Source organism: Mytilus galloprovincialis, chromosome 4 (genome assembly GCF_965363235.1).
Source record: "Mytilus galloprovincialis chromosome 4, xbMytGall1.hap1.1, whole genome shotgun sequence".
Taxonomy (NCBI): domain Eukaryota; kingdom Metazoa; phylum Mollusca; class Bivalvia; order Mytilida; family Mytilidae; genus Mytilus; species Mytilus galloprovincialis.
Window position 1 is genome coordinate 20,903,275 of NC_134841.1, and position 56,034 is coordinate 20,959,308.

A 56,034-nucleotide genomic window follows, 5' to 3' on the forward strand; every position below is an offset into this window, starting at 1 on the left:
TACCTCTTTGGTGTAGTGTAATTACCTTGTTTTTAACTTTCTATTTCTCTTATGCAATGGAGTTACTTTGTGTTTTACTTCGTCTAATTCCCGAACAGTGGAATTACCATGTTCCCACTTTCTCTTTTTCTGATGCAATGACATTACTTTCTATTTTACTATAGTTCATTCTCGTACAGTGTAATTACTTTGTTTTTACTTTCTCTTTCCCTGATGCAATGTAGTTACTTTGTGATTTACTTAATCTCATTCCCGAGCACATTTATTACTATGTTTTAACTTTCTCTTTCCCGTATGCAATGTAATTACTTTGTATTTTACTTTATCTAATTCTTCCATGTTCTTGTACAGTGTAATTACTTTGTATTAAGCGTACGTCTAATGCAGTGTACTTTGCATTAACTTGATTTCCCTTTGGTAAAATATCCCACTTGTATTTAGTTATCTTTTTTGTGTGCAGAATAATAACTTAAAAATCTCTGGAGCAGTGATTTTACTTTGAAAACCACAGATGCAGGGTAAACAAAACCAAACACTACAGCGCAATCACTATTGTCTTATTACTTTTTTATATCGACTATTGTGCTCCCTAATAGATTTCTTACTCTATTTTTATACAGCCATTGAAAAAAAGTATTTCACGTGAAGAACGTGCTTTTAATTAAATTATTTACGATGACATCATAAATCGTCTTAAAAGCAAGACGGATGAAAACCACAAAAACAAAAAAGGACATGTCTTTTGATATCAAATACAATAAGACAATTATTGCCAACACATTTGCCATTTTTTGTTAATTTTATATTTAATTATATGCATGATGAATTTGCGCAATGCTTTAACGCTATAAGCAGCATTCCATAAAATGCTTTTTGCTTCGCTTCTAACACACAGGCAGTATCAAATCGTTCATCAACATATATTTCCATGTTAAAAGACACAAACAATATGCTTGTTTCTTAGAATGTCTGCGACGTTTTAGTAAGCATCATGCTAGCAATACTTATAAATGAACCTCCTTTCTCATGGGCAAGAAAATAAGAAGATATAAAGTACCAGTCAGTGTGCCAGTGAAAAACAACCAAAACATGAATCTGTCGAGAACTGTCCCTGCTTCTTGCCATTGATTCCGAAGATTTGTTTCTCGATCTTTTTCTTCCTCTCTATCTATGAGGTTTTGTAATGTTTGTAATACTAATTCTTGAAATTTCTCAGTATTTTCCTGTGAAGTGTTATATGGATTTGGCTGATTTGAGTTATTTACTTCGTTTTCACCTTTAACGAAAAGTATGCTATCACAAACTCGGGTAGTTCCGTTAACCATCGGCAATTTTCGGAAACTTCCATTTCCTGTATAAACAGTTTCAACTAAATGAGTCTGCGACGGTTTTGGCTGATATGGTATATGATATAGTGTCATGCACATTGCTTTTGATAGAAATTTCACAACCCTTTTAAAACAATATGGAAGCGGCACTGGATCGTGCATTCCCTTCATATAAATATTTGATACAAGGACGGAAAATATTATAGAACAAGAAGTAAATGACATGGCTGTGATCAGATAAATTCCTAGAAATAAGAAAAAAAGAAATGTCATTATATCGTACTGTTTGGACATTTCAATTGAAACAATATTTAGAGCAACATTAAGTGTATATGTGCTGTCTCATTAATGTTTTTCTTAAATGTTTATTTTATTTATGAAAATTAAATTTTACCTACAAAAACAAAGGTCTGTATGGTATCTACGACACAATTTGACTAAAAATGATTGTCAAGGACAACATACGAACGTCAAACGCTAACGCATTTTCTATACCACATGTAATATTTGAATCGCCCGTAGAAGTTTATACACTTTTGCCTTTTTTGTTGGCGATTTCTCCTTAGCATAAATATGTTTAGGTACTCAACTTTATATTAGTGGTACACTACAAATGTATGACATAGTTTAATATGTTTATTGTTTTAAAGCAAACACATTGTATGGTCTAGGCAACTAAATACCACCTCTTGTTGCCTCATACTTAAAACGGTTGTTCAAATATCATTACACTTATGACTTGCTGATTACCAATGTGTTCACACTGAGTGTCTAGTATATAGTTGTGATGCACTTTTAAAGATGGCAGACGCGAACAATCAATTAATCTATACTCTGAATGAAACATGCACTTTTAAAGATGACAGACACTTAAGTAATAATTTAATCAATCAATCTATACTCTGAATGTACCATGCACTTTTAAATAAGAAAGACTTATTATTATGTATTTGAAAATACCTACCAAGTAATGGGACATAGAATGATGTGGCTGGAGTATTCTCAGCAATTAGTAACATAAACACTGAGAGTGAGAGCAATACGGTTAACCCTAGAGTTATCTTCTCTCCACTATCTGGACGCAGCCAAAATCCAAGTAATGTCAAGGACGCTAACATGGCTGACGGAATAATCACATTATACATATAGTATGTGGTCCTGCGACGAATATGAATATGAAAAGTAACATCGGGGAACGGTGTCGGACAACAAGGATAGACAACTACGTTTCGAATAGCTTTTGTATCTATAAGCTTCCATTCCCCATTTTCTACATAGTTAGACAAATCTATGTCCACAGATCTATTTGTAACATCAACCTGGAATCCATCATACAACCAAGAACCCATTTTTAACTTGCATATTTGGTCATCAAATGGAAAATATGTTATATCCATTTGGCAAGTACTACGAAATTTGACTATAGGAGGCCAGAAAACGTTTCCATCATGTCCGACCATTGCTAAAGATTCCATATATTTGTTTGTGTAGTCATTGGCACTGAAAGATAAAAGAAAATTAGCTAATACAGCTGGCTTCAAAAAGGTTTAATTCAAATTAACTTCAGACTGCAGTAACGTAGCCAGGTGGAAACTAAGATGCAAAAACAACAAAAATTGAGAAAATTGAAAAGGATAAGAAAAAAGAAAATTCTAAGACTTTTATTTCCTACTTATTCCTGATGTGGAAATCATTCGCGGACCAAACATTATTGTTTTTATGTCTTTCACGCAGAAAAACCGACCACAAAACACACTAAAACCTTCATCAAAATAGCAGTGAAATAATATTGGAACTCTAGACGGCAAAAACCTTTTCAATTAAGACTTGATGCGGACGTGGGACGTTAAAACGCAGTTGATAGAGAATATAGTTATCAAAGGTACCAGGATTATAATTTAGTACGCCAGACGCGCGTTTCGTCTTCATAAGACTCATCAGTGACGCTCATATCAAAATATTTATAAAGCCAAACAAGTACAAAGTTGAAGAGCATTGAGGATCCAAAATTCCAAAAAATTGTGCCAAATACAGCTAAGGTAATCTATGCCTGGGATAAGAAAATCCTTAGTTTTTCGAAAAATTCAAAGTTTTGTAACAGGAAATTTATTAAAATGACCACATTATTGATATTCATGAAATGTCAATTCAGACTTGGTCCGGCAGGTTTCTTGTCTCTAAATACTCAAAAAGTAGACAAAATTTGAATGTTAAAATTTCCATTCCATATTGTTCGGTGTAAGAAATATTTCTGTCAGAATTTTATTGTTTTTATTAACATTATGAAGCTCATTCGCTTCAAACTTTAATTTTTTCAAAGTTGGGACTTAATCATGAAGAAGATTTGATGCATACAGGCAAATACTACCTGGCATCACTTTGTTGTTCTTTACTTAGTTTTCATCGCTTTTAGGGAGTTCATGATACAGATAATGTTGTACTTAATTTCAAGTCGTGCACTTTTCATCGACATTCTGGAGCAGATGTTAGCTTTTTTTTTTATTAATTAACCACGTGGATCAGAAAAAAACGAACAACTGGTACCTGTTATAGAGTATGATATCAGGTCTCCATAGTTTCGTACAAGGTATTCGGAGCAACTCTAGCCCGTTATAATCAGCTGGATCCCAAAGTAGCTTTTCATCTTTCCATTCCTATCATATGTAAAGATACATCAATCGTCAATGTTATCAATGTTATCAACAGTTCATTTTAATATCATGTAATGAAAAAGTTAACAAGAACGAAAATATTTTTTATCGAATAAAGTCAATTTTTAAAATAAAATTGGTCGTGTAAGATGAAAGACAATTAGATATTGTGCAACCGCCGGAGGCAAGCGCGGCACCCTAAGAACAAGTTATTTTGACGTTTAAAAAAGAAAACTACAGCAGGTGTTCTCCCTTAGTATTTGTTGTTTATTCGTTAGAACTAAGTCTGTGGCTTGAATGAACATTTGACAATTATATAAATTAGAAATAACAAATACATATTATATATAAATAAATATTGGCTTTGTTTCTTTCTTATACTTGACCGTTGTTAGAGGAAGCAACATCAAGATATATATACATATATATATATATATATATATATATATATATATATAAATATATATAAAAATAAATAAACAGTTTGATCATTAATCGAAGGAATAAATCTTAAAAAAGCAAAACAAGAAAAGCAATACAATAAACACAGCACATTAAGATCTTTTTGAACAAATTATTAGATAAGTTGCAAAAGTTTCATCAGAAGCTGATTTCACCTGGATAATTGCAGGCGCCTGATAAAGTTTGAGTGTGGTAATATAAAGAATGACTCTTAATAGAATATAACTAAAGTTTATAACACTCCTGAATCGCGGAATATTCCTATAATATTTTTTATAAGTGACACTTTATGATTTTCATCAATAACCGCTACAGTTATCAAATGGAACAATAATCATCACGGATTCCCGTTCAGTTTTATTTCAGCCTCTGCAGTTGTTTTTTTTTCTTATATTTTATTGTACGGTTAATTTATTACCCGACAAAAGTTTTTTGTCTGTTTTTGTTTTTACATCTGAAGTCAGATTTATAATTCCTCTGTCTTGTGTTATTATCTTTAACACACTTTCGCTGTCGCCGGAATGAGACACTTATGTCTATATTGTATTTCGTGACGTTTTAGTAGGTTATCAATGCTGTTCAGAAGGATATCTTACTTTTTGTACGATGATGTACATACCTGATCTAGCCATATGTTCAGAACTAATACTTGATTTCTTTCATCCTGAAAATAGATGTATGAACATATATATGTATATCTACAAATTTTGTGAAAATAAGGATTTTACTTTGATATGAAATAAATAATTATATATGCAAATAAATTTTAAACAATAAGTAAAATGCCACGTGACTATGTATACCATTCAAAAGGTCAATGTAAAAAAAAAGTAATCAAGATTAGGGTCAAACATCATTTATTTTTTTGGTGTTAGGTTGTTACTTTTTTTATTGCAATCGCATTTTGGCCTTTTCGAAGTTATTCAGAATTAGAAAAAAAACAAGTGAGAGGTTTAGCTAGGTTTAAAACCAGGTTTATTCCACTAGTTTTACAAAAGAAAATATCTGTACCAAGTCAGAAATATGATAGTTGTTATCCATTCATTTGAGCTTTTGATTTTGTCATTGGAATTATCTTTTTGAATATTCCACGGAGATCAGTATTTTTTGTGATTTACTTTTTAATATGTTCTGGATTCTTACACATCAATTAACTCATTATAAATGTATTATTTTTCTGCAGTTAGTTTTTTTTTCTTTAAGGATGACCTGTATATCTGACCTTCTTAATATCTGATGATCTCTACTTACAACATCAAACAGCTGAGTTAATGTTATTCCCAATCGCACCACAACCGGATGTGACGCATTGAATACAGGTCTGGTCTCACTGCTGTAATGTTTCATCAAAACAGATAACAATCGTTGTTCATCTGTCATGAATAATCTTTGTTCATCTGTCAAATTTTGTCCTTGGATTACTGAATATGAAAATACAATAATTGTTAACCATTTGTGTGAAAATTCTATTTGTTTGTATTTTGAATAGATAACTATATCTATACGAATTAGCACGTTCACTACTTTTTACACAATGGATGGCAAATCAATGTTCTTGTCAACTGTTTCAGAATGAAGTGGTTTTTTTTTTATTATGTGTTTGTTATATGTAACAATAAGAACATATCCAGAACAAAAACTAAATATGGCATTCATTAAAACTAGATGAAAAATTAGAAAAAAAATACAATAATAAATAACTGTTAAAGCACGAAAGTAGCATTGTTTATCTTGCTGTCTTTTGTCAATGCGTTTATATCTTCTTTGATTAAACGATTAGTATGTTCGGTCACCGTGTTTTCCTATATATTATTCCCATTGTCTGTGCCTGTTATACGCCCTTGGCCAAAGAGAGTTAATTAAAAGCGGTCTCTGTCTTTGTGAAATCATTTCCTTTCCTGTCCTATTCTTCAGATATCCTTTGGCTTTTTTGGTTAATAGATTTTTTTGAGAGATACTGAACAGTTTTTTTATTAAGAATTTAAATTTATTTGTTTTTGTGCTAAACATTTTTAAAAGAGCTTGGTTTTTCATATGGACTGCCAGATCAATTTTTTCTATTTTCGTTTTCTATTTTGTATTATAAACATTATACATGTTTGTTTTACGAATTCTATTGTGTAAAAATCTCAAGTTTGACTTTAAATACTAAGAATAACAAGAAAAGAACAATTGTACGAATTTCATTTATGATGGGAATAGGAACTTTGTCCTGCTTTCTACTTGACCGATACGCTGGGCTGTATATGTAACGTGCTAGTTTAGAGTCAAGTTAACTTTCAACATAAAGACATGTCAACCAGACTTAAACAAGGGCAGATTATTCTGACTCCGAGCCAACCGATCTGCTCTTACTCCTAAATTGGGCATGTTGATGAGAAAGGCAGGAAATTTGCATTTCCAAGTCTTTGAAAGGCGAAACTTACATAAATGAAGAGATAAATGAAAAATGAACAGATTGATGCCCGATTTATATAATTCCAAGGCCGTCAGTCGGCATCAGAAGCGACGAAGCAGCGCATCTATTTTGGGTGGGCAAATATCCACTTTTTGATATGGGACGAGCTCTGACGTCCCACGGCCCCAGCTTGTCTGGCAAAACAGCCCTTGGACGTCAGAGTAATCTCGGATTACTTCAAAGTGACGAACACGCTACCACAGTGGTGACAACACTAGTTCATGCATCAATTTTAAACTTTGATGAAATTTATTTTAAAACACTTTGCATAATATATTGGAAGAATTATTCAATAAACTGAAACTATGCTCGCTATAATATAAAAAGCCTACGATGAAAATATTTGCAAATACCAAATGACGAAAGTATAACATGCAAAACGGCGCAAAGTTATTTGTTAGTTTCGATACATCTAATAACCTAATTGTCTTCAACTAATGATGTGCAAAAACTTACCTGAATGAACTAAACTCTGAAGTAATAACAGCAGAAAAACTATAGAAAATGCTTCGTCACATCTCATTTTCTACAGACATAATACTCCAAATGTACAGATCCTGTTAGATTCCTCCGTCTGAAACAGAAACACAATTTAATCATCATTAGGAGTAATCAATTAACCTCTGATTAGAAGATATTCTATCAATTAACCTCTGATTATAGGATATTCTTCTAAACAGCATTAAGTTCAGGTAACTATGACCTTTCAGAAGTAATTACGTGGTTCATTGGGCTTTCCACGGCAGGTTACATTCTAAAATTTGATAATAGTTACAACACATCCTACTATTGTTTAAATAAGTCTTTCGTATATTTCAGATCAGCTAAACAGCTTACCTTTATGCGTACAAACGAATTTTACAGAGTATTCGCCATTTATTTATATTTGTAAAGATTTTTTCAACTCATTTTCAGTAGAGAAAAACGTGGTTAGATAGTTATTTCTATTGTTTAGATTTTCAACTTACTTTCGAAATAACTATGCGGTACAATAATAACTAACTTCGTTTAGATTTCTACCTCATTTTTGGCTTCACTTTGAAAAGGAAATACGTGGTAAAAGAGTATTTTGGGCTTAAGAGATTTCAACAAGCTGGAATTAAAAACTACGTTTTCTATTTGTTATATGCAATAATTACATTAGATGTATGTTTCATTACAATACTTTATTCTGATTGGCTAACTGAACATCACGTGTTATTCCGTAAGTAGTTGCATTGCTCAATACAACTTTTCCTTCATGATAACACGTGGTCCAACAATAAAGTGCACAGGTGAATTAAATAAAAAAATATATAAAATTCGTGTTTTCATGATCATAGCTAAAAAATGTAATTATAAGTATTGAATGCTTCTTTTTGTAATTTTATAGGGTTGTAAAAGCGTTGACCGTGCGCACATTTTTAGAAGGAAGCGCTTCCGCGCTTCATACAAAATGTACTTCGGTCAACGCTTTTACACCCCAATAAATTTACAAAAAGAAGCATTCAATTCTTAAATGAATGCAAATAATTATAAATAAAGAAGTGGCAAATTTAGTGAATTCTGTTATTCCTGGCGCCGTTAACCGTACATGCTTAAATGTCTTAAGGTTTGGTCAGAAAAAAGCAATATGAAACATATAACAATAAACATAATAAGATTTATTCCTATGAAGAATAAATCCGGTTATCGGAGGAAAGTGGGCTTACGTTTTGGGAGTTGTCCCGCTTTGAACACGTGGTGGAACTTGTTATGTATTATGAGTCACGTTAATTATTTTAACCTTGATAACTGTGACGTCATCATTCTTTCTTTACCACGTACGATACAGCAGAGGGAAGACGCAAAAAATTGGGTTCCGTATGAATTAACTAATGTTTGTTTCAAAAATTGTTGGTTTAATTCAGTGGAAATCATGAATTATATTTCCAAAAATAGAAATTTTAACAGACCCGTAATTTCAGATAAAAACTGCGCACATGGTTTTAAAGACACGTGTCGCATTGACGTCTGCGATTTTAAAACTATCGTTATATGAAATTTTTCATCTGCTACACAGCAAGCAATTTAAAGAGAAACCAATAATGAATAAATGTATGAAGTTTATAAAATATACAGATCTAACATTGTTGGGTTGATGTTTAGACGAGTTGTATAGATATTATAACTTTTCAACGGTCGTTTCACTAATATTATTGTAGTAATTTTTCAGTTTTAAAAACCAAACATCTTATGGAAATCGGGAAAGCAGATCGTATGTCACAAAGGCCCTCTAAAAGTCCTTATAAATGCAGCCAAAGGCAAAGGGTACAGCAGAGGGGCGTACCGACATCGTTGGGAAACAGATCTAGCAATGTCGTTGGACAGCATACTTCCACGCAAGTTTTAGCTACATGTATGATGACTCCTGGCAGAACTTAGGAATGAAGTTGTTCAGATTGTCAATGGCAATGCCCTTATTCACTCTCCAGCTACTGTTAGTGTTACATCTCCTGACTCAGTCAATGAAAGGCAACAATCGAATACAGGTATAACACAAAGTTCTAATATTTGCCAATAACTAGTGCAAATGATAATCTATGTTTAAATGTTTCACAAAACTCGGAACAAAATAATTAATGGTGAATATGTAGATTTAGGTATATATTGCTTTAATACAAATTCAGGCACAGAACAGTAGATACAAATGGACAGCTGATTATCCAAACTAAACTAAGTAAAAAGATTACTGATATTAACACATGGATAGATGCTTTCCTTATTTACATAAGTATTTATGTTGGTGTACATTTAGAAGATGCACCTAACTTAACCGAATACATACATGTTAAAATATTTTGTGTATCCGTGTTTCCAGTACAAAATTTACAAAATCTCTCATTAGAGGGTATTGTTGGTCTTGCATACCTACCAGTTTCTATTGATAATGAGTGTGCACTTATTCTTAATTTAGTGATAAATAAAAAGTTAACCACAGTTTCCATCTTTTATCTTAGATAGTTCAAATTTAATTTAATTTTGTAGAAATCTTCTAGTTTCTGTTTGAAATTACTATTACAATGCTTGTTAAAGGGTATTCCAATATATTTCATTAATTCAGATAATTTATTAGACCACAAATTTTCTCTGAACTAAGTTGATATTTTAATAGGATTGATTGATTGTTGGTTGCTTAATGTCCAGTGGCAAATATGTCAGGCATTCTATCAGGACGGATATTTACACAGTGTCTGTAAATAGTGTCATTTTAGGATAATTTAGTTTGTATCAAGCGGATACATTGTTATGACACAGTGTCTGTAAATTATGTCTTTTTAGAATAACTTAGTTTGTATCAAGGAGATATTCTGGTAGGACACAGTGTCTCTAAATTGTGTCTTTTTAGGATAATCTAGTTTGTATCAATTAGATCCATTGATAGGACAAAGTTTCTGTAAATTGTGTCTTTTAAGGATAATATAGTTGTATCAAGTAGATACATTGATATGACACAGTGTCTGTAAATTGTGTCTTTTAAGGATAATATAGTTTGTATCAAGTAGATATGTTGATAGGACAGTGTTTGTAAATTGTGTCTTTTAAGGATAATATAGTTTGTATCAAGTAGATATGTTGATAGGACAGTGTCTGTAAATTGTGTCTTTTAAGGATAATATAGTTTGTATCAAGTAGATATCTTGATAGGACATAGTGTGTTTAATTGTGTCTTTTAAGGATAATATAGTTTGTATCAAGTAGATATGTTGATAGGACACAGTGTCTGTAAATTGTGTCTTTTAAGGATAATATAGTTTGTATGAAGTAGATATGTTGATAGGACAGTGTCTGTAAATTGTGTCTTTTAAGGATAATATAGTTTGTATCAAGTAGATATGTTGATAGGACACAGTGTCTGTAAATTGTGTCTTTTTAGGATAATTTAGTTTGTATCAAGTAGATACATTGATATGACACAGTGTCTGTAAATTGTGTCTTTTTAGTATAATTTAGTTTGTATCAAGTAGATACATTGATAGGACAGTGTCTGTAAATTGTGTCTTTTAAGAATAATTTAGTTTGTATCAAGTAGATATGTTGATAGGACAGTGTCTGTAAATTGTGTTTTTTAAGGATAATTTAGTTTGTATCAAGTAGATATGTTGATAGGATACAGTGTCTGTAAATTGTGTCTTTTAAGGATAATATAGTTTGTATCAAGTAGATATGTTGATAGGACACAGTGTCTGTAAATGGTGTCTTTTAAGGATAATATAGTTTGTATCAAGTAAATATGTTGATAGGACACAGTGTCTGTAAATTGTGTCTTTTAAGGATATTTTAGTTTGTATCAAGTAGTTACATTGATATGACACAGTGTCTGTAAATTGTGTCTTTTAAGGATAATTTAGTTTGTATCAAGTAGATATGTTGATAGGATACAGTGTGTGTAAATTATGTCTTTTAAGGATAATTGAGTTTGTATCAAGTAGATACATTGATATGACAGAGTGTCTGTAAATTGTGTCTTTTAAGGATATTTTAGTTTGTATCAAGTAGATACATTGATATGACACAGTGTCTGTAAATTGTGTCGTTTAAGGATAATTTAGTTTGTATCAAGTAGATACATTGATATGACACAGTGTCTGTAAATTGTGTCTGATAAGGATAGTTTAGTTTGAATCAAGTAAATACATTGATAGGACACAGTGTCTGTAAATTGTGTCTTTTAAGGATAATTTAGTTTGTATCAAGTAGATATGTTGATAGGATACAGTGTCTGTAAATTGTGTCTTTTAAGGATAATTTAGTTTGTATCTAGTAGATACATTGATATGACACAGTGTCTGTAAATTGTGTCGTTTAAGGATAATTTAGTTTGTATCAAGTAGATACATTGATATGACACAGTGTCTGTAAATTATGTCTTTTAAGGATAATTTAGTTTGTATCAAGTAGATACATTGTTAGGAAACAGTGTCTGTAAATTGTGTCTTATGAGGATAATTTAGTTTGTATCAAGTAGATACATTGATAGGACAAAGTGTCTGTAAATTGTGTCTTTTAAGGATAATTTAGTTTGTATCAAGTAGATACATTGATAAGACACAGTGTCTGTAAATTGTGTCGTTTAAGGATGATTTAGTTTGTATCAAGTAGATACATTGATATGACACAGTGTCTGTTAATTATGTCTTTTAAGGATAATTTAGTTTGTATCAAGTAGATACATTGAAAAGACACAATGTCTGTAAATTGTGTATTTTAAGGATAATTTAGTTTGTATCAAGTAGATACATTGATAGGACACAGTGTCTGTAAATTGTGTATTTTAAGGATAATTTAGTTTGTATCAAGTAGATACATTGATAGGACACAGTGTCTGTAAATTGTGTATTTTAAGGATAATTTAGTTTGTATCAAGTAGATACATTGATAGGACACAGTGTCTGTAAATTGTGTATTTTAAGGATAATTTAGTTTGTATCAAGTAGATACATTGATAGGACACGGTGTTTGTAAATTGTGTATTTTAAGGATAATTTAGTTTGTATCAAGTAGATACATTGATAGGACACAGTGTCTGTAAATTGTTCCTTTTTAGTATTTTTGATTTGTATCAAGTAGATACATCAGAAACATAGTGTACATGTCTAGTGGCTTTCGAAGCGTTCCGTAAATTGTATAATTATGATATCATTTGGCCACCATTTTTAGAATCACTTAAGGCATTTTTATTGCATGCAACTATATTTATTGCTTATATGTCACTTGAAACAAATTAAATGGGTTTATAGGACAGCTAACTGTTATCCGTAAAGAAAGATCACGTTGCAAAATTTTGCTATTATTGTTATCCCATTCTCAAAAACGGATCAATGTTGTCATGGTACATGTATATAAATAACAGAAACTAAACTAGAATATTGTCTAATTTATTTGTAAAAAATATGAAATGCAAAGACCAAAGGTTAAAGTCCCCTTATTCTCTGACTTTGGTGACAAGTACCAGTGTTCATGTGTGCTAAGTTTTTACAAGTTTGAATACATGTAGGAATAATGGATTCAGTTTCATTTTGAATCGGAGATATGGTAAAAACCAATAAGCATGAATAAAGCAGCCACAAGAATGTACACCTTTGCCGCTTAGCTATATATACAATTGGGAGGTTGTTACATAAAATAGCCTGAAATATATAATAAGCCCGATATATTCACATCTGACGGCGTTACTTTATCTCATGTGGGCAATTGGTTTTTTTTTTTCTTATTTCATTACAGGGTAATTTAAATATAAATATATGTGTGTGGTCATTTAAAAGTACGGTCACGGCGGGTGTGTTGTGTCGCTACCGCATTTGTGGCGGTGGTCGAACTCCGTGTCCAATAACTCTTGGCATAGCCACTGAATTCGACCATGTGGCGAAAATAGCGACACAACATCTACAAATATATTATGCTTCTTATAATGGAATTATGTATCCGCTGAGCTTCTGTTTCCCAGGGCCAGCATCCGATATATTTTGGAAGCAATAATGTTAATAAGGATATTATATTGATATATAAGGAAATGACATTATAAGGAATAACAATAAGGTGGAAATAAGGAATAAGAATAATGTGGAAATAAGGAATAAGGAATGGACAATAATGTGGAAATAAGGAATAAGGAATGGACAATAATGTGGAAATAAGGAATAAGGAATGGACTATAAGGTTTAATTATATATACTAGGGACTTGCCAATTATGTTTCTCGGCAGTCCCATTCTTTGTCAAGCCGTGGCCGTACAATTTTGTACTTTTGCCAAATAAAATATTTCTTACTTTATATATTTGTATGTTATTTGGCCCCACAATGTCTCAGATAATAAGATTTATTCCTATGAAGAATAAATCCGGTTATCGGAGGAAAGTGGGCTTACGTTTTGGGAGTTGTCCCGCTTTGAACACGTGGTGGAACTTGTTATGTATTATGAGTCACGTTAATTATTTTAACCTTGATAACTGTGACGTCATCATTCTTTCTTTACCACGTACGATACAGCAGAGGGAAGACGCAAAAAATTGGGTTCCGTATGAATTAACTAATGTTTGTTTCAAAAGTTACCCACCCACCCACCACTTAGATAAAAGACATACTCCTAAAATGTAGTTAATATACATGTGTTAAATGTTATATTATGTTATATCATGTTGTTCGTTTTTCTGCTGTTTTTGTTCTATTTTTCAGGTCTAAATGACTGGTAGCTTATTCCGATTGTAATCCCAATCCTTCGTCACGGCTTCAGACAAAGACTCCGACCATTGTAATCCCAATCCTTCGTCACGGCTTCAGACAAAGACTCCGACCATTGTAATCCCAATCCTTCGTCACGGCTTCAGACAAAGACTCCAACCATTTAATGGCGAAAATAGCGACACAACATCTACAAATATATTATGCTTCTTATAATGGAATTATGTATCCGCTGAGCTTCTGTTTCCCAGGGCCAGCATCCGATATATTTTGGAAGCAATAATGTTAATAAGGATATTATATTGATATATAAGGAAATGACATTATAAGGAATAACAATAAGGTGGAAATAAGGAATAAGAATAATGTGGAAATAAGGAATAAGGAATGGACAATAATGTGGAAATAAGGAATAAGGAATGGACTATAAGGTTTAATTATATATACTAGGGACTTGCCAATTATGTTTCTCGGCAGTCCCATTCTTTGTCAAGCCGTGGCCGTACAATTTTGTACTTTTGCCAAATAAAATATTTCTTACTTTATATATTTGTATGTTATTTGGCCCCACGTTGTCTCAGATAATAACACTATCTAGATCTAAGCCAAATCAGTATTAGAATTTAAACACTTATGTTGGTTAAATCTACAATTTGCAGATGTTTAAAATATTTTTCAGGATAAATCATGTCACTGCTGAATTATTATAATCAAATTTTGTTTTGTCATTCATATTCAAATACACAGATTAACAAATGCTAAAGTGCTTTTATACCTGGATTGTAACATGATGAATTTTTCATTAAATGTATTTTAAGCCTACATGTATCTCAAATCTAACAACGTTGCAATTGCCAACCAAAGTTTACAGATGAACCCTTTAGGGACTATTAAACATTGACATAATCTTTTGAACCACTTCACAGACTTATGGAATAATATTTTTTGTTTATACTATATAAAGTAATATATGTTTGTAAAGTTTGTGAATTGAATACTTATCTGACGACCAACAAAACAGAACATTGTTTACCATTATAGAGAAATACGTACACCGTGAAAGAATAGATGCACTTTCCTTGGAGCCTCACGTTATAACATGTTTTGATTTTTACTCAATTCAGTTTATGTTTTGTTAATAGACTTCTGAAAGTAAAATATAAAGAGTCAATTTCCTTTTAATTTCTTATTTTTCTTTTTAATTCTTTTGTAATCAGTTCAACAGAGAATTAAGTGAAAGTTGATATTGTACATCTCTCTCATCTGGTAAACGTTTGGTTCTGTAAAACGTGCAACGTAGATATTATATATAGAGACAAAAGATCTACAATCAAATACCAATAATACCTTGATATGATATACCCTTCCATTGTTTTTTCATATCTAGAAATCATAAATGTTTTTTATCACGAGAGCCTCGATCAGGATGTATTAAAATGCAACAATTATACATTTACATGATGTATATGATAAGAGTTGAAATGGTAAGGAAATCAAACAACTCTTTGCAGATCTATACGACGAGGCATTTATTTGTCCAGTTATTATCAATAAAATAATAGTTGTTTACATTATTCGTTATTCTTTGATGGTTTGTTATTAATAGATTTATATCAACATTTCTAACTTTGATTTCATGTAAATATTATTTCATCGGTATTTTTCTTAGTACGATCTTCACTTTGAGTCCCGTGTATGTACATTTTTCACAACACAAGTGTTAATTCATATATCATTTAGATATGAGATAATATAATGTCAATCGCTTGTATATTTTGAGGTCTGTTTTATGTGATTTTACTTGTTATCTTAGAGTTACTGATCAAATCAAACACAGGAATTGCACTTTTTATTTGTCATTTATTTATCTAGATTGCAAATTTTTTATCTTTTTTTCTTTATTTTTGCATTAATTCATGATATTCATCTTTCTTAGAACTTAAAGTACATGCATGAATTTATTATCTTATTTGTAATGAAAAGTACATAAGAATTAAAAAAAAAAACATGAAAATGTAAATATAAAAATTAGAAGATGTGGTATGATTGCCAAATGAGACAACTCTCTTCAAGCGTTAATTAATCGCAAAGAAACACTACTTGGGAATGATGGTTGGTCGGCGAGAACGGGTGCAAAACGTATATGTGTATAAGTAAGTGATAGCTTTTGTTCTATTTTGTAGAAGATATTCAATATTTAATTTAAATTTCAGTAATTTTTCAATTATCACATATCATTAGTACCATCAAAATGGCATAAACCTATAATATAAAAATAAGGCGATGTGGTATGATTGCCAACGAGACAACTATCCACCAACATTCAAATGAAGTGGAGGTAAGAAAAAATTATTATAGACAACCGTACGGTATTCAACAATGATAAACCCATGACGTATGGTGGGGTATAAAAGCCCTTTGCATGAAAAATCTGAAACAATTCAATTGAAAAAATCAACGGCCTGATTTAATACAACATATCAGTTTACGAAAAAACAAATATGACAAACATGATTATCACTGTACTATTATGCATATTTTAGGGGCCAGCTGAAGGACACCTACGGGTGCGGGAATTCTCGCTACATTGAAGACCCATTGGTTGCCTTCGGCTGTTGTTTGCTCTATGGTCGGGTGGTTGTCGCTTTGACATATTCACCATTTCCTTTCTCAATTTTAATGAACCAAGCACAACCACTCAACTACAGGCTACATATTGATTCTGTCTAGTTTAACTATGAAAAAGATGTGTGCACTGATTTATACCGAGAATTTTTATTTTAACAACAATATGTACAATGAACTTTTTGTTTTATCTTTGTTTTTCATAATTAGATGTCACTGCACCTTGAAGAACAGTAACCATAACTTGCTATTGTAAGAGTCTGATTGTAATAATTGCACCAGAAACATACATACATCATATTAATTAAGGTTATAGTTGTATTGTGCAGGTACATAATATAAGCGTCTGTTGGTATCATCTATAATAAGTCTTCTTTTTTTTATAGCTCTCTGTTTTTAGAAGATAACTAAGTCTTGTGTTATTTTGTAACTCATGATATAATTAACATTGTTCAATATAATGGAACGATAATGATTTCTGTGTACTCGACGGACAATTTCTCTGAGATAATCCAGGTACGCTCGATACGCAGTTTCTCGTGGATAGTTTCCATCAGGAATACTCGTTACTTGAATTTAGGGAGGACCAAATATAGCATGTTAGAGAGCATAATTGTAAAACAGGCCAATATACAGAATGGCACATAGGCGGATCCAGGAGGCACTGGGGGTATTGACCCCCTGCCTTCCGTGGAAAAAAAAATGATTATATAGAGAATCACTGAATCATGACTGTAGCGGGCCACCTATTATGGCAGTCAGTGCCACCCCCAACCCCACCCTCCCCACCCCCACCCCTTATTAAAAGTTCTGGATCCGCCACTGTGGCAAGATTGTGTAGGGTCAGCTTTGTCCGATACGTTTTATTTATCAACTCCAGTGATGATTTAGCACTGTTTAATGTGCATAGGATTCTGATCTGGTAACTCTATGCATTATCGATATACCAGTCAATTCCATTTTATTATAAACACGTTTTTTAGAAGTTTTTGCTAATTAAATGCCTGAAGTATTTCAACCTGTTATATTAGTTTCAACACGAGCAGTCATTTGTTAAATCAGATGTGTAACAATAAAAGCATTACAATAAAGGTTACCATAAAACATAGTTAAATCTAACATACCATGGTATGCTAAGTCAGCTGTTGCCTTTCTGATGTTTTGTTTGATGAAATAACAATTCAGATTAAGATTTCAAGCAGAATTAAAAGATAAAAAAGAATTAAATGATGCTTTCGTAAAATTTTTCATGTGAATATTTTATGATATTCCTAATGTCCCACATCGCGGTACATACATGGAAATAAGAAGATGTGGTATGAGTGCCAATGAGTCAATTTTCAATCCAAGTCACATTGTGTAAAAAGTAATCAAAATTGAATAATAGGTCAAAATATGGTCTTCAGCACAAAGCCTTGGATTACATAGAACAACAAGTGTTAAAGGACACCAAAAAAGACCAGTGTAGTACAGCTCAAATAGAAAAACCAACGGTCTAATCTATTTAAAAAGTACGAGAAACACGACACGTATGAATTACACCAACAAACGACAGCCACTAAACAACAGGCTCCTGACTTAGGACAGGTGCACACAAATGCAGCGGGTTTAAACGTTTTAGGAGGCTCCAACCTTCGCCCTAACATGAAATACTTAAGTAGTAGTGTAATATTACAGCACAGAAAGACACTATAAAATATCAAAGCATATAGATGACCTTATAAACTAAATCACTTAAGTCACAACAATATAAACCCCTTGAACAAAGCAAAGTCGACATCGTTCCGTTTCAGTAAATCACAGCTTCTTTAATGTATATCAAATTCGTTTCTGTCAGGCAAAAACATCTCATTATTAAACAACCATCTAGAATTAATATTTAACAATACTTGTTTTGTAAAATGACAATCCGCTTGTTGTTACAGGGTTCTCATTATATAGACATGAAATTAAATCGGTAAAAACGATAATTGATTTATGTTTTTAAACAAATATCTCGTCATTTTTATTTGTATTTTCCTATTTTTATGTATGTATATATTTTGGTCATTCAGATCATTATGCATACTAGTATTTATAAATCCTTGGCATTCGTATTTTTGTGTTTGGTCGTTCCCAGTGGAGACAAATCAAGAAAAAAGCTTCCAAATTTTTAAGTGTTATTTTCATTTTACAGATCAACTTAACTATGCATTATTATAAGGAATAAGAGAAATGAAAGTAGCAGTTGTCAATATAAAACTCAGGAAAGGTAAAATTGAGAATGGAAATGGGGAATATGTCAAGGAGACAAAACCACAAACAAAGAGGTATGTTTGGCATCTTGTAAATCACAGCTTCTATAATGTATATCAAATTCGCTACTATTTTCACCACGGAAATTTGAAATGTAATAGATGTACAGAAAGACAATATTGCTAATTTATAGAAATTGATAATATATGTCAAACGATTGACTCATTTATTGCTGCTCTTCATCTGATAGCAGGGTAAACAATTACATGCATGATTAAAATATATGCAGACACATTTAAGATCAAAACTGTCATTTGATAGCAAAGGACTAAAACACGAATCCTGTCTTACATAAAATACAAAGAAGTAACTCGACCATTCTTTGGATAGTTAAGTTCACCATTTAACTTTACGATTGTGTATATTAGTATCAAAAATATTACTGTTGTTATAAGAAGATAACATGTATGCTTTTAGCAGTTGATCTTCATTATTATCCAGGGGCCTGGTTTTCGAAAGTATTTTACGACTAAGTCATGTTTTATTTCTTTTATTTCTATAACTTTTAAACGTATTTTTTTTAAAGCAATATTTCAGCTTATTAACTGGTGTAGTGGTTAGTGCATTGGACTCCTAACACAAAGGTTCCTGGTTCATTCCCGTTTGGGATGAAAATTTCAGGAACTCAATTTTCGGCTCTCCCTTGACACCATCTGCGAGTATGGTCTTGAAGAAACGATGATAGTCCGTCGGAAGGGGACGATAAATGGCTGACCCGTGTTAAGAGAGCCATATCTCTTGCACGTTAAAGACACCCTTGTGGATTTCGAAAAAGAGTAGGCTAATGCCGCTCGCATCCGCAAAGTGGAAAGGGTTTAATATAAGTTGCAAAACTTGTTTCCCAATCCACTATAAATAAATATGTTTAAACTAACCTTATTAACTAAGTCCTTTATTATATTAATTTAAAATAAATATACTAAAAAAGTAAATAGAAATAAAACAGTAGAATATACTTACGAATAAGATATAATTCAGCCGATGTAAAATTATCCTCTTGTAACAATAAATGTAATATTGGTAGATAGATAATGCATTGTGTATTCACTACGACTGTTTCCTTTTAGTTAATTAAGTAATAATCTTGTCCGTCATGTCATCATAAACTCTAATGTTTTTAACAGATTAAAATCAATTTTGTTGTAAGAATTGATTATTTACTTTGGTCATTAGTTGGATAACAGCTGAAAAATGATTTTCTTACGGTGATTCAAACTTTTTATACGAAGCCTCGAGAAACTTTTCATATTAACTGAAAATAACTAATCATTGCTCAATAAATAAACAACATATCTATACTGACAAATAGGATAGGAAAATATCCCATATGATAACAGTTTCATTTCCAGCTATGGAAAACATGTATTGTAAATAACGGACAATTTTATTTTTTTCGCAATTCAGCTGCAGTGATGATTGCTGCTATTAGGTTAGGCAGCAACCATTTGATTTTCTGGGGGGGGGGGGGGGAGCTATGGATTTTTTTTCTGGACGAACTTTTTTTTTTTCCCCTGCGACGAAAAACAACCTATTTTTTTCGCGACAAGTCGAAAACAATTTTTTCGCAACAAGTCGAAAACAATTTTTTTCTTTCAATTATAGCATTACATATAGTCATGGGCAGCTGAGAGTGAAACAAACATTTTTCTTTTCTCAGAATCAAAAACAAATTATTTTTTTTCTCCTAAAACTGGAAACAAACTTTTTTCCAAAAAAATCCATAGAGCCCCCCCTCCCCCCCCCCCCCCAAAAAAAAATCAAATGGTTGCTGCCTTAATGTAACGTACATATTTTATACTTGTAGGTACTCTATTCAGATGGTAATTGCTATTACATATTGCTATTGTACACCAACAGATGAGATGTTAAAAACGCTGATAACATTTAACGTTCCTGATTAAAAAAGTGAATACCACTTGATCTGGGGTTGGCTTCCTCCCATTGTACATAAAAAAAAAAGTTTTTTGCTGCTGTTACTTTTGTAGTCCTGTCTTTGTTTTTCTTGTTTTTGTTTGTTTGTTTGTTTCGTAAGATATAAACGTACATGTACATAACCTATTTCATGACACTATTAAAGTGTTTCTGGAGTTATAAACGACAAGAATTTAAAGTTCCTAATTTTATACAATAGTAACACTTGAAGAAAACGGTTACCATAGTATTTACTTCACAGCTATTATAATCTAAATGTTTCTCAATTTTGCTTGCTGTATGTTGTCGATACTAATATTTTGATTTGCAAAATTTCAAGTGTTCCTTCTTATAGATCATATTAATATCTTATCTCTGTCTCATGTAAGGGAAAGGTTGAGCAGTTACAAACATGTTTAACCCCGTCACATTCTGTGTGTGCCTATATCAAATCATCAGCTAGAAGTTCATAGTTTGTCGTTTGTTGCATCATATTTGTTTTTCGTTTATTGGTTTGTTCATGCATCCGACTTTTAGTTTTCTTCCATAATGTCGATACTTTTTATTGATTGACATACGGCATGGTATAATACTATTTGCTCATTGTTGAAAGCTTTACTGTGACCTATAGTTGCTATAATCTCCTTCGTTTGGCATCTGATGAATGTCTGTCTCATTGGCAACCATACCATATCACTTTAACTTATACGCTAACTAACATTTGTATTTAATAACTTTGTTACTGCTTACATTAACTGCCATCACTTTTTATGATCTTAGGCCCGTTATAGGCTGTGATTTGTTAAAATATGACACCCTACATCTGTGTTATTTAATGCACAGATGTAGCTCTAGTGCTCGTCACTTAACAAAGAGTTTTACTAAAACAGGAGCTAGGAGCAGTCCTGAACTTGCGATTACAAGTCATTTTAGATTTAGATTTAAGTACCCTGTAACTCTTATTGATGAATATATAAACATTCTTCCTGATCTTTTCTCTTTTTTTGTAAGTGCCTTTTGGGATTTGATATCTTAATCTCGACTTTATTTCAAATAATTCATGATATTAAGGTGTGTTTTGTATTTGAAGCTTCATAATATCCAACGTCATCAAGTATATACACGGCACCATAACACGAGTGCTTTACATTCCTAAATTTTACAATTTTTGTCAACAAATGACTAAGCTGTCATCCAGTTTTAACAGATCAGAAGACAACTGACATATAAACCTTTTTTTCTTTGACAACAATCCCTTACACCATATACACAAACTTACTAATAACACATAGTTGAATCATTGCTTGATTTAATTGCTGTTGAGAGGGTTCAAGCTTGTGACATCCATCAGAAGGAAACTCGTAGTTATCGTGGCCAATATATCAATATCGACAGGCATAAAAAGACAGATTGTCAAAGGGAAGGATTTTATTTTCTATGAAATGTGCAGGTCTTTAAGTGCTTTATTATTGAAAAAAGTGAGAACAAAAAGTTTTTGATACAATCTAATTAGCTGTCTTATTTAGAATGTTGATTTGTTTGTGACTCCGTTAAGATTAGCGTAAACTATTTGGCATGTTCAGAACAGTCCCTGCAAAACTTTCAAGTACACGTCTGTCAGGAAATCTTTGAAACATAATTACTTACTGTGTACCATGTAAACCTCAGACTATCTACTGCAGAGATTCAAAAAAGTAAATTAAATTTTAAAGACGCCCATGTATAAAGAGCTTTAAGATGGATTTAGAGTATTGAAATGAAAGCCACGCATCGCATTTATCTCTTTCAACACGTCTGTCTTATATGCACTCTTCAAACACAAAATATTGGCTATTGACCAGAGTCTAAATTATACTCAACAGAACTTTCTTCACATTAAAGTATTCAATTAAAATTTGCCATTATTATTATTATTCTTTTGGAAATTAGATAGTTTCATTTAATAATTAATTTTCAAAACATCAAAGAAATCAGATTTTTATTTGCGATTTTTTGAAATTTTAAATAAATTGATGTTGGATTGAAATCATTTTTTACATTCAATATTACTATTTAAAATGATTGTTTAACAATGTTTAATGCATGTATGTCTCTATAAACTATGATGACAATGTGATTGACTGTTTACTTACATCAGATTCCATTAGAAAAGTATAGAAAGACAATAAGAGTTTATGGAAAGCTTTCGCTCCTCATAAGGTATATTCATAAAAAACATAATGTTTCTGTCAAATTATTAAAAAAAAGATTATGGTTCTTTGGCAGTTGAAAGTTTTAAAATTCCTGACCTTGATATCTGACCGGGATAGATTAGTTTTTTTTTCAATGTCTAAATTACTTAAAATACAGGGAATGTTCAGAGTCCCATTTAAAACCCGACAGTTACTTTTATGATTTATTTTTAGAGACGTTCAACTTAACACTGGACATGGCAAATAGTCTCTCGTTTGAGTCCGACACCTTTCACGGAACACACACTGTCATGTCAACAAAATGGGCGGTGATTTGTCTTTAGTCTGTATAAATCGTTTCAAATGAATATGACTGAGTATGGATTTACAAAAAGGTCAATAGGAAAATAGTTAAACATTCAAAACCAAATTACAATCTCTATATCATATAGAGATATGATGTGTCTTTCATTGTAAATACTCTCTTTGCAGTATATTCTTTTATATGTAAAAATAGAAAAAAAGCTCAAATATTTAAGAAATGAAGACCTCCCGGATTCAAGCCAGGTGGAAAAGCAATATGAATTTATATAATTCAAATGTGTATCAAATATTGATTGTAATCCATTAAGACGAATCTTTACCCATTTGATTGGTGTGTTATAATATACTTCTTCAGTAACTTTCTTATTGAATGATATTAAACCTTTTTGATATTATTTAGAAATATCCTTTGTTTCTATCATCTGCTTATAAAAGGCATGGAAGCTAAAGCAAGTGTTAGCAAGGGAGTCGTCAATGCTTCAAATGCGTCAACGTTTTAATAATGAATGTATCGGTTTCTTTTAAAACAGTGATGAAAGGTTTGCAATATTTCGCAAATGTTTCGTTATAACGCAAAGGTTTTCGTTAAACATAGGAAGAAATTTAGAAAGAAATGAGTGGCGTTAATTAATACACTTCCATATAAATGTTCATGACGTAAAGCGTATTTTTTCTCTTAAAATATCTTGTTTAATTGATTGCAATGAATTTATTGTCTCCTTTGATAAAATGTTTAGAGGAAAACAACCCTTTCGTGTTTTTTGGTCAATAATATTGAAACGAAATTCCAATGTGTTATAGTTTCTTTATTTTCATATCACTGCAGAATTAAACTGTTACCTCTTATTAAATTAGATCTGCTTTGGTTGACAAAGTGTGCAATTTTTTTTAAATATTGATTGACGAATTTCTTTGTCCAGCGGCAAGTAGTTCGTGGATATCCCAGTCCAGTAGCAGATAATGTTAACAATATGTAAACATGTGTTGCTATTAATTACTATTTATTAATTCACTAACGATTGATAAAATCAAAGGATTTAAAATGGCTATGAAGTCAAAAAATGCATAACAATAAAATATAATAAAAAGTTATCAAATCCTATTTAGCAGATGTGCAAACTTTTCTTCCTTTCTTCTTGAACTCCAAAGTTGACTAATGCACTGAACAGAGCAACAACTAAAACGCATAATCTATTTAGCAGCATAGTTAGGATATTAATATTGTTTTAAACTTATGGAGAATATTTCATTTTTAACAAGAAAGTAGAGGGATTTCGCTGAAAAAAATCGACAAATTAATAAAAATCGGAGAATTAACTTATTTCACATTGTGTGCTCTGTATAAAGTGGCTCGAAAACATATTATAAGACATATATTTTACATATTTTTTTTCATTTGTGAATTAATTGCATTTTTATTCGTCTGTTTACTGAATGATTTTTCTAAGAGTGAGGCATTATGTTATCAACATATTAAAACAATCACACATTGCCGATGGAGTTGTTCTTCTATCGTTTATGGTTCGTTGTAGATAACTTGTCGCCACAAAAAGTTTTTTTTAATGGGTGTTATGTTATAACAATAAAAAAAGATTAGAAAATAAAGCGATATTCTGATACTTCAAATGATTCAGCAATTCAAAAGACTGTGAAATGTTTAAACGGCGGAATAAAATAATATTTTTCAGACTACAGCCTCATTTCAAATAAACAATGAGTACATATTGATAAGAACACGTTCGTCTTTTCAACAACAACAATATAAAAAATACATGTCTTGTTTTCTTACTGGATTTATAAGATTTAAACATCGGTTAGCTCTAAGTCTATCTTCTTTTTAATTATCTTTATTTATTTATCTATTTTAAACACACATTAATTACGCAACCTGTTTATAGCAGAATATGCTTAAAATATCTTCCACATGTGTATCACATGTGTTCACAAATGAGATACGTAGTGAGTCAGTAATACTTACTAGCTATATAGTATTCAATTCTGATATTTTTTTTTATAAATAACCATTATGAAGATATATCTAGTACTATTTTTCCAACCCTTCTGGAACTAAGCATTGTATGGACTTTCAAATTGTACTAAGCAATGTACGGAATTTCAAATTATACTAAGTATAGTATGGAATTTCAAATTGTACTTACAGCAGATTCAAACGAGTATGAAGCTACATGTAGATTCTTTGGTTAGCTTCCTTGCTAGCTCAACCATGAAATCATTATTAGGTAAGGTTCACAAGCCTTTGGGTGGAGTCAATAGTTTAACAGAGAACCAATCAGAACTAGTGACATAATATAAACATTGTAAAACTAGTTTTACAAGTCAGTTTAAAAATAAGTTTTCAATCTGAATTTAAAATTTATTGATAAGGGGACGACCATTTCATATTCTGGGAGACTATAGGAGGATTTTGAAAATAAATAACTCAGTCTTGATAATCACAAAAATAAATGGTTTGTTCTGTGGTAGTTTGAAAATAAATTACCTGACTTGCAATGTATTGAAAATAAATAACTCAGCAGGTCTAATAGAAAGTATGAGATGGCACCAGATCCTACATAAATTCATCCTTTTCCCCTCTTCCCAATCTTTTTTAATAATAAAAGTATATGTATTATTTAAATATACGCGTTGGAATCTGCTGTAAGCATTGTACGGAATTTCAAATTGTACTAAAGCATTGTACGGATTTTCAAATTGTATTAAGCATTGTACAGAATTTCATATTATAACTTATATTTTGGTGTAGTTTCTCTGGCATTTTTGTTAAACAATATTATATGTAAAGAAGCTAGTAGATATCACAATACAAAGATTTAAAAATCTGTTAAATTGTATAAAAATTGTTTGATAGTATATCTCTGTTAATTAATGCATAACTGTACACATACTATGGGACCATAATCGTATGTTCAGTCGCCTATTTAGGCAGGCGGTCTTTTAATACAGGTCAAATCTATATGAAATGCACTATATCGATTGAGGTACCTCAAAACTTATGGTTTTATAACACAGAAATTTGCCAAATACAAGTGGTTTCTTAAGCAGGACTGAATGTACTTTAACTTCAATCTTCAGTCCTAAGTAAAAGTATTGGTTCTTTTTAAGTATCTGTCTCTCGAAGTTTCTGTCGAATGATACATCTATTTCTAAATATAAGTACATTTCGTTTTTTTCCCGTGTGAAAAGTGAAAAGATTAAGATTTAATTGACACTGTCTTTTATTCATCGTTAGAATATTGAAAAAAGGAGATAAATGGTCTTCCAATTAGTTTTTTATTCAGATATTTCTCCAGGGATGTTACATACAAAAGTGTCGTGCACAATTCAATGACGCATCCTGTCTGGCTCTAAGCAGATAAGCTTTAGCAATACCAATATATTCTGCGACCTCTGATAAAAGAAGCAGCAACCTAGTGGTTATGTGTCTAATCTTTATGAACGCCTTCAGGTGTCCTACTAGTTTACTACTATAACAATTGAAGAACAATTTAAAGTACCATAGTTTAAAATTGTTCAATACGATAACCAAGTATCCAGTATTATTTTTGGATTCTTTTCTTACACAAACAGATTGACTTTTATAGCTTGAGGATGAAAATCTATGTCATGGTTATTTAGGACACTTCTAATGTTAACTGCACTTTGAAAATCTTTAGGTATACTCTGAACTATAACTGTTGGCGCTTACAGCAACTCACGAATAAATGGACTGTTGTTATTATGTACCTGTTTGATTAATTATTAAATTCTTATTCTTAAATTGCTTTTTGCGTACATGACTTTGTGCTCATTTAAAGACAAGGAGATGTGGTAAGGTTGCAATTGAGACAGGTGTCCACCAAATAAATTTTTACTACAAACATACGACAGTATTGTCTGTTTTTGGATTTGTTTTGTTGTGGTTTTGATGTCTGTTCTGCCTATATTGTTTATAGTTGCACAGTAGACAAGTATATGCTAGTTTTCTATTGTTTGTTTGCTTGATCCTACATTATGTTATTAATTTTCGACATTTCGACTACACATCTTACATAGTCGATTTGTTACTCTTTTGCTATAGATCTGTATTCATTATTCGCCTTATGATCAAAGGGGAGGTAATTCGCTGTCTGGTTTTGCAATTATCTTATGCAAGACAATTTCTAACGGTAAAAATAACGACGGTTAATGTAGACGTACGTAGAAAAATGTAAACAGTTGGGGTGCTAGTCAATACAATAAGAGAGAAGTTCAGTCACAATGTTTATGCTATCAGTTTGTTCAGTGTTGGTATGTTACTTATCACAGTTAATGAGAAATGTTTAATTAGTTTAACACTTATTGGGGAAATAAATAAATAGATAATTGAAATATCTTCACCAGTGACGAACAGATATAAACATACAACTATAAAAATAGAAATCGTGACGAAAGAAAAATTACATTCGATATTTTAAAGAAGTGATGGGTATGAAAACAAATGACAAATTACCTTCAACTGCAATGTTATGCACTGAATAACATTTGGATTTTAATGGATATGGGTGAAAATGCTTTCAGTTCATATATCACCATCTTTAATATTCAAATGTATTACTAACAAGGTTTTGTCAATTTTCGGCATTTACACCCGATAATGACATAATTTTGTTTTCACAGAAATTGCACATGTTGCTCTATGTAAAGAAATTAAACTGCCAATCATATTTCCAACTTTTCCACCGCGGTAATTATTGATATTACAACAATTAGTTTATAATCATTTCAGATCTGCTTGCAATGCTTTGAGAGCCGTGGTGTAGTGGTTAGTGCATCGGACTACTAACACAGGGGTTCCTGGTTCGATTCCCGTCTGGGATGAAAATTTCAGGGACTGAATTTTCGGCTCTCCCTTGACACCATTTACGAGTATGGTCTTGAGGAAACGATGATAGTCCGTCGGAAGGGGACGATAAATGGCTGACCCATGTTAAGAGAGAGCCATATCTCTTGCACGTTAAAGAGACCCTTGTAGATTTCGAAAAAGAGCAGGCTAATGCCGCTACAAGGCAGCACTCGCTCCCGCAAAGTGGAAAGGGATTAATATAAGTTGCAAAACTTGTTTCCCAATCCACTATAAATAAATATGTTTAAACTAAATGCTTTGTTACATTCGTTTTATACGCAAACTACAATAAATTAATAGACGACCAAAATGAATTGCATTTCGAAATAGTATTTTTTATTAAAATTAAATAGCAATCATTACAAGGATATGAATACCTCCCTCAAAATGCAGATTTCATGCTTCCTTCGGATAATTATGTGTATATTTTTTTTACAATTTTCAAAATGTTTATATTTGAAAATAAAGTTCAGAGAGTATGGTTAATTATTGAAGTTGGTCAATGTCGACTATGCCTTTGAAAAATGACCATGGCAAATCATTAAAATAAAAACATTACCGAAACAACAAAAAAGAGCTGTAAACAATAAATTCACAGTATTACCTGGATGAGTCTTAAATGTAATGCTATCACCTCATATGTACCAACCTTGGTAATGGTAACCTGTTTAGGTTCAACTGAAACTGTAACAATGTTATTTTTACATCAACAGATTGTTATAAAGTCTTCTGGGTAAATTTATTCTATATTCTGATATCAATATGAATATAGCACATGTCAAGAAATTTCTCAGAGGAAGCTTATAAATTTGTAGAAACATCTCTTTCTATAAAGAAAATGCAATTTCTGAATGATCAGTATTCATTTTCACACGTATGAACCTACAATGAAGATAGAGAGTGTCCCGTTCGAGGTCCCGTTATAGACTAGGTTTGAACCCCCCTTTTTTTGGGCGATGAATGCATTTGGATGGGGACATATAGTTTGAGCCCCCCCCTTTTTTGTCCTGGGTTGGGCACCCTGCCTCTTTTTAAAATGGCTGCATCCACCCTGTCAGAAGGGGGTACTATTTAATTTTTTAAGGGTGGGTTTGGGAGTTGGTGGGGGCGTGTCCCTTGGATGAAGAATTTTGTTCAGGATTTTTTTTTCTTTTTGTAACCCTGGTTTGATGTAAATATTAAGGGCTAAAGGATTCTCAAGTAGCGTCTCGTAATAGTTTAACCAATTTTTGAGGGTCATCTTGTTATAGACGAACAAGGTTACTTAAATAACATCTTAAAATCTGTGAAACTCTTTAAAATGTATTCAAGTCATCTCTATCTATATATATCGAAACATTATACATAAGGACCCGGGCAACGCATCTTTCGGATACCTTGTTCTACCTGTGAAGCTGATCCCCCAGCAAACAGAAAAAAATGGATTTGATTTTACATATAGTCGAATAGCCATTTCACCCCGGCTATATACAGGTAGAACAAGGTATCCGAAAGATGCGTTGCCCGGATGTCCTAACACCAGATATAGCCGGGGTGAAATGGCTATTCGACTATATGTAAAATCAAGAAGGAAGATTTCGCTCCTTAAACTTTTATTTCAGCAGTCCGGCAAGACCGAACAACAAACTCCAAACTCAATGTAAAGTAACATACAAACAATAACAATATATATAAGCACAAACAATTAAAGGATTAAGAAGATTAACAGATGACAAATTAGAAATTAGAAATAACAATAGATTAAAAGAGTAATTAGTGTCCGACAAGTATTTGTAAATTATAGTCCAAACTGTCACAGAGAATAAATAATGAGATAAATAGAGTAAATGCATTTAAGACCTTTGTCTAAGATTATGACACATAATCCGTGTAAAACACTTATGCCTGAATTTACGACAAAGTATAAAATAATAAAATAAATGCAAAACCTAAATATACATTAAAACAATTGAAATACTAAAATGTTGTTTAAAAACTAATTTCATTTCACTGTCCAAATAGTCCGGTCATAATATGTTGACTTCTAGCATGGTTTCATAATATTGTTTAGTTGTTGTCTCTTTAACGTTCATCCCGTGTATCCTGTTATTTATATCAACGGCTTCACACAGCTAAACAAAGTCATATACTGTGAGGTTAAAATATCTATATCAAATTCTATAATTTTTCATAATTTCAAAAATATGTCTTTCTTCTTTTGAAATTTAGGTTTAAACCAATTAAACATTAATCCTATTAATAACATATATGTTGAAGTATTGGGTAACGTTATAACTAGACACAAAGCTTACCAACACCATTTCAACAATAGAGGTTTGAAATTCCTTATTGCAAATTTAAAAGTCAGATTTTACGATGTGTGTTTTATATTACATTTATTGACTAATGCGTAATCTATATCTTAGAAGTTTTTATAACTGTTTTAAATGGTGTTAAAAAATTACCATATAGAACTATACGAATGGTGATGCATCATCTTATGTCGATAATATTATCGCCACATTTATCAGTTATAATTGATTGTCTACAAATGCTGGATTGTTTTACCAAAAAATATTCAGGTTAATCGGGATAAATTTCATACGTTGACAATCGCCGCAGCTATCGCTGTTTGTTTTAATTGAGTCGTAATGAAGCGGTTTGACTATTTATAACCTTAAAATTTCTCAAATGATATTATTTTTTTTTCAACACGAAAAGAATTGATTATCCGAAATGATGTCATATTGGACACCGAACTTGGCCTATTATATATTTAAATTGAAAGTTCAATCGAAAGCTGCATCGTCATTTCAAAAGAACAAATATAGCATAATTAATGTCAAAAACTAAAATCACAAAAATACTGAACTCCGAGGAAAATTCAAATCCGAAAGACCATTATCAAAAGGCAAGTTCAAAAGTTCAAACACATCAATTTAAAAAAAAATGATGTTTAGTTATATCCAGTGACTTGTTTTGGTTCAAACAAGCTGATGGACCACTAACAGATGAGTTTTCCTATGGACGAGATAAAAAGTATAAGGCTAAACAAGGCAACAAAATCATGGATACGCGAACAAACATACGAAACTACTACTTACTTCGCCCCATATTTCTCTGTTTACTTTAATGGCCTTATCATGAACATATATATTTTATAAAGATTAGTTTATAAAACGATCTACTTTTAAAATTCTTAATTCGATTAACTTCAATAACTTATGACATTTATCTTGTGGTTACATTTGTTAAGTCCTTAATTCAACACACCTATATATTTGTATCAGAAAGAGTTATGAGACCCAGCGGTGAGACTTTGAAAATATTGAATCGCTGAATCGTTAAGATTTCTATAATCTGTTTATTTTATGACATCTGTCATTTGGAATTGAAACGTTAATCTACTTTTAAGTAATTGGTTCAATCAGATTTGTTTTAATCCATTTTGCATGTCTGACCTTTAAATCTATGTTTTATGTACTTTAACTGCAGGTTTTGTGGACGTACATTTCGTAAGCAAGACTAAAGGTATCGGCAAAAAACTGGCGTGGCATACCGAACTATCACCCGAATTATTAGAAGTCCAAGGAAAAACCCCAGAGAGCAACGGCATTGAAAACACACTTAATCACATGAACTCCAAACGATTATCATTTTATTCTATATCAACTACTAGTATTAACATCTTGTTGTAAATTTGATTTCTATTGAAGTTTTATCAGCTCAATTTAATTTTTTCCTACAGCTCCAGATATTAATTGTCGAAATAAGTAGTTCGTGCAATAAGATTTGGTACCGTTAATGGTATTAGCGATACGCTACTTATAGAGTGATAATCCCCGAAGAAGATACCGCACCAGAAGCTTTGATACGATACAGATATTGTTTTATTCAAAATTGCTGTTAAAAGATTTCAAAATAATTTCAACAGGGCTATGTATAATCCCTAATGCATAGTTGAGATTCATTGTCCAGTTTTAGATGTTACTTTTGATTCTCTTTGGTGTTATCAGTTCTTCAATATTTGTATCAGGTTTTGGACATTCGAATATCTTTGGCATCACTGAAGAGACAATAATTGTCGAATTGAATATCTTAAGCAATACCATTGGAATCTTAAATGTTATTTGACCAATATCAATGCATACGTCTGGGGTCCGGTTAGACAGCATATGACAACATTGTTTGGCCCATCTCGAAGTGCCAAATACCACAAGATGTGGTCTGTGTCGTAGTTCTTACTTGCAGTTTAATCATAAAAAGTTGGGACAGACGAACATTACAAATATCGATAATACTAAAGGAACAACATCACGGATTTTTAGAAAAAACACATGGCTTAAACTGAAAGAGATATAGTTCAGATTGTGCAGGTTGTTCTCGTATTTAGAACATCCTCTTACAGGCATATACTTTATTCGCAGTAATAGGCAATAGTATTAAGTATGCACTGTCAGATATGATTCCCACAAAAAGTAAATATATACCAATTACTTGGTGCCACAAATAATCATGATATATATTTAGATGCAAAAACTTATCCAATATTGATGCAGTTGCAATGAATAAAAAAATACATTTATTAAAATAGTTCAACTCCCATTCAGTTCATTTAATCTTCAGTGAATATATGGTCTACCTCATGACAGAAAATTCAGGTGCTTGAAATCAAACAAAAGTTTTCAAATATCAAAGTCATGATTATATATCAACTACAATATTCCAATTGTGTTTGTTTGTATCACACCGCCTCTGTGTGAGCAACTTTCAAGTAAAGAGCAAACTGAATATGATTTCGCTATTGAAGCGGTCATTTCAAGATGTCAGCTAAATGATACAAATGGTGGATTGCCTTTTGAATATCGTGTACTCATCCGTGATTTGAAAATGAATTTTTGCTCAAAATCGCAATTGATAATTCTATGTCATATTCTTAACAAACAGAAGATATGGTTCTCAAATTGGTTCAATGTATCGTTTACAATCATTAACTATACCAATAGATCGTTTACTAAATAATATTAAATACCACTACTGAAAACCGCTGTTCTATAGGGGGAGTTCAACGAATTTTACATGCTAATGTTTACAAAACTTCATTGTATAAAAGCACACAGCAAGGATTTTTCTGGTCACTAAGCCTTTTTCAACTGCTTTTTATAGATCGTTCTTATACTATACTGTTAAACCACTGTCCCAGGTTATGGAGAGGATTGGGAACCCGCAAACATGTTTAACCCCGCCACATTATGTATGTATGTCCCTGTCCCAAGAAGCCTGTAATTCAGTGGGTATCGTTTGTTTATGTGCTACATATTTGTTTTTCGTTCCTTTTTTTTAAATAAATAAGGCCGTTAGTTTTCTCGTTTGAATTGTTTTACATTGTCATTTCGGGGCCTTTTAAAGCTGACTATGCGGTATGGGCTTTGCTCATTGTTGAAGGCCGTACGGTGAGCTATAGATGTTAATTTCTGTGTCATTTTGGTCTCTTGTGGAGAGTTGTCTCATTGACAATCATACCACATCTGTCTTTTTTATATGACAGTTATTTCGGAAACTTAAGATGGTTACATATCCATCGTGTGATAGAATATCGAAAGTGCATTCTAATGGTAGATATTTTTTTTAAAGAACAATGCATCATCATATACTTTATTTACTGATTTACCAAGTCTACAATAAAATTAGACGAATACATTTTTCCATGTGAGAATAACAGTATTATCTTTAACATCATTTCCAAAAAAAAAATGAATTACCCTTAGAATAAATAAAAAGGGAATAACAGAAGAATACGTTAGAAAAATATTGATATTAGTTCACTGACCCTAGATAATATAAATTTGTATACTGTACATCTATAATACTAAAATGACAAGGTCCAATTTGTCAGCCGTCATCACGTAAAAACGACGAATCAAAGAAATCAACTTTATATATAACTAATATAGTACAAAGGTGTAGATTAAAAATTACACCACTCCAGGCCCTTTTGTTTCCCACGTAATTAATATTGCCAATAATTAAGAAATTCCGGGTCGAGTCCGATACCGATACCAATAGTATATTCACCTGTTACCTATTACCTCATCTGTACGTTCTGCATCTGGCAGGCGCACCACCAAACGGTGTATTCAGGATTAATATGCTATATACACGGGTTATAATCACAGGGTTGACACTACTAAATTGTCAAATTGTTACCTATTGTAGTATTTTAATCAGTAAGACTTTCTTAGATAACAATACGAATACTAAAAATCTGGACTTAAAATAAGGCGTATTGGTACAGTTTTCAATTTGTTAGCGGGCATGACGTAAAACAGTGAATCAAAGAATTCAACTTTATTTATAACTAATATAGGACAATGCTGTTGATTAAAAAATACTCCATTCCAGGACCTTTTGTTTTCCAGATAATTAATATTACCAATAATTGATAAGTTCCAGTTCGACGGGTTCAAACAGAAAGATCTGAAAGCAGAGAAAACTGTGTATCTTATAATCGGCATGACTTTATCAGATGACTATACTAATACTAAAATAAGGCTTGCGCAAAGTTATATACTTTAATTCAGTCATGGACCCGCGATATCACGGGTGTGTTCTAGTCTTATTGAAATACATACTTTCTGACATTCTTAATTGCTTATGAAAAACAAGGCAAAAAAGAGCGCATCAATATACGGACAAATAGTAGAAACTTAACTCAACAAGTTGTTTTCGACGTTTTCCTTAAATTTCTTTTAAAAAAATCAAAATATGTACTTTACCTCTTAATACTGCAAGTAATGTTTTCCAAAAACGATCAGCAGTAACAGTTCATTCTTAGCCAGACGATCATTGTACTATACATTATACAACGTTAATAACTACTAGTTATCGCGGTTAATCTACTTAATGTCAATAATGACTTATAAAACAATAAACATTTAATCGCAGTTTTATTCGGTGCATATTGCACAAAAGGTTAAAAATGATATTAGATTTGCATCTTAACTGCATGTTTATAAACATTTAATTACTCAATTGCACACCACGTATTCAAAAGAATTAATTAAAAGGTTATATTATCAAGAAGATCAAAGATATCGAACAAGAACCGTCTTGTTTTGATGTCACCAAATCAATGTTTTTTGTCCTGCATACCTGTCTATCAACCGCCATGAATTAATCCCATCGCAGACTGGCAGGGAAACTTTTGACCAGAACAACACAGATCACAAGTCAGACAGTACAATTAGTACGATTCAAACAAAAACATGTGTCACCAAAAATAGAAAATGTGTATACAATATAGTTTGAAAAATTGTGGTCTAAAGATTTCATATCTTTGTTCAATTACTATTTATAGTTCTGAATTTTCCTTAGAGTTCGGTATTTTTGTTATTTTAAATTTTATAAACTACACCTCTGTTGGTTTTTGTTTTGGTTAAACATTGTAAAAATTGTGTTGTTTTCTGCCGCTTATCAATTGGCCTTTGTTAAGAAAAGAGGGAAGATTGGATAAGGACAGAGATTTAGTCTTACATCAGGTCCGTGATAGATCTCGCAAATAATTTTTCAAAAATTACTTCACCATGTAGAGACCATTTTTTGCATCATATTAAACAGCTATATTCCAACTGTATGCAGCTTCGTATTTTCAACAGTCCTTTGTAATATAATATATATATATATATAAGAACATTCACTTTATCAGTAAAACAAAAGATCCAATAAACATCAATTATACAAAATGATTGATGGTATTATGTTCTCTGCTGTAACAATTAAAATCTTATTGAATGTTTTGATTGCTTCACCTGTTCTATGATAAAAATCCGAATGTCAGCAATATGTTACTTAAAGAATTCTGAATGTCACTTGTTTATCAAGGTTCTACTAATGATGTCAGTTGTTGGAAGTTATCATTCAAAATTGAAGTTTTTGTGAAATTGAGTGAAATTTAAACAAAGGCTTTTCCACATTTATAAGATATAACCACAATGTGATTTAGCTATATAACTGATAAAATAGAAATGTAATAAATATCTAGAGTGATAGCGAAAGTTATGGCAAGGTGGTTCTTTTCTGAAGTACAACAAAACAATCAGAGAGGCACCTTGCAATTATGAACAATTTTATGTAATGTTGTCGTGAAGTTCAGCTTGTTTTCAATTTTTTCTATTTATTTTTTTTTTAGATTATGACAGTTATTATCCATACGTTTGATGCATTTAAGTATTTCATTTTGCCCTTTGATTAAGGACTTACCGTTTTGAATTTCCTTCGGATTTTTGTTTTGTTTTTGTTTTTGTTTTTTTTGTTATTTGATTTTTTCGTATACCTCTCACATTTATAATACGTTTATCACCGACTCTCATACATAAGCCACTAAAGTATTCGTATTTTTACTATATGCTGTATAATTCCTATTTCAGACAATTGTTTATGGGGATATTTCAATATAGATATTTCACATTTCAAGATCTGTATAAACACGGAGCAGAATTATCTAAAATTATCATAAGAGCGATATAATTCTATAAGGCTGTTACGGTATTGAAATGTTCGTGTTTGCTCTTTATGTTTTAAATTCTTTCTTCTATTTTAAAAAGGTTCGCGTTGCCAAATCTTTGTTTGACGTTGTTGGTGGGGTTTGAGTGACTCAATCTGAAATTTTCTGTGTAACGGTTTTTTAAAATGGTTATTTGACCCTCATAGTCCTTTCACCAATTGGCCATGAGATTTTCATCCAAATAAGGGTTTTGACTGGCTTTCTTTTCAAAGTTTGCAAAAATATCAAACCAAACTATCGAAGTGGGTACTAGTATATAAGATTTGAATTAAATCGATATAACAGGGGATTTTATTTCAAAAAGACATTTGTATATCAATGTTCTCCATCTTAGTCAGATGATAAAACTAATTTATTTGGCTTGACATATGCAGTGCTGAACTGGTTATTTTAGGTTCGTGTGTCTTAATATAAATTAGATTAAATCACAGAATACGAAATGGTTTAAATAATACCTTTGATCACGCTTTACATACATAATTTATTATATACCAGAAGAGTCGCATGTTCTTTTAACGTATAATTTAAAAGATAATTAAAAGCATGAAGTCTTGCAGCATAAACGTTACGGACAATGAACTCGAAGTTTAACTTCTATTATGGTGTTCTGTGATTATGCCATGAAATCTTTTTATTTGTAATTTGAAAAGTTAAAAAATATTTTAACACGTTGGTTCTATAATTATCAAAAATGATTTGTTTTCTTAAACTACTGAGCTTATTACGTGTTCTACTATATGTAGGTAATACACCAAAGTAAGTTTGCATATCCAAGTCCATGAGATAAGCTATGAATGAGCACTGCATTGTATGAACCCCTTTGGAGATACAACATAAAAGCATAATATCTACAACATGATTACGAGAACATGCCCATCACTTTTACGAGAAGTATATACAAGAAAATGCCTGTACCAAATCAGTAATATGACAGTTGTTATCGATTCGTTTGATGTGTTAGATCTTTTGATTTTGCCTTTAGATAAGGTAATTTTCGTTTGAATTTTCCTGGGAGTTCAGTATTTTTGTGATTTAACTTCTTACTGCTAAAAATTGTACGTTGAAAATAGAACAGAAAATCATCACGATAGTCATTGTTTTGATATGATATTTTAAATGCCCATCTGTATTTTCTGAAACATAGTTATCAAACTTTCGATAAGCATAATATGATGGGAAACATATAAACTACATGCGTCCAAGATGGATTCCTGTATTTACCTGCACCCTGAACGCTTAAATCGAAAAATTGAAAGCCAATGGTTATAAGAACAACCAAACCAGTTGAATAGCTGTTAATAAAAATATGACCTTAAATACAAGCTTAATTCTTCTCCAGTCAACTTTGACTGAGGGAGTTGGAACCTAAGTTTGTTTATAATTTTTTATTTTATTAATGGACAATTTTCTGATGATATGCTGAATGCATACTCTTTAGCTAATGAAATTATCGGGAACGGATTGTCCACTAACAGTGGTATCGACTGATCCTGTGAAGTATGAAAACAACACGCAGGTTCAACCAAATGGTAATATATTGTAAGTTGTTGCGGAATTAATAACGTTTCTAGAATCATGATTGTATGTCGATGTAAATAGCCTTGAAGAGGCGAGTTACCAAATGTCCAGAATTTTGGCCGTAGAGGTTCAGATTAGGAATGGGATAAAGGAGATTTAGTTCTAGCCTTTCTGTTATAATATAGTTATTTCATAGATGCCGAAACCTAAGTAAAAGGAAATGAATGAGATGTAACATAATGTAGAATAATATAAATACTAGATAGATAGTAAAAGATTTTTACCCCCAAAAAAGAAGGATTACAAAAGTAAATGAATTCTGCTGTGGAAATTACTGTTTTTCTATTTCTAAAGAAAGAAAAACAATCAGAAGATACAAAATAGAAAATCAAAATCTGTTATTCCACAAATAAACCGACAAAACTGTATCAAAGAGAACCAAAAATCCAAAAACAAAAAGACTACAAAACAATATCCCAAAACCTTAGAACTGCACAACACGAGCTCGCTAATCATACAATGATCTCTGTCGCTGCAGAAAGGCACCGTTGAAGGCCGTACGGTAATCTATAGTTGTTAATTTTGGTTTCTTGTGGAGAGCTGTCTCATTGGCAATCATTTCACATCCCTTTTTATACCAGTAAGCAGATCCTGATAAATTTGGAATAATCTATATCATTGATATACCCTATGAATATCTGTGATTTATATGACAATTTTGCTGTTATACACCTTTTTGTGGTTGATTTGTACGGTTATCTTATTTCTTTAAAGAAATAAAAAAAAAAAACTCATCAAAGACATCTAGCTTATAATGCCTGTATGCCTGTATGGCAGACAGGACTAGGACAGTTGTTATCCATTCGTTTGATGTGGTTCTGCTTCGGGACATTCGGTTTAAAATTTTATTCGGAGTTCGGAGTTTTTGTAGTTTACTTTTTTGTATGCTAGGCATGTGATTGGCAAATGAAAACTGGTCAAATTTGGTTAAATCGTAATATATAAAGTTCAACTATTGATATGTTGACATCGCTTTAATAACAAACAACTGCTCTATGTTTGCCATCCAAATATATGCACAGCTTAATAATGCATGTCTGTCTTAGTTATTTGAAACACTCAAATTCGATCATACACTTATCTTTAGTAACATTACTTGAATGTATTCCATGAAAAATTCATTTTGAAAATAATCATTTTGGCAAATATAAAGACAGTATAGAACCTGGTGCATACATATATGGTGTGTAATTCTATCAATTTAGTTTTAATTCAACGAACCGAATATTTATCTAGCATGTTATCAATATAAATATCTTTATTTTGTATACATATGCAATTGATTATCTCATGAAATTACCTATCAATTAGATATAGATTGATAAAAAGTCCTGCCTTATCTGATCGTATTTCCATTTATGTGCAACTTTGAACTATTAGTTTGTGCTAAATCATCCCTTAAAGTAACCGAAACGTTTTTTCATTAAATTGAACACCATTGATATTGAGAAAATGTAACTGATCATGCAACCAACTGTTTGTTATTTGATTAACAGCTTTTATTGCGCTGGCACTTCGCATAGTTTTATGGAATTTGATTTATAAATGTTACCATCTTGGCAGTATTTATATTTAAATGTTGTCTTTTTACGCCTATTATTTATTACAAATTACGGTGATTCTATTAACTGAATATATCTATATATTATATATCATCGTGTTGTAAAGCGAGCAAAGTCAAAAGCTGAAACACATCAAAGGAGTTGATAACAACTGGCATATTCCTAACTTGGAGCAAGCATTTTTTTGCGTACAAAATGGTGAATTTAAAGTAGTTTTATAGCCAGATAAACCTCTGACGACTATGACAGTTGGTTCAAATGTTAGTGTGTTGGTGAAAACAATAAAGGAGAATGGACATCAAATCAAACTTTATACATGAGACCAACGATTTTGATTCATTACATGTTATCTTAGATTAAAGTGACCAAACTCGGAGTTATCGTTTACTAATGAAAATCATAACCTAGGATGAAGCTTGCGGCCTATAATCAAGTTAAATTTACATGTTTGAGTTATCAAAAAATGATTCGGAATAATAAAATACCACAGAAACTTGCGACTACCAAATATTTAGGGTTACAAACAGCATCTCAATAAATTTGAGAATGGAAAAGGCAAATGTCAAGATTATTAACACTTATATTTTGAGGTTTGCCAAACTGACCTTATTATAAACATATTTGAGGTCTGAAATGATTTTTAGTTGGAAAGGCCTATTTTTATGTAAATAATTTCCTTATTTAATGGGTATCTTTCAAAAGCGTTATGCGAAAATATGAGACAATAAAGAGAACTAAATGACTCGTACATTCTTTAGTTTAAACATATTTTATTTGCTGAATTGAAGCAAAATGGATTAGACAAAATCATACTTATGAAGTCTTCTCCATTATACATTCTTTAAGTTTCATCATAACAAACGGACAAATATGGCTGTATTTACACGTCAAAAACTACTCTGAGCACAAACTTACCTTTCCAGTTTATAAAGTTTGAAGGACTGGTATCCACTAGATATATATATAGGTTAAATGCATTTTGTGTTTTAGAAAGATATAATCTTTTTTGGTTTTTGATTGGCATTTTTTTCCTTTCTGCAGAAGGTGTAAAAATAAACAAACACCTGAATTACTTTGATACTGTTCACTCAGTAAAATCATATCAGTTGTATAGTCTAGATACCCATGTCCATGTCAATCAATACGATATAATACAGCTTAACCTGAGAGGTAGCATCTCAAACTTGCATCACAACTTAGTTCATTTTTACACTTTCTGCATAAAGAAAAAAAACCTTCAAAATCAAAAAAAGATTTTATCTTTCTGAAACACAAAACACAACTTTTATATAAATTTTCCAAACTGGACAGGCAAGTCTGTCCTGGGAGTAGCTTTTGACATGTAAATACAGTCATTTTTGTTTGTTTGTTCTGATGAACCTTAAAAAACTATGAAAAGACAAATCCGTAATTAATAGTATATAAAAAGAAAAACAACTAGATTTTCCTCATCCCAGTGGATGTTTCAATTATAACATGAGGTTGGCTGGGTACACATTCTACATTAGACATTTTTTAAATATAAACAGAAGTTAACAACGCGAACTCGTACCTAAATGGGAGAACTCCTGATAGTGACGGTTTGTATGAACAGCTATTATTTGAGAAACAAATGAATCAAAGCAAGTAAGCAAATGTCACTTCACAACGAGATGGTTAAAGGTTAAATCAAATTTACATATATTAACAAATATAAATAAAACTTTTTCTTTAGAACTTTGCCTTAGAGTTCGGTTTTTTATTTTAACTTTTTTTTTCTCAAGGAATCCAGATAATAAAGTACAATGTGATTTAAATGAGTCTCATCATTAAATGCCCTATTATACTTGTGGAAAATATTTCAAAAAGTTATAGACGCTTATACTTTGTGCACTTTAAAGAAAATCCAGCTAAGCAATTTAAACAATTTTGACACTTATTAGTCAATTATTGTTTGTATACTAATACCTTTGAAAATTAAAATATTGTATTTATGCAATTTTTAAGAGTTTGAATTGGAAATAATGGTGTTATTTGTATGCACGCTTTATAATTATATATCATTGAATGTACGCATTGATAATACAAATACGACTTTAACAATTTAAATCAAATATTATAAATAAATGTAAAATGACTAGCCCTGGGGACGCAATTTATAGGAATACTACACCATTGCATGCATACTTTGCAGATCATATGGCTTTAATAATCATTGTCAAAATGGAAGAATATACATTTATCAATATTTGATAAATAAAAAAGTCTATTATAAAAATCTAGTAAATTCTAACATTAAACGTCATGAAAGTAAAATCCAATAACCTACAACAAAGTAAAATTATCTGCTTGCAGATTGTAACTATGCTTCATTACACTATGCGACACTAATTTTAGTTGACACAGTCTATTTTTCTTGCATAGCCATAATCGGTTACAAAGTCAAATACATCAATGAAAAAATGCAAAACATAAGAGCAACCTTAGTTATCTGGAGCATAATTACATGATTTTATTATTGAAAAGCACAAAAAGTTATAACAGAAATGATGCAAGTTAGTGGTTGCTGGGCGGATAGTGAACTCGGGTAACCAGAGTCCAAAAACTGCGGTACCTATAGTAAAAGTATGTCAGTTTGTTATGAACAGATCCTTAGGCAAAGCAAAATTATCACTTCTAATAGTTCTAAGAGCGTTGAAGGATTCAGACATCGAATAATTAAGAACCATCTCTAGTAAAACATCTATTGACAAATCCGTACCTGAAATTAAAATAAGTACACTCCCTATCAAAATATCCGAGTTTAACTAGTCTTGTCGTAAGAAAATAGAATAAACTCATCTAAGATATCAGGCTTATAGTTTTGTACGAAATATGCGTATATACCAACATAAACAGTAATCAAAGGTACCAGGATTATAATTTAAAACGCCAGACGCGCTTTTCGTCTACATAAGACTCATCAGTGACGCTAAGATTAAAATAGTTATAAAGCCAAACAGTACAAATTTGAAGAACATTGAGGACCCAAAATTCCAAAAACTTGTGCCAAATACGACTAAGGTAATCTATTCCTGGGGTAAGAAAATCCTTAGTTTTTCGAAAAATTCAAAGTTTGATAAACAGGAAATTTATAAAAATTACCATATAATTGATATTCAGGTCAAAACATTTAAAACATATAATAAAATAAGCTTACCATTAACGTTGAATACGTCCAACCGAATTGCTGTTCGAGGTACTTATATAACCAGTATAATAAGTTCTGCTCAGTAAGTGAAGTTTATAATTGACACCGTACTGCGACGCCCGGTAAAACTAACTCAATTATCCTTTTCCACACTTCCATTAGCTATATAACGGAATATTTTTTCATAGCGTACTTATATACAATTCTTGCACCTGTTAAAAGATTTAAATTACCGTAAAATCAAATACGAAATATTTAGATTTTTAAATTGATCAATTCGTTGAGGTGTGAGGCACTAAGCCTAATATTCTTTCGTAGTTTATCAATGTTATTTCGGCGATTTGTATTTTTATTCCAATGACAATTAATTAATTAAGCATGTTCGTGAAATTGTTATCGCTGCCTTATCTCTTTACAAACACACTGACCATCAAAGAAGTAGATTTCAGTAAAGATATCAAATCATATCTAAATCTAGTCATTTGATATATTAACCCACGATTTATCTACTAAACATAACCAATTTCTTTAGAATGATCAGCCCATGTAATTCGTTTTATATTCATTCATTTACTTAACTTGTTAAAGTAAACATAACAAATAGCCGACACTGCATCAATCCATGTACAACACAGACCATTGCTCACGCAGAGATTGAAATAAATATTTATAAAGAATGGAAAAATAATTACAAACGTTTATATAAAGGGTTAAATGTCTTTAGCAGTTACTATAACCTAAGTAAATCTTTAACGGTAAAATAAATTGCTTTTCCCCCTAAAGCAATAGCATTGAACGTCGGTATAAATTTGACACTTTAATGTCATAATTTCATATTTGTTTTTCTAATTATTGTATTGTTATATCAGTTATAAAAACTATTTATTTAAAATGATTTTTATAGAATAAACTTGTACTGAAATTCAGTTCAATGTAGATCTTAATACTGCGATAAAGAAAAAGCTGCATTCAAGATCTAACAGCTTCTAGAACAATGAATATTTCGAATTAACATTAGTTAAGTGCAAATTTTCATACATTGAAACTGGTGACGATTAGCTAAATATAGAAAACAAAAACTGTCATTAATAATTATAGTTTAACATTTCCCAAGAACATTGATTGAAATGGTCATCGAAAACTATTTTAATACTATGCATCTAATACAGTGTAAAATAAGGTGATGTGTTATGACTGTCAATGCGACAACTATCCACCAGAAATCACAAAATGAGAATATTAACAACTAAGTTCATAAGTTACTGCAAGGCCTTCTACAAATAGCAATACCCGTACCGTTTACATGGTATAAAAGATATCAAAGGTCCTGGCATTCCATACTGTGAAAATCAAACTTTATAGAAAACCAACAGCATGATTTATGCTTTACAATAAAAAATAAACTAAGAAAAATGATAGCAATAAACGACGATCACTGGATTACATGCTCCAGACTTTGGACATGCAAATAAAAAATGTGGCAGTATAAGACATGTGTGTGCGCGTTCCATTCTCTCCTAACCTGGACAGTTGTGTCACTGCATACCACAGAAAACAAACTATGCACAAAAACAAATACTGTGAAAGTTCTTTTATTCGTTGGGAACCAATTTGCCAGGTTTTTATGGATGACTTTATCCACGAATTTAAATGTCCAACTTAATATAATCACTGTTGTCCAAATCAAGACATGGTTTGACTACATGGGTACGGGCATGCCATTAGATTTAGAGAATAAATCGAATATCGACAAATGCACTATGGACTGCCACTGCAGGCAGAATTATACATTATCATGTATATTTAATCTTTAAACTTTACGACTTCTAATCTTTAGACGTATACAAATATATTTGATCGATGAAAGTCAGATTTCTGGTGATGATATGCTATGACGAAGTGTTCATTTTGTAAATATCATGATACTTCTCACACAGAAAGTAATAATTTCATGCTGGGCTTGCTTTTGATCAGAATTAATTTTCAATTCAAGAATTATCACTTTTGATAGTCTTTAATCCGTTGATCACTCGATCTCGGATTAATTAGTGTCATCACTTCTGATTATGTAAAGCAAAATTATATCCGGGTGAAATTTGATCCGGAGGAAAAAATGTCACAGTAGTTGTTGTTATTTTTTTATCCGGAGGAAAATATTTCCCTGGGATATTTTTTCCTTTGTCGTGAAATTCTATCTGGGTAGTTAACTTATTGAATAGTTATTAGAAAAAACTTATCCTTTAAAAATACTATGAAATAATAATAGTGTATTTGAAATAAAGCAAAATTGTTAACAAAAAATGTATTATAATGGGAAATAATTTCACAAATTATCATTGAAAAAATTTCCTGAAATATTCAAGTCAATATCATCCTTTTAAAAAGAAAATTATCATGAAACATAGGGAAGAAAACCAGAAGTAATTTCAAAGATCGTAATTGTGAAAATAATATCATGATTAAATAAGGCTAGTGAAAAGTGAGTTGTTTTCAGATCTCAGTACAAATATAAATTTAAAAGTAAGGTAGAAATATAGTTGCATAACTACTGTTAACAGTAATAGAAGAATTTGATTATGATGATATTTTTAACTATATAAATAGTTTTGTCTGGGAACAGAGATATAGTTGTTGATTATATGGAAATCAGATGAATCATAGCATAACAATATATTGGAACAAAAGCATGTTTAACAGCTGGATAGTATGTGTGAAATGTTATCTGTCTTATTAAATCAAGTTGTAAGTCATCTTTTTATATAAATGAATATATAAAAAATAAGATTCAAGGAAAAATTTCACTATGAAATAGATTCAGAAATATATATTATATTAATTATAATATCTTTAAAATTTAAATTGCTCATAATTACCTCCCTTTAATAAATTATGCAAATTTGTTCTACCTTTGTGAAACATTTTATAATTATAGTCAGGTATATATTGATTGTGAGTAACTTACATTGTAGTTAATGAGACTCTATTTCACACGGTTCTGTGAAATATAGTACGGCAAATATATACCAGTACATACTATCCGCATAACACAGATAGATTTTCACTCCTCTGGAAAAAATCAACCTGTAAAATACCATGCCTGGAAAAAAATTACCGGGCCTCAGGATAAAATATCACAGAGGAAGAAATAAACCGTTACAATTACACGTGTGCAACAATTCAAATGTTTACTAAGCGATTTTCTACAATCAGGACAATTGGTAATCGCAGATGAAAGCAGATATTTTATTTCAAATTTGTTGAATGTTGCAATTTTTTAAAGACACCCCAGTAAGTGAAAATGAACACCTTACTTTTTAATGAATACAAATCATTATGAAACAACATAATTATTGTTATTAAAAGGAATCCTCGTTTCTGATGGCTTCAATTCTTCACTCAATTTGTTTCTCTCAGAAAACTGATGTCCACGAATATAACTAGAGGCTCTAAAGAGCCTGTGTCGCTCACCTTGGTCTATGTGAATATTAAACAAAGGAAGCAGATGGATTCATGACAAAATTGTGTTTTGGTGATGGTGATGTGTTTGTACATCTTACTTTACTGCACATGCTTGCTGCTTACAATTATCTCTATCTATAATGAACTTGGCCCAGTAGTTTCAGTGGAAAATGTTAGTTAAAATTTGCAAATTTTATGAAAATTGTTAAAAATTGACTATAAAAGACAATAACTCCTTAGGGGTCAATTGACCATTTCCGTCATGTTGACTTATTTGTAAATCTTACTTTGCTTAACATTATTGATGTTTACAGTTTATCTCTATCTATAATAATATTCAAGATAATAAACCAAAAACAGCAAAATTTCCTTAAAATTACCAATTCAGGAGCAGCAACCCAACAACGGGTTGTCAGATTCATCTGAAAATTTCAGGGCAGATAGATCTTGACCTGATAAACAATTTTACTCCATGTCAGATTTGTTCTAAAGGCTGCGGTTTCAGAGTTAACAGCCAAAATCTACATTTCACCCCTATGTTCTATTTTTATCCATGGCGGCCATCTTGGTTGGTTGGCCGGGTCACCGGACACAATTTTTAAACTAGATACCCCAATGATAATTGTGGCCAAGTTTGGTTTAATTTGGCCCAGTAGTTTCAGAGGAGAAGATTTTTGTAAAAGATGACTAAGATTTACGAAAAATGGTTAAAAATTGACTATAAAGGGCAATAACTCCTAAAGGGGTCAACAGACCATTTTGTTATTTGTAGATCTTACTTTACTGAACATTTTTGCTGTTTACAGTTTATCTCTATCTATGATAATATTCACGATAATAACCAAAAACAGCAAAATTTCCTTAAAATTACTAATTCAGGGGCAGCAACCTATCAACGGGTTCATCTCAAAATTGTAGGGCAGATAGATCTTGACCTGATTAACAATTTCACCCTGTCAGATTTGCTCTAAATGCTTTGGTTTTTGAGTTATAAGCAAAAAACTGCATTTTACCCCTATGTTCTATTTTTAGTCATGGCGGCCATCTTGGTTGCTTGGCCGAGTCACCGGACACAATTTCAAACTAGATACCCTAATAATGATTTTGGCCATGTTTGGTTAAATTTGGCCCAGCAGTTTCAGAGGAGAAGATTTTTGTAAAAGTTTCGGGCCAGGTGAGCTAAAAACACACGAATATGTAACGTTTACTAAAACCACAAAAACTGACACCCACGAATTTAAGGGCATACGATACAGTTACAGTTGAGGTAATGACGTTGCTAACGTAAAATGTTATTTTCGCGACGTCAAACTGTGACATATCGAGAAAAGATGCATTTTTCGACTGATTTTTATCATTTAAACTGATTTAATTTGAAAACGAGTTCATGGACCCCTATTTTTCAAAACAGTAATTTGATTCATTTTGCAGGGAGATTATGTGACCCAAATTTTATAAAACTGTAAATAGAGGTTTTTTTCTAATTTTGATAAACATGCAGCAAAAAATGATGTATTTTCCTCAATTCATGAACAATTGATAAATATGAGTTATTTCTGAATTAAAAATGCATTATTTTTTAGGATAGTTATAGAATACAGAAATTACCGATTATTTAACAAAAAAACAATTTGTGTTTATCTTTTATAACAAAAAAGTTATGTCTTTCTTTCGAAAAAGAAATTACGACCACAAATCTGAATTTTGAGCAAATATACAAAATTTCGACCTCATTTTACTCAAAAAGTAGCACATAAAGGTATATTTTTTATTACATATTTGAATTAATCAGGTAAAAAATAGCCTATATGCAAATTTTCACGAACTTGTAAATACAGAATCAAAACTGTATCGTATGCCCTTAAGTACTTGTACAGTAAATTGAAAGTATTAACCTATGAGTAATCTTGGTTACTGAAAACTACATGAAATAAAATTGAGAAAGGAAATGGTGAATATGTCAAAGCGACAACCACCCGACCATAGAGCAAACAACAGCCGAAGGCAACCAATGGGTCTTCAATGTAGCGAGAATTCCCGCACCCGTAGGTGTCCTTCAGCTGGCCCCTAAAATATGCATAATAGTACAGTGATAATGGACGTCATACTAAACTCCGAATTATACACAAGAAACTAAAATTTAAAATCATACAAGACTAACAAAGGCCAGAGGCTCCTGACTTGGGACAGGCGCAAAATTGCGGCGGGGTTAAACATGTTTATGAGATCTCAACCCTCCCCCTATACCTCTAGCCAATGTAGAAAAGTAAAAGAATAACAATACGCACATTAAAATTCAGTTCAAGAGAAGTCCGAGTCTGATATCAAAAGATGTAACAAAAGAAAATAAATAAAATGACAATAATACATAAATAACAACAGACTACTAGCAGTTAACTGACATGCCAGCTCCAGACCTCAATTAAACTGATTGAAAGATTATGTCTTCATCATATGAATATCAGGTACAATCCCTCCCGTTAGGGGTTTAGTATCATACTATCATAAAATATATGAGAAGAACATAACCCGTGTCATGCCAACAACTGTTTTTTTAGAAATAAATGTGTTTAGTTCCGATGCAAAGACCCTATCAGTGAATCAATGTTAAAGCCAAAATATGCAATCTTTAATGACCTGACAACAGTATCGTAACTATATCCCCTTTTAATAAGTCTATTTAAAGGTTTTGTTAGTTTCTGAGGAGAATACTGACATTTTTGTGCTTTATAAAGAATATTTCCATAAAATTTTGGATGTGAAATACCTGAACGTATAAGATGTCTGCATGTTGAGTTATATTTACGAATTATTTCCTTATACCGGTGATAAAATTTAGTAAATGTTTTGACCAGTTTGTGATATCGAAAACCCTGGTGTAATAATTTTTCAGTAATACATAAATTTCTCTCGCTAAAATCTAATACATTGTTACATACACGAGCGAATCGTACAAGTTGAGATATATAAACACCATAAGATGGTGACAAGGGAACGTCACCATCTAAAAATGGATAATTAACAATAGGAAATGAAAAATCATCTCTTTTATCATAAATTTTTGTATTAAGCTTCCCGTTTATGATATAGATATCAAGATCGAGGAAAGGGCAGTGGTCATTGTTATCATTAGCTTTATTTAAAGTAAGTTCTACAGGATAAATTTCTTTAGTATACATACTGAAGTCGTCATTATTTAGAGCCAATATATCATCCAAATATCTAAAAGTATTGTTAAATTTTTTGTATCAAATGTTGTTTTGATGGGTCTTTGCTAAAGCACAGTTTTAATATGAATCATGGTTTTTCTAAAGCACAGTTTTAATATGAATCATGGTTTTTCTTTCAAATGAAGATATGGACTAATTGAATAGTGCATATTTTTCACTGTTCTTTAAAAATTGAAGTCTTGTGTTGGATACTGTCCAGTATAAAACAAGATACGTAATTTTTTACCAATATTTGAATTTTGTTAATGCGAGTGTCAGTGATTCATCATTTGTAGACAAAACGCGCGTCTGGCTTATTTGTATCTATGCATGATGAGTTTAATAGCATTGAATACATTACAAGTTTCAATGGTAAAGGTCAACCCAGGAAAAGCGCTACGGAAATACAAAATTTATAAATTGTTACTGTCATTCACAACGGTTAAATGAAATTAAACACGGACATGTGCTAAAAAGGGTATAAAGAAAACCTAATACAATGGTTTCAAATGATATTGATCAATTGTTTGATTGTTGGATAAATGGTTGATTGTTGGATAAATGGTTGATTGATTGGTTGATTGATTGGTTGATTGATTGGTTGATTAAATTTGGTTTAATGTTCATTCTTTGGTTGAACAAATGTCCAAGGGTTGAAAACACAGAAATTTTCATAGAACAATGGAATAATTGTCATCGATCTCAGTAAACTGTTTGCGTTTATCTTGATATGATGACATCCAATACTCATCTGTTAGGTAATTTGTATTAACTTTTTCCCTAAGATGTCTTATTATGACTGACCTGGTGTGTACCATTCAATTTAAAAACGTATAAAGAAAACAAATTTTGACAAAGAATGATATATCATGATCTTATCATATAATTGGTCAATTAGAGAAATAAAACTACCAAATAACGTTATTTTCTTTCGTATTGAAGAAATGTAAACCAAAATGGTTTATATTTTCGACAGTGTTTTAACTTGTTTAACATTTGGAACTTGAATCTTATCAAGATTTATTTCACCACTCTAATACTGTTTCTTGTGATTGGACGTTTAAAAATATAAAAGAAAGAGTCCTTTACTGCCTCAAGTGTAATTGATATGATATTAAAAGTGTTCTTAAGAAATAGTTGACCATAAACATTTCGAAAAACTAGGCACAGATAGTGTAGCAAGACCTGCCTTGAAATTCAGTCGTTTCTACCACTGTATAATATTCATCTAGCATATAACTACCCTACCAATACATTGTTTTTATACATACATTGTCTTCTCAAAATGTTACAAATAGATAGGGTAAATATGTTTGAACTTATATGAATATCATTATGTATATGTACCGACAAGAAGGAATTTATATAGAGAGTCTAATCGAATAGAATTTAGATAATAGAGCCCAAAATACATCAGGTGGTTTATATCCATAATTGGCAGACGAAAATTTTAGCCTTGTAGTCACAGCGACGCCTTATATTGAATCAGTTGTTATATTTATGTAGAATCTTACATTACCATTTTTACAATTATGCGGTCATTCTTTTATTATATAGCTTGCTTTTCGTTGTTCTAATTTACATGTTTTTGATTGAGTCAATTTGCTATATGTGTTTAGTTTAGAATTTCCGTTTGATCGCTTCATCCCCATAACGGTAAAAAAATTAAAGAAACTATATGCATTCACATTATTTTCTTTATCCTACTATTTGCAAATTATAAATGTTGTATGCATAAATAAATAAAAATATTTTGCAACCTTGTTATCGTCTTATCTTAAAACAACTCTTCGTTTTATTCGACTTTGCACATATGGAGCTAATTAGTTCAGAAGTGTTCTTCAAGTGTTTTTTTTTCTGTAAAGTCTTATTATAAGCTGTAATTATACTGTTGTTTAATAACAGCGTCTAGTATTTTAGCGTATCAATTTGTTAATGTATCGTTTGAAAAGTTCCTTCAATGTTATTGTTTTTAGCTTTCTGTATCTGTATTGAATTCTGTACAGTTATCACCCTAAAAAAAATAACTGGCCTTAGAAATGCGCATCAACATGCGGCGCGGTCAAGTTTGTTTATCTTTGATATGAAACCTTGTTACAAAGCCTGCATGACTTGCAGTCGGCTATCTTTTAACCTAAATATAAACTAAAAGCGTACCATAACAATCCAAGGACATCATTAAGGTAATCATTTTACTGTAAAACCATGTTAACTAAGTAGTTTGCTTTTAAGTTGTTTCAATTAAACACATTGATGAAACCCCTACTGGTCATATATGTATTGAAATAAGCCAGATTTTTTTAACATCGCCATATAAGCGGGAGGTTTGGCTAGCTATTAAACCTAGGTTCAACTCACCATTTTTCTTTAAATGCCCTGCGCCAATTCAGGAATATTACAGTTGTTTTATATATGTTGGCGTTTGTTTTTTTCTGTACTCTGGTGTTTCTGTTGTTAAGCTTTCCTCTTTGAGTTGATGAAATCGTCTTTCATCGGTTTTAGTTTGTAGCCCGGATTTGTTTTCGCCTAATCGATTGATGCATTTTCAACAGCGGTATACTGCTGTTGCCTTTATCTACGGAGTGCATTTCACAGTGAGGTTAATGCTTAATTAGTAACTAGAACATGCTTGACTTAATACGTTCTCTTGTTTAAAGTAATAAAATAACAAATAATAAACAAAAAAATGTGCAGCAAAATATGATGTTTGTGTTCATGAAAACCAATTCTGTTGATACACAATTATATTATTCTTCATTGGTGTATTTTTGCGTATATCAATTACCTTGTTCGTAAATTATTTATTGTAATAATCAGTTGTATATATTCATCATGTTCATGGAAACTGATTTGTAATATTCTTTTGTTTGTTCGAACCACTCGTCAAAGATACTTGAAGGGTCATATATGTCATTTTTATTTATATTTATATTTCATTATGTAAATGTGACTGACACTTGAATTGATTAAATATATTTACAGAAAAGAAAAGTGTTTCATATGCATAAGTGAATTATAAAAACAAAAACAACACTGAAGCCTTAAAGATAACAACTAAACAGACAATTCCATTCACAATTTATAACATGAGTGTATAAGAGGAGAAAATGTATACTTTTCAAAGTTTACATACATAGGCTTCGGTCCCTTTATGACTTTCGGCAATAATAGTACCAAACACTCTTTTTATATATGTATGTACAGTAGAAAACTTTAATTACGCCATCACTTAAAAAATCAGAAAAGCGCATTGACAATTACAATGTCATAGTATTGGTTACTTTGTCATTCATGATATTGATGTCATTTTCTACAAAAAGACATTACTTGATGTTTATCAGGCCCTCAATTATTCTTCTTTACATGTCAAATGAATATCAATCAATGTTGTATAGGTTGTATGACATTGATAAAATAAAAACGTAAAACAACAACCTATAATTATAGATAATCGGTATATCGTTACCTAATATGGGCAAATTTTGACCTAATTAATCCATTTATTTCGTGTTTGTTAACTGCTGTTGCGTGCTAAAAAGGAGCATAGTGATATCGGTTATCGTACAAACTCTGGGGCAACAGTTGTTTATTAATGATATTGTATTTTCCAGTTTAGTTTGATTTCTATTTAGCTTTCTAAAATCGATAATAAATAACCCGTGCAAATATTTTTTTAGATAAAAGAAAAATTATAGTATTAACTTAAGTATTTATCGAATGTAACAATATAAGTATGGAGATGTGGTATGATTTAATCTACCGCAATGTATCATAATTCTAAGGTCACTCACGACAGCATTAACAGGTCACTGTACCGCCTGGAAAACTGATTCGGCTTAGTAAGATGTATATGGCCCCGGGATAAAAATATGTAATGTGACAAAAAATCTAGAGAAACTAATGCGGCCTACCTTTTGATGGCTATAATTCATTTGTTTCTCTGTCCTATATTTTCTCCCATTCATCTGTTTATTTATTGTAACCCTGTCGTGTAATGTTGTCATTTTAATGTTAAAATTAACACTGCCATTAAAGCGGGAGGTTTGACATGCCGCAAAACCAGGTTCAACATATCATGTTTTCATTAAATGTCCTGTACCAAGTCAGGAAAATGGCCTTTGTTACATTATAGTTCGTTTCTGTGTGTGTTGCATTTCGGTGTTGTGTCTCTGTTGTGTCGTAGTACTCTTATATTTGATACGTTCCACTCAGTTTTTGTTTGTAACCCGGATTTGTTTTTTTTCTATCGATTTATGAATTTTAAACAGCGGTATACTACTGTTGCCTTTATTTAAGCAAATAACATCAAACTACAAAAACATTATTGTATATAAAAGCTCAACTAAAGTTTCCATAAAGAATTTGGCTTTGAACATGTGCTAGAAGTGAGTTCGCAACAATCGCAGAAAAAACACAATAACTCGAAACAATGGTGTAACAGTATCATGTAAGGAATAAGGTCCGACTCATTAGATCTGCACCTGGCAAATCAATTTAAGCATTTTTTAAAAAGAACTAAACGTTACTGAAAACTAGTTATTGCCAACTTTGAAATCGCCACTTGCAAGCATTCTGACTAGTCAAAACATTTACTAAATTTTATCATCGGTACAAGGACATCATTCGTAAATATAACTCAACATGCAGACACCTTATACTTTCAGGTATTTCTCATCCAATCTTGTATGGTAATATTCTTTATAAAGTACAAAAATGTCAGTATTCACCTCAAAAGCTAAAAAAACACTTTAAACAGACTTATTAAGAAGGGATATAGTTACGATACTGTTGTCAGGTCATTAAAGATAGCATATTTTGGCTTTAATATTAATTCACTTATAGGGTCTTTGCATCGGCATTAAACACATTTATTCTAAAACCAGTTGTTGGCATGACACAGGTTATGTTCTTCTCATATATTTCAAGATGGTATAATACTAAACACCTAACAGGAGGAATTGTGCCTGATATTCATATGATGAAGACATAATCTTTCAGTCAGTTTTATTGAGGTCTTAAGCTGGCATGTCAATAACTGCTAGTAGTCTGTTATTTATGTATTGTCATTTTGTTTATTTTCCCTTGTTTCATATTCTGACACCGGACTCGGAATTCTCTTAAACTGAGTTTTACTGTGCGTATTGTTGTGCATTTGTTTTTCTACATTGGCTAGATGTATAGGAGAGGAGGGTTGAGATCTCAAAAACATGTTTAACCCCGCCCCAATTTTGGGCCTGTCCCTAAGTCAGAAGCCTCTGACCTTTGTTAGTCTTGTATGATTTTTAATTTTAGTTTCTTGTATATAATTCGGAGTTTAGTATGACGTTCATTATCACTGAATTAGTATACATATTTGTTTAGGGGCCAGTTGAAAGACGCCTCCGGGTGCGGGAGTTTCTTGCTACGTTGAAGAGCCATTGGTGGCCTTCGGCTGTTGTCTGCTATATGGTCGGGTTGTTGTCACATTTCCCATTTCCATTCTTAATTTTATGATTTATTGAGGTCGAATAAATGTCTTGTAAAACAATGCCATATATTATCGATGTTTTAGAGCTTCTTTTCACTAAATCTAACCAAACTGGATCCTAATAGTGAATTTTCATCTCAAAAATGTTTGGTACAAAAAGAATTATACTTTGTTTTTGTCTAAATCGTAGTTAATGCCCCTTTAATGAAAATTGGCAAATTGGTATATGCAGGATAAATTTTATCTATACTGATACTTATCTATAGGTTTGCTATCTATTGTTAATCATTGATGTTTTTCTAAGGATACTATCGGAATTAATATTGTCTTTAAAATATTTGCAATTCTCAAATAGTGTTTGTTCTGTTTTATAGAGATCGATCAAGTGGTATGTGTTGATAAGTGGTATCTTTAATGATACGGCGATATACCAGAAAGATTACAAATAAACAGGAATCTTACTCTTACTGTGGTTTCTCTTTAATTTTTAAAATTGAGATAATATTAGTATCGGGAATGATGAAATTTGTTTTACAATACTTTGAGAAATGTCGACTTCAAACACATTTTAAAGTGTTTAACAGATAAAAAAAAATGACCTACTTCATTTCTTTTGTATGTTCTTGCCATGTTAAATTTTTGCCTTTTTCTTTCTTTCTTCTCTTTTCTTTTTGTTTGTTTGTTTAATCTACACAAGATCGATTTCTTTACTGTAATGAGTGTAGTTAATTGTTAGACGAA

At 31.4% G+C, this 56,034-nt stretch overlaps 1 protein-coding gene across 3 annotated transcripts; it reads right to left on the reverse strand.

Annotated features, from left to right (window-relative positions):
- Positions 1 to 636: 636 nt before the first annotated feature.
- LOC143071599 (neuronal acetylcholine receptor subunit alpha-10-like) lies at positions 637 to 43,679 on the reverse strand. 3 transcript variants are annotated; one of them, XM_076246011.1, is made up of 7 exons: positions 43,168 to 43,679; positions 7,356 to 7,473; positions 5,693 to 5,862; positions 5,061 to 5,105; positions 3,873 to 3,982; positions 2,293 to 2,828; positions 637 to 1,573 (listed from the first exon to the last, which is right to left on the reverse strand). In XM_076246011.1, exons 2-7 carry the CDS (start codon positions 7,420 to 7,422, stop codon positions 1,005 to 1,007), a joined length of 1,497 nt encoding a protein of 498 aa, XP_076102126.1. In that variant the 5' UTR covers positions 7,423 to 7,473; positions 43,168 to 43,679; the 3' UTR covers positions 637 to 1,004. The 3 variants fall into 3 exon arrangements, with proteins under 3 accessions (XP_076102126.1, XP_076102129.1, XP_076102127.1); XM_076246014.1 differs by lacking the exon at positions 43,168 to 43,679 and adding an exon at positions 35,063 to 35,171; XM_076246012.1 differs by lacking the exon at positions 43,168 to 43,679 and adding an exon at positions 19,980 to 20,169.
- Between the last annotated feature and the right edge of the window lie 12,355 nt (positions 43,680 to 56,034).

What these genes read in the sequence shown, in the direction of transcription:
- LOC143071599 (XM_076246011.1), bottom strand. Translation starts at nt 7,422, where the DNA reads ATGAGATGTGACGAAGCATTTTCTATAGTTTTTCTGCTGTTATTACTT. An exon ending in TAACTCAGCTGTTTGATGTT is followed by an intron (nt 5,106 to 5,692) that starts GTAAGTAGAGAT and finishes ATCTATTTTCAG; the next exon opens with GATGAAAGAAATCAAGTATT. An exon ending in TGAACATATGGCTAGATCAG is followed by an intron (nt 3,983 to 5,060) that starts GTATGTACATCA and finishes TACATATGATAG; the next exon opens with GAATGGAAAGATGAAAAGCT.